Source organism: Thermobia domestica, unplaced genomic scaffold, assembly GCF_964235325.1.
Source record: "Thermobia domestica unplaced genomic scaffold, izTheDome1.hap1.1 HAP1_SCAFFOLD_472, whole genome shotgun sequence".
NCBI classification, from domain to species: Eukaryota; Metazoa; Arthropoda; class Insecta; order Zygentoma; family Lepismatidae; genus Thermobia; species Thermobia domestica.
In genome coordinates, this window is record NW_027656182.1 from 43,276 (window position 1) to 115,364 (window position 72,089).

The 72,089-nt window shown below is 36.3% G+C and overlaps 1 protein-coding gene across 5 annotated transcripts; it reads right to left on the reverse strand.

Moving 5' to 3' along the window:
* Positions 1-4,511: 4,511 nt before the first annotated feature.
* LOC145676913 (STE20-related kinase adapter protein alpha-like) lies at positions 4,512-60,076 on the reverse strand. 5 transcript variants are annotated; one of them, XM_081747684.1, is made up of 8 exons: positions 60,008-60,076; positions 47,298-47,430; positions 30,544-30,777; positions 29,876-30,108; positions 23,348-23,519; positions 18,115-18,301; positions 11,887-12,156; positions 4,512-5,766 (listed from the first exon to the last, which is right to left on the reverse strand). In XM_081747684.1, the coding sequence occupies exons 2-8, from the start codon at positions 47,307-47,309 to the stop codon at positions 5,693-5,695; spliced, it is 1,182 nt and encodes a 393-aa protein (XP_081603810.1). In that variant the 5' UTR covers positions 47,310-47,430; positions 60,008-60,076; the 3' UTR covers positions 4,512-5,692. The 5 variants fall into 5 exon arrangements, with proteins under 5 accessions (XP_081603810.1, XP_081603809.1, XP_081603811.1 ...); XM_081747683.1 differs by having other exon boundaries at positions 59,843-60,042; XM_081747685.1 differs by lacking the exon at positions 60,008-60,076 and adding an exon at positions 59,652-59,672.
* Between the last annotated feature and the right edge of the window lie 12,013 nt (positions 60,077-72,089).

Below are 72,089 nucleotides of genomic sequence, written 5' to 3' on the forward strand. Positions count from 1 at the left end.
GACCAAATATATCCTTAGCAAAAGTTAAACTCTGGTTAGACAAACTGCCTACGCATATCGTACATCGACCAGTGTGTCATGGTTTCACTCGAGATTTTCATAATGTGAAAAATATTGATCAGTGAGAATATAAATTAAATGACTTACATTATTGATGTATTTAATTCGTATGCTTGAGCTGAACCACTAAAGTCAAAAAGTGTTAAATATATAGTAAGTGATTTTGAAATAATTTTCCAGGAGATAAAATCAGTTGTTTTACATAGTGATAAAGGAAGTGAATTTACCAAGTAAACAGTGCAAAAGTATCTCAGGAAAAATCACGTACAACATGTAACGACAAAGGATCCAGATGTTAAAGCCATGCCGCCTTATGCAGAGTCGTTTTGACATATAATTAGTGCCATACTAAAGGGCTGACTACTGAATGAAACATGTTAGTCGAACTATTTAGTATGTTACTAATCACACGTCAAAACGACTCTGCATAAGGCCCAGTATCGCAGAAAATCCACAACCCTACTAGAAGGCGTTGTGGAAGTCATTCTTCATGTGGTTTGTTCGTAGCGTACGAGTTCCTTAGTGCAGTTTGTGCTTTGCTTGTTCGAATGTGAGATCAAATGAAGTATTCGATAGCAGAACTTGCGGACATGATATTTGTATACGGTCAAGCAAATGGCAACAGTCGAGAAGCTGATAAGATTATATCGACTGAAGTATCCACAAAGAAGACATCCAGCCCATACTATGTTTGCCAGACTTTTTCAACGCTTACGAGACACGGAGAATTTACAACCTCAATACTACGACCAAGGAAGACGAAGAACCACAAGGACTCCGGACTTTGAAGAAAAGTGCTTGATCGTTTCGCCCAAGACCCAACAGTAAGTACCCGGAAAGTAGCACGTGAAAGGGGAGTAGCACAAGATACTGTTTGGAAAGTAGTACACGAGCAACAGTTACACCCTATCATCCGCAGAAGGTTCAGGCCTTACGTCCAACTGACTTCCAACCTCGCGTTCGGTTTTGTGAGTGGTTTCTCCAACGCTCTGTAATTGATCCGCAGTTTGCTCCCTACGTGCTTTTCACCGACGAAGCTTGTTTTACGAAAGACGGGATATTTAATAGTCACAATAGTCATGTATGGGCAGATGAAAATCCTTATGCAATTGAGGAAAGGGGCCATCAAGACCGATTCGCCATAAATAGGTGGGCGGGTATTATCAGTGATCAGATAATAGGTCCATATTTACTACCACCACGATTAACTGCACCAGTGTATACGAGATTCCTGCGAGACATACTTCCAGAGTTATTAGAGGATATCCCTCTCGGTGTTCGTCAACGGATGTGGTTTCAACATGATGGCGCCTCAGTCCACTTTTCAGCTAGTGCTCGAGAGTATTTGAATCAAACGTTTCGTGACATGGATTGGAAGAGGCGGTCCTTGTAATTGACCTGCACGTTCCCCAGATTTGACTCCACTTGATTTTTTCTTGTGGAGTCATGTCAAAACACTTGTCTATGAAACGCCTATAGACAACGCAGAAGAACTATTAGCACGAATACCCACTGCCTGTGATACTATAAGAACAGATCCTGGGTTGTTACAGCGGATGCGTCAGAACTTACTGCGACGCTGTAACGCCTGTGTTGAAGTAGAGGGACGCCATGTCCATCACCTATTGTAGGATAATTGGGAGATTTGTCTCGTTTACAGGTAATTGATGTTGTTCTTGGCTGCATTCGATCATGCTGTAAAATGTTGATTGAAGACATTATTCCCATTCTGTTTTTAAGAAACAACCTCTTTTGCATTATGGTTGTTTCGTTCAGTTTTGTTTATTTGTTTTCAATGACAACAATACATGGAAGAAAGACTTTAATAGTGTGATCCTTTTACAATATTTTAGTACGTTTCATGACTATTACCTTTTATTAAAAGCGTCTGTTCAATGATAGGTATATATGTGTTTGTATACTAGCGTTCGGCTAGCTTCACCCTCAGACCCCGCATTTGCTCGGCTTACGGCCTCGCACTTTTAATATCCCTAACACGTCTCTGATCTTAAAAACTTTCGATATATGGCCATCTTATTTTAATGAATGCAACCTTTTTTTCTTTTCTTCCCTTCTAGGTGAAATATAAAAAAATGCAGAAATCTGTCTTTAATTATTTTAAATAATGAGTCTAAATAAAAAATCATATCTCTACCCTTAACGGATTCTGAGATATAGTCACTTTAACAACTGCAAACCCCACTTTTTTCTACCACCTTTTTCTTCCTTTCTAGGGGATATATCAAAAAAGCCATAGGACAAGATATAACGTGATAATGTAGATGAGAGAGAAAAAGTATCCAGTGAGAAGTGATGTCACGTGATAGGTGTCAAGCACAATAGGTATGTGCATAAATGAGTTCAGTTAGTTGCTGTCAAACTTGCGTCTGAAGAAGCTGGCTAGTGTTGTACGGAGTACCAAACCTCAAAGGTATGTACCGTGATTTGAAGTATACTTACATCTTCCTACTCATAAAATGAATGTAGTACTCATCCATAGATCTCATGTTCAAATTCAATGAGCGATCTAGATACAAAAGGTCCGTAAGCCATGATAGAGCATCATCTTCATCAAAATGAGGCCATTTTCTTTTATGTACCATTTTCTTTCAAAGTTGAACTTGTATTTCCAACACAATAATGCTGACGAACATGAAGTCACACATTGGAACCACAGAAGCATCACTTCTCATTCGCTGTTTTTCAACACACAATCCCTCCCTCCAGACTACATAACGTTCCATTGTCAAAGGAACCACCAAGCTAAGGACATGAAGATGTATAGTTAACACATGGTCCGAGTCGTATGACTGCAAACTACCAATCAGTGTGATTTGTCTGTCATGTCACCTCAGTCATGTGATTACAACCACCAATCAGAGATGAGTTGTGTGACTATGACAACCAATCAGAGCGATTTACCTGTATGTGTACTTTTACCGCAGCCCCATATTAAAACATAAGATACAAGGTTGGCAAATCCAACAAATCATGAGAGTGAGTCAGTTATCCTCGGTAAATCCACAGGACTACAAGCATCCATCTTACAACATACAGAGTACAAAATTGGCCTATCTCACACTCATTACAAGGAACCACAGGGGTACATAATTGATACCCAACTGCCATGAAAGAGTGAGGTACCTTTCTATAGGAACGTAAGTACAGATACATAAGCATAGAACCATAAGCACTCACCTTAAAAAACAAGAGGTACAAAGCTGGTCCACTTCACCCACCAAAGGGAACCACAGAAGTACGTATAGGTCCCAATATATCTTCCGTGATATGACCACAAACCCATCATAGAGATCAAATAACGTTACAAAAAATCGACATTTTCAAATTCTGTCAATTTTTGCCCACTCAAGAGAACGAGCTAAGACCCCAACTTTCAGAGGTACATATTTAGATCTTACAAAAGCTCCCGACATTAGGAAGTCTCATGACCTTGTGACGTCATACCAAGTGATCGAAGTCAATGACCGGTCGCATGACCGTATGACATATCACTTGACCGGAGTCAGTGATCTAGGTTGCGTGACCACTTCCTACCGATTCCAGTCAATCAGAGCGATTTCCTTATACGTCGGCCGTTACTACTATGAAACCTATTGTTAGGGCGCTGAATCGAAGAAAAAACTTTTGGCTACCTTTTACAGTTTTAACTCTATGGAAATCAACATTGAAACCGATAAAAATAAATATCTACCACTTTTAGTTTTAGTAAAGAAATGCAGATGAAGGTGGTTATCTTTTCTTGAGACGCTGAATCGATTCTACAAGACCGCTTCTCGCTATCTACTGACGTTTTTGTTCATAGCGATTAAAGTTGAAAACTAACATGGTTAATTTCTATCACTTTCGGTTTAAAACGAAGGTAACGGATGAAATGGAACCTATTCTTGAGACGCTAAATCGATTCCGAAAACCGACATATCGATATCTCTTACTATTTTTGCTCTGATACCTGTTGCCAGACAGACGGGCATAGCTGTTCCTAAGACTTCCGATCTTAATACATAGCAGTTTGAAAGTCTCAAAAGAAGAAGAAGAAGAAAAAAAGATTTCTTCTAAATTTAGCTACAGCTTTCACTAGTGAATTAATTTAATCAGACATTGTTAAGCTACTTGTTTACAATGACAGAATAGAATAAGGTTCCACAGTTTAGGTACAGTCTTATTCCAATATATATGTCGAGATGAATCTTTTCTTTGCCTGTTATATTCCAAGGTCATTTCTTCTTCTACCAGCTTCCAAAGGAAGCTTGTTGCATGCAGCAAAATAAATTAATGTTTTCACTCACAAATAGTGATAAGCTATTTCCTTTTAGGTCTTCCGTGCACATGCATTTTAATTCATATGTTAATACTAGTAATTTTAAACAATGTAGTAATTTGTAGTAAAGCAGAAAAATTGTCGATTAAGTGAATTAAATAAAAAGACATAATTATAGATATTTTTTTTATTTTTTTTTTTTATCATTGTGAGTAGAATGTTAACAATTTTATTTTTCACTTAAAACTGTCTTTTTTTTATCGTGTCTTCAGTTTCTCCGTTTAGTATTGTTTCACACAGGAACTTCCGACGTAGCCACATCAAAGCCCCTGGTCTATACCTCAATAAAATATCAATGGGCTTTGGCACGAAAAAAAAAATGCATTTACATTTCACTCACTCACGCACACATACTCGTGAAAAAATATTGATCTCGTATAGTTATTTTCACGTAACAGAACTTTAGGTTAAACATATTGCACGCACACAAGCACTCATATTTATATATGTACTAGAAATCCTAAAAGCCACAACAAACTTGGTACATTACCAAATATTTCTCTACTGCACTTTGTTTTTCTGTTTACTCCTTACTACACGCTTTAAATAAATCGTAAAACAATTGAAACAATAATAAAACTTTTCTTTAACAATGAATAGATATATATAATATATATATTATCATCTATAAAGACAACAGACTTTTACAAGTTCAGATTTAGTGTCAAACCGCAACAGGTATCACTTTGTTTTTATTATCAACTATCTAAAAAACTTTCGCAGAGTTCCTTTCTCTTTACGATAATAAATTCTCTGGTTACAAAATAAACTTATTCCTATCTGACACACTGCCTCTGACATTCACTCATTCGTTAAGCACCAGAAATAAAATTGTTCTTTCAATTTCTTTTTCACACATTCTCTTTCTTCTTCTTTTTCCAACCACCAGGTTGTATTATAAACATTCAACTTATGCAAATGAAGAAAAAATATCGATATACTTTACACAAATCTCTATTATCTACTACATCATTGTATTGCTAAATAACGGTCAGAATATTTTCTTTCCTCTTCTTGTCCATACTATTTCATAATTAGCACGCATCATATGATCAGTCATATATGCTCAAATACAATGAAGGAGTTAAGCATTGGACCACGTCAACATAGTTTTCTTCAAGGATAAAATTCAGATATGCAGGTAATAAATGCCTTTAAATAGTACATATATTTTTTAATAGCGTTTCATTTGTTTCGCTTCATGGAAATTCCAAAGAAACAATCATCGTGATAGAGGAAAGGGCGTGGGAAGCGGCGTTAATACTAAAATATGAATAGTTTTTCTATTATTCTTCAAAAATTCCATTCGTCTGGTCCTATTTCTAGTTCTCCGAGCTTCTCTGCAGCCAATATGGATGATATATCATCTATTAAGAGAAGAAAATACTAAAATTACCACATATAGTAAATATTTCAGTTTATTGTTGGAGAAATTCTTAAGACCGTGACGGAAGTATTGTTTCCTGAAATAATTACTGAACAGAACACTTAAAAATCTATTATCTACACGAGAAAACAAGTGTTACCGTAATGCTACGAGGGGCATGAAGAAAGATACTCTTTAAAAAGTCATCATGTGGTTCGGATTCCACGTTAATCAGTAGGTCCACGTCTCATATAGCCTCGCTGCTGAACGGGACGCTAAACTAAAATCAACTCAACTCTTTAAAAAGTCAATTTATTTACATAAAACCTTCTACAATTTCTCAAAATGAACACAAGAATCAATACACTTTTGTATTCTTAAAAGCTACGAGTCAAATACTTTTAAAAAGTCCTTTTTTGAAATATCAGGAATTTCACTATTACACGCCGCGACAGCTTCTTCACTTCAAGTGGCGCCCTCAAAGCTTTTTCTAGAGTTTTGAGAAGAAAGCAGTCACACGGAGCTAAATCTAGAGAAAAATCAGGGTGCGGTAGAATACGGATTCCACCTTCCTGTAGAAACTCTGAAGTTTTCGCCGCTGTGTGTAGCCGTGGCTTATCGTGATGAAGAAGAAAGTGAGACAATGGAGACTTTCGGTAGGCACATCTCCAAGGTTCACAGATACTCAGAAGGCAATAAGTAACGTACCATTCTGCTGTAACTGTACGCCGCTCATCTAACTGTATAATTGCTACACGGCCGGTCTAAAAGCCACAATAACTTTATCCAGGCTTCGTGCTTGTTTAATTTTCGAAGGTGGAGTTTCATAATGTAGACTGTTGTTTTGTTTCGGAGTCATAGTTGTAAACTGATGTTTCGTGACGATATTATAGACCTCTTTACTTACCCTTTGCGAAAATCTTTTAAGCATATAGCGGCACCACTCTACGTGCTCATTTTTTTGCTCAGGCGTACGCACATGTGGGACCCAGTGACTACAACAATCGGAAAGCCCCAGATAATCTTTTATTATGGACTGGGCTGCAGTTGATCCAATCTTCAAGGTTGACAATTTCCTCGTATGTGGCTCTTTTTCGATCCTATTTCACAAGATTTATTACTGATGTGACATTTTCATCCGTAACTCTAGTGATAGAGCGCCCAGAACGAGGCTCATCTGTTAGGATTTGTCGGGCGCGTTTAAATTCCGCAAATCAATTAAAAACAACTGTGTGTGAAGAGACTCTTTTAAATGATCATGAATGATCATGGCACTGTTCCTGCGTTAAACCGTACTTAAACGATGACTGCGCGAAAATCGCGTCGCTCGAGCTCAATTGTTGCGACTGTCGGGTTCAAACTAACCTACACTTCCAGCCTTCTAATTTTTAAACAAACCTGAAGCCTTGCAGTTATATCTTTCACCACTAGAGGGCATACATTTTAATTGTGGTACGTTTTAGCACGGCAACGCTATTTGAATTCTAGTATCTCAAAGCTTTCGGCATGCACCTCGTATAGTGACTGTAAAATATTGGTGTTCTAGTTATCTCCCTTTCGGGAGATTTATAAAGAAAGTCCCAGCCTTATAGCTCAGTGGACTGCTTCACTAAATTTGTTTTAATTATTTTTTAAAACGTAGATTTGTATAAAATGACGCGTTCCAACATGGACGAATTCGCCTGTTCTAAGTAAATTTGTTTTTACACTATTTGTAAAATTACTTGGGGGTTAGAGGCTCAGGACATATAAAAAAGATGTGATATCAAAATCGTAAAGAAATTAAATTTTGTCAAAATTTAAAATTATGAACAAATTCACAATTGTAAGAACATGACACTCCAGGTGTAAAGATGTCCGTCGCCATCTTGTTCCCCCCTATTGGTATTACATTTGTTGCCAATGATTCTCTTTCTTTAACAACATAATTCAATAACTATGCATACAATTCATTAACGTTCTTATTGTTTACATCACTGCCAACTGATACTAACAATTAACCCTCGAATGCACAGCTAAGTCAAATTGACTCGTAGACTTTGCACCTAAATTTTACTATTACTATTTTAAACATTTGCTATTGCGGAAAGCTTCTACTTTTCCTTAAGTGTTTCGTTAAGTACTTCTATCTTAGGTCAAAACTATGGGAATTGATTTAATACGCAGTATGAAGTTACAAAAGAGTAATGTGTTCAAATGTCAGGCGAGTTGCCACCTAATATGTTTCACATATATACAGTAAAACCTATTATCAAAACATAATTTAGCCTGGGCCACCAAGCATGCATCTGTACCAGAATCAAAACAGGAAGGTAATCAGATCTACATATTTGTAATAATTAAAGCCCGGAATTAGCGGCAAAATGCCATAAGTGCCATTACTGCAATTTTCATATTTTCAGGAAAAGTGTAATTTCACAATTTAGAAGCAATTTGTTGCCATTGTAAGGTTTTCTCTTCCACTACTCTTTATTTACTCATGAATGACAGCATACCACAGATCTGAGTCACTCTTATCTGGCCAAGCGATCTCGGTGTCTGATAATAACTGGTCTATTCCCATTTGAATGTAACAAGTGGAGGGGCGGGGATGCTGGTGCGTATTCAGTTCTTGGAATTTTGAAGCAGTGTTCGGTTCTTAGAATGACAAACGAAGATGCTTCCTTTCAAGAAGTAGCCAGGTGGGCAGTTATTGTGAATATTAGGCGTGCGTGATACAGAACTGGTATTTATGTGCGTTTCAGTATTTCATGATGCCGAAAGTTGGTCTTTCTAGGCAACAGAAGTTGGAAAAAATTGTGAGTGAGTTCGGGCGTACTGTGTTTTCAACAGACGGTTCTGTACTGTTTTGTAAGTTATGTGAAACTGTAGTTTCCGCTGAAAAGCGTTATTTTGTAACACCATATAAGCACTGCAAAACAATTCTGCAAGGACACGCAAATCAGCAGGTGAAAAGGTTCAAAATCTTTTTGGAACAGTCACGAATTCCGCTTCGCGTACTAACAGTTTTGCGAATGATCTGTGCACTGTAAAATAATGAGGTGTTGAAACACAAAATGACTACACTTTGGCGTGTTACTTGTGTGTTAATTCAGCAACTTTGAACAACTTTGAACCCATCCAAAGAATCATTGATACTTTTGATGAGTATGATGCATCTTCAATTAAGGTTGCTCAAAGTTTGCTTAAGAAGAATTCCTTGAAAAAGGACTTAGCCTTCATTACAATACATTTTGCAAAGTTACCAGATGATATTGCCAACCTTAAAAAAGACTCGCTAGTTCTCTGAAAATCTTTAATGATATTCTCAACGATCTGTGTTGTGCCTCTGAGTGTTGTACCTGGTAACAAGGGCGAGTACATTCGGCGTAAGTGTGATAGTGTTGTAAGTGCTAATTCAGATTTGGGAAAATTGAAGGTGGTGATGGAAGACTAGTGTTATGGAAGGTGATGCTGATACAACTGCTGACAGTGACATGAATCATTCCCAAATTACATGTTTCAAATATTCTCCAGTGACATCTGTAGATGTGGAAAGATCATTTTCACATCTAAAGCGAATTCTTTCTGACAGGAGACAAAGTCTTTCTTTTGAACAAAAATATGAAAAACCTTTCGTAAGTGAAACTGCTAGTGCAGTGTAAAATGACTTCACTTTAGTATTTCTTGTGCTTTGAATGTTTGTGCTAATGTAACCGTGTGTGAATAAAATGTGAGTGTTTTTGAGTTATTCTTTCATTGTTACTACTGAAGAATGGCGAATGAATTGTTAGATGTCGTCCCTTCACGGATTGCGCAAGTTTCCAGAATTTAAGTAGTAAGTACAAAGTGCAAAATGAAACATTTTATTCGATTATTAAACGAAGTATAGCCTATTATAGCTTTTACATATTTTAGTATCTACTTTTCCCCAAAGTTCGTGATTGCTTGTTTATTTTATTTTGCCATTTTACCTGCCATTTTTGGGTGTTTATTTTTCAATTTTGCTAGCCATTTTCGGGCTTTTATTTCGCCATTAATTCCGGGCTTTAGTAATAATCAATTCTGTAAACACAGGCAAAGAATCATTTTAAATGAAAGTATCCACTAAATTGTACTTGTTTCATTAATTTGTGGTGACTATCTGTGCGGTAATGAGTAATATTCTACACAACAAAACTGGATTGGAGATTTTTGTAGCTACTATGAATTTAAAGTCATTGAATTAAAAACCAAAATTACATTCTTGGTCAGCAAGACACTTGAATTTTGACAAAGTATTAATAATTTAATTAAGTGGTAAAATATTACGCAGTGCTCGGAAATACAGTCATTTTACTGTGTGGAAGGAGAGATTAAAACACAACTAGTTAACAAATCATGTTAGCTGTCTTTTCCATTCTTTGAATATTCCAACTTCTGCCAGTAAAGTAATTTTAACTGTAATATTAAAAAACTTCCAAAACGTTATATTTAGGTTTACTTTGAAAATTTGCTAATAAGCATAATAATAAAATAAGTTATGTCAATGAAGATTTTAGAGGTATTTTCTTACTTAAGGTACTTTCTATTCCCCCCTCCACCCCCACAAATTCAGTTCAATACTTCTTTTTGAGCCTTATTAATAATACTTCAGTTGCTGAACATACCTCACTTCTGAAGAAATTAGCATAACTGCTAAATATATTCCAGAACGGGCATTAAACACAACTGGCTTCCATTTTCCATCATCATCAACTAATTAATCTCAACCCCAGACGTCCCTCAAATCTGGCGTTCACACGCCTAATTCCACGGCACATTTACATAAGACATATAGAAATGTAAATATATACAAAACTACGAATATAACCCACCTATTTTTAATAATTATCGGATTTTCTGATTGAATAATTTTGGAAAATATTTATCTCAATTACAGAAATCGAATATTTATAATACGATTATACCAAAATGATGTAAATTCACATAATTTAGAAGGTGTGTCCTAAAATTATGTATTTCAGTGAGTAACAAAATTAATCGTTAGTATCATTACGCCCACACATAAGCTAGTCAAATCAATACATGACTAACTAACTGACGTAAACGAAAAATTGAAAAGACCGAATAAATGGTATTCATACACGAAATTTCCAACAAATTACAAAATTATAAAAAAAATAACCCCGTCGGAAATACTTAAAAATCGGATTGCTACAATGAAATGCCTACGCAAGGTATTTCCCACAGGGTATAATTCTAATTCCCAAACATGCTTCAATAGAATTCCTATATATGTTCGGACTTGAAAGTGGGTCCAAAGTAATGGTGGGCACAAAAACAGTTTTTTCGGTTTTCTACAAAACCGGTTCGGTTTTTCACCGGATCCGGTTCCGTTTTTCTTCAAAACCAGTTCCGTTTTTTTTTTCCAAAATTTGTTCTATTTCTGACCAGAATAGTATTTCGTTGTTCTCCAGAAACCGAATCTGTTTCCACAGAACCGGTTTTGAAGAAAACCGAAACCGATTTCGGTAAAACTGAAATGTCGGTTTTGCGGGTTTCGGTTTTTCTAGAAACCGGTGTCCGTTTTTTTAAAATAAAAACCGGTTTTGCTCATCCCTAGTCCAAAGTAGACAAAAAGAAATCCTTGACAGCAGTGAATATGGAATGCGTCGGAGGGAAATCGGAAGTGTTGGGGCCGCAAGCTCCATGGTTCCTCGTGCTCGGACTAACGCGTGCTGCGATATATATATTTTTATGATTTTGGATGGTCCTACCTTCGAAATTAGAACTTTTCTCCACATGTTCACATGAACTTCATCATCTTATTTTGATGTGAGAAATCACGTTTTACAGATTGTTGGTATAGCTTGTTATACCTGTATACAATGTACGAATCTGTTGTCTTGCAGCTACACGCGACAAATTTTTCCTTCACAAGGTACTTTTTTTATACGTTAAAAAAAGAATAAATGCAAATTGTTAATATTATTAACTTTCCCAACAAATAAACACCTTACGATATTGTTTTATAATGAAGACACTAGATTATTGTGCGTAGTTTTCCATTATTGTTTTATTTTTGATATATACTTGCGATTGCAAAAAGAAAAATTACTTACAATTAAAAATGTATACGTAATAACAAAAAATAACTAACCTTGACTATCGACTCTTCTTTCAGAAATTGGCATTACTGGGTGTAACAGCTCAGGTACGCCCATTCCGCTACGTCTACACTGCTTAAAAAACGAATGCTGAAGTAGCTGAGCAGCTGTTGGTCGCAGCAAAGGAGTTCGCTGAAGGCAAAGCTCAACTAACTGATGAAACGAGTCCAAGAACTTCCTCTGTTGTAGAACAGCCATCTTTTTTTCCTGAATATTGCTGGTGCTAGCAACGCTATCTCCTACTCCAAAGTCAGTATGATGAACTAATTAGAAAATAAAAATTTAAAACATATTTCTACTGGAAACCACTAGTACATGAAGCATTAAGGTTGACAAATATGTGCAGCTATAAACGAGAACTACAGAAATCAATTTTACATTGCTATTACCGATTAACGGGAGGAAAATGACCGAAGATGAAACATATACCAAAGAATACATCTCATTGAGCCGAATAAAACGTGAGTCCAAATCCTCATGCAAAGTTTTCGAGAAAATTCAGAAAAAAAGTAATTTTTCTGTAAACCTGAAAACTGATGCTTCCTATACAGGGTTCTTACTGATTTAGCGAGAAGGAATTCCCTGACTTTAAAGGGTTCTGAGAAGTAAACATCTGTACTTAAAATTTCCTTACGAGTAAACTGAATTCCCTGACTTTTCTAGGTTCTTCAGTTTTTCCAGGTCGGTGGGAACTCTGCTATAGTACGTAATCACACGCCAACTATTGAAATTATGTACTAATCCTGAAGTACATCCTCACCAAGCTTTTCATTGTGACTTTACCAAGTCGACAGTGCATTACGATTAATGAAATATAGCCCAAAATTATGGTTAACTTTTAAACATAAATTTTTGTTTAACTATACCATTCTCCATAGATGGGACATATCAATAATAGATATATCACATCAAATGAATAAAATGGTATGCTAAAGAGTGAATTCTCATGCGTAGTTTTCGAAAAAATCGAAACAAACGAATTTTTATGGTGATACAAATATGTCGTTCTTTGCCAATAATAATGGGTAAGTTTTTATTCTGCTAAAACAGATTGTTTATTTATTAACGTACTGTATATGTAACAAATATGAGGTGGTATCAAAACGTTTCGACACTAGTTCTGTAACACGCGAACAGAAGACAGTGCAACGCTGTACGCACAGGCACAGGAAGAACCGACCTACATATCCAGTGTGCCAAGAGACATCATCCTGTGTACTGTGCAGCTGATGCTATTCTGACCACGTGCGTTACCACGTCTGCGATTCCATCATGGACAGGAAGTAAGAATAACGAGCGAACGTGAAATTCTTTGTGAAACTGGGAAAATCCGCCCCACAAACGCTTGACATGTTTCGGCAATTGTACGCTGATGCTGCAATGAGTCGCTCGAGGTGTTTTCAGTGGCACGCGCGCTTCAAGAGCAGAGCATCATTGGAACACGACGAAAGATCAGGGCGACCTTTAATGAGCACAATACCCGAAAACGTTGAAACATTTCGCCAATTTGTGCATGAGGAACGTCGGAGAACAATCCACAACATTGCTGCCATTGTCGGTGTGTCATGTGGAACAATACAGGCAATCATTATATGTGACTTGAACATGAGCCGTGCTGCTGCCAAGTTTGTCCGCAAGCTGCAGAGCCAGGAGCAGAAGGAACACTGCATTGAAGTCTGCGAAGAACTAAGTCAGCATACCGTGGATGGCCTGTCCTTCACGTCACGACTGGTGACGAAACTTGGGTGTATGGGTACGACTTGAGTCAAAGCAACAGTTTTTACAGTGCAAGAGACTATTATTTCCACAACCGAAAAAGGCGAGGCAAGTCCGCAGCTCGATCAAGTGCATGCTCATCGTCTTTTTTTCGACTTTCGTGGCACTGAATCACAAATTCGTCCCCAGGGGCCAGACCGTCAATAGAGAGTTCTACTGCCAGGTTTTAAGGCGTCTGAGGAGGATATCCATCGAAAACGATCGTATCTGTGGCGCGCGAAAAACTGGCTGCTCTACGACAACAATGTAACCACAGTGCTCTTCTTACACGCGAGTTAAACAAGATGATCGCACTTCCGCACTCATCCTGCTCGCCAGATTTGGTTCCTGCAGACTTCACTATTGTCCCGAAGCTGAAGATCCGCCTCAAAGGTCGCCCTTTGGACACCATTACGGAAATTGAGTGCGAACCGCAGATGCTTGACACGCTCCGAAAAGAAGGCTTCCAAGACACATTCCAGCAGTGGCAGAAACGCTGGAAGCGCTGTATTGCTGTAGAAGGTAACTATTTTAAAGGTGATACTATGTATAATTAAAATATTTTCTTGTAAACAGAACTAGCCTCGAAACATTTTGATACTATTTTGGATATATTGCTAACAGCACATTATATCTATTGTTGTTTATCTTCCTTTAACGGTGAAACACATACTCCCAACAGTGATGCAGATACTTCTAACAGTGACATATACTCTTAATACTGTGACCAGCCAGTTATAAACTTTTTATTTGTGTTGTACTTTGGTTCTAAATTCAACTCTTAAAGATGAACAAAACAGGAAAAGATTCCTTTATCTAAATACAGATTAAAACTCTATAATAAAATGTTAAGAATTATGTAATTTGTCTGCGAATTCGTTTTATGTGCTGAAGACAGTTTGACTTACATAATGAACTTCCTCATTATGTAAATCTTGCGTTGACAGATTTCTTCGTCTGAACCAAATTCCGACTTGTACATGAACCCGAGTTTCTGGGTCATGGCATGGATCTACGTCACTTTGGGTAACAACCTCAGCAAAAGAAATAGTATATAACCTCACGATATTTCCGGGATAAAAAAAAGAGCGATCAGAGATTACATCGTCGATAGTCTCAATGTAACTAAGTTATTTGAAACAATTTTGTCTTGAGACTTCAAACATTAAATTCTACATCAGATAAAATTTGGAAAGTCATTGTTGTGTCAATAAGGATTTGGGCTGAGATTGGACCTGGAGTGACTGTCGTGGGACAATAATCTTCAACAAGAAAATCAGGTATGTGCTTAAGAAATCTGTCAACTGCCAAAATGTCTCTACACATAAACCAATTCACAAACATCTCATGACTTCACTAAAATTAAAATCAATCACACATTTGAGGCTTGTATCTTTTATTCACGCCTAGAATTTCCTAGTTTATTTAATGTTACACTTCTATCAGGAGTATAGGACGGAGTCGGTTATGTTTAAGAAAGAAAACCTCTCGCAATGTACCCCCATTAGGATAAACTTTAAGCATAACCACAATACGAACGCACATACTACTGATAAATAAATAAATAAATAAATAACAGGACTGATATCAAAACTTTTAGTCAATACTTTAACACTGAACTCCAGATACAAACTCGAAAAAGGCTTAAAGTAGCAATTTTTTGAAAAAATAGAGTATTCACACTTACACGATATACTGATTGTTATTCCTATTGAGAACATTTTCTTTCAAACATAATTTGTAATTCTTTTCGTTAATATATATTTTCATTCGTCAGGAACAACTAGTTTACGGATTTTCTGATTTAACTTAAGAAAATATTAACTGTTCACGATGAAATAAGTCTTAGCACCACAGAAATTCAACTACTCTGTCACATGTAGAAAGCAGTTACTAAATTATTTTAACAGATTACTAACAAATTATAATTCCTAAGACATACGTTTGTAGTTTATATATCATGACACGTTATATTAGGTCGTTTAAAAAATAGTGAGCATTTTGCACTCGAGATGACGTTAATGTTCCAAATCTCAGGGTACAAGAGTCGCTGCGAGCGAGGCCTAATGTCTTTTGACAGTTGGCAATTTAAGCTAATAACGTGCAAGTAGTGTTGGAATTCTTATAATATCTTGCGCCATGAAAATAAATGAACTTTCCCCAAAATTGCGCTACATCTTCAATTTTATTTCGATAAAGGCGGAAATGTAACATAGGTCTATGCAGAAATATGTGCTGTTCATGGGCAAGATACTTTATCAAAAGAAAAGAGCCAAACGACAGTCCAGAACTTTCGTTCTGAAGATTTTGATGTTCAAGATGCTCCTCGCAGTAGGCGATCAGAAAGTGGATGATACTCTAGCAGAAAACGAACAAGACCGGCATGAAGCAGTCATAGCATCGCCAATGATCTAAACATCCATCACCAAACAGTGATAGACCATTTGGAGAAAGCTACAAATAGAAATGAAATTAAATCTTTAAGATTTACTTCCCATGGTTATGCCGGCACAGGCTAATGGAGACGATGATGATGAGAAATGAAGGAAATGGTGGAATGAAGAAGTGGGAGGAAACGGGAGAACCCCGAGAAAAACCACGCACACGGTGGTTCACTACAAAGTTCACTTGGCGAGCTGGGATCGAACCAAGGACCCCATACACCAAACCTCGGCCACCGCGGTCCCAGCTACAAAAAGAATGTCAACGTTTGAATACCACATTATTTGATTCCAAAGCATTTACTCGATCGAATTTTCATCTGCAAATCACTACTAAAACGTAACGAACTCGATTCATTTCTGAAGTAGTTGAAGAAAACTAGATAGCCTACAACAATTTGCGTAAAAGATCGTGATCGAAGCAAACAGAAGCTCCACAGTCTGTGGCCAAGCCCACACCGACGCACAGGAAGGTTTGGTGAGTATTTGGTGGGTCTGGAAGGGCACTGTGTATCACGAGCTGCTGCCGCCGGATAGAACAATAAACTCGGACTTGCACTGTCGATATTTATCGCGAGTGCGCCTACCAAATTCAAAAGAAACGGCTGAAACTGGTCTACAGAAAGGGTGCTGAATACTATGCTGACAAGATCAGACCGTATACATCTTTAATGACTTATCAGAAATGGAATTTGCCTGGGATGTTTGAATGCATCCACCATACAGTCCAGACTTGGCACCGACATATCATTTGCTTCTGTCTCTTCAAAACTTCCTGAATTGTATTAAATTTAGTTTTAAAAGAGGCTTGTGAAAAACGCTTTTTTTTTTCCCCTCCCAGAAACCACAAAATATATATATAGAAAAGGGATTCTGGTATTACTGGAAAAATGACTGGTCATCGAACTAAATAGTGCATATTTGATTTCGTGTCATTTTCAAATCACAATAAAAGTTTTCTCAATTTTGACCTCCAAAGGCTCAATATTTTTTAGATAACCTGATAATTTTTGGTTCTTACTTAATTTGTGGATTTTAGTTCTGATGGAACAAACCTCCAATGTTTTTATTTACTGCTTGAGTTGTGCAGAACTTTTATGTGTTCTTTAATGTATTATTTTAAAATCGATTTATATCTGTTTTTCTTCTTTCTCTTCATTTCTATTTTTTAAACTCTTTTGACACTAATTTCTATTTAAAACATCTTTGTTAATATATTTATTCGTGATGACGTTTTCTGTGAATTTATACTGCTACAAATATTAATACTAAAATTTTGAACAATTCTTCGAATTTTGGTGAGTAAACCAAGTTAATAGTACCCTCTCTTGTTAATCATCTCTATAACGTACCGGAACAGAAAGAAGAAACACTGATGTTAAGAAAGAACAACTTTCAACGAGATATACACCGTAGTTCTTGAGAGAAAGGTAGCCAACAGATTCTTATCCTTAGTAAATTCTGAGAGGCTTAGAAAACACCTAACAGCGTTTTAGTTCATAAACCACAGTGAAAAAAGACGAATAATACATCCTAGTTGTTGTGCCTGTGTCTTCGGCCCGCTCCATATATAGTTTGCGCACCAACAAAAATGTGGCTACCCAAATATTAATGCTCAAATTTAAATATTGTCTTATTTTGAAAACCATTAGAATAGTTTTGTATCGGCAGATCATCTGTAAGCTAACGACATCTATTGGTATCAGGATGCGCACGTAGTAATATATATTAGCATACTATTTATATTAAGAACTAGCCTGACGCACAGAATGAAGTGCTGAGGATTTATGTTTTTTCCAACACAAGGGGGCAACGATTCGGGATAAAATTGCAGATATTTTTATTGGATGAGTTTCTTTCAGTAGATTAACCTTTGAAGATGAGTACGGATATGTAAGCATTGCTGTCTAATAGAGAAGCCGAGATTTGTTGGGTCCCGAACTATTAAAAAATTAAGTTAATAAAACATACACTAATAACTTAAATTTTAAAACAAAGTATGTAGAGGATTTTTTTTTTTTTTACCTGCATCTCCATCTTCTAATATTGGACATGTAGTACTATCAATTAGCTGGGGTGCAGAACCTCGTAATTTCTCCATAAGCATAAGTGTGGAGGGCATATCACCAAATGGAACAACTCCATTAGCCATTTCGCACGCTGTAATACCTAAACTATACACATCCGATTTCTCGTTGTAACCCTGAAGATTCTGAAATACAAGACAAAATAAACCATTTTATGCATAATTATAGTTTATACAATTATAGAAAGCAATAGTTTACTCTTTTTCTTTCTTACACGTATTCACAATGGGTGTCAAGTAATTTCGTTATTTCCGCTCTCAACCGCTTCCAAAACACATTTTCAGTTCCAAATAATGCGTCTAGTTTATTATCATTTGTTTTATATTTGATCCAATTGCTCTTTAAAGTTATTGTATTTCCTTTCTTTCAAACAATCAAAAATACTGATCATTGTAGAAAGTGATAAAGTTGAGTCTGAATTGTCCTCACGGCAATTAACAAGTCTGCCTTTATTGAAAACCAATGTAAATATACAATCATAACACTACGCAGAATGCATGAAGCTGTTATCAATTCCAAACGAATCCATAACATTGACGTCACCCCCCCTTCCCACACACACACACCAAAAAAAAGTTCACGTATGGCAAATTTGCTTGGAGGCGATATGAAGAAGATTATTTGCAAACAGCGTAACACTAAGAAAAAAGAAGAGAATAATTCTGCCAAGCAAGGAAGGTAATGAATGAAATTAAGAGACTGGAAGATTAGCAAAAGAAATTGAAATGGAGTAAGAAAAACTTTTTCAGAAAATCAAACTTTTGCGGAAGTTGCAAAATTAACGTCTGTACACACCGCTGAAACTTCAGTTTTCATTCTATGATATCATTTAATTATTGTAGTAGTCTATAATTCTTCGCATATATTCATAGAATTTATTCGTTAAGTGTGTTCAGTTGTTAGCATTTACTTTGGTTTACCCTAATAACATGTTCACAATGGAAATGGAAATTAGGGTTATTTTAATCACTACTTTTGCATAATATTTTAGAATGAACCTTATTCACATAATTTTATTGTATTTTGAACTCTAATGAAATAATAAAATAATCGTTTATGATAAAATCTGTTATTCAGGTGACAGTTGGGTAGCTATGGAGATGGTGGAGGAATACACATAAAAGAAAAGAAAATATTTTGCAAAAGTACGAAAACTGGTTAGTGTGTGTCAGGAATTGTAGTAAAATCTGGTCAGGGTGTCAGGAAATTTAACTTCACAAATTTTGTGGGCACCCTGAACAGATATTATAATCTTCTTTGTTAGAGAACTATAGCAGAAGTGGACTATGTAGAACGCATGCTTCATTTCCCCGCTCACTTTCACGTCAACGTAGGTGAACACAGTCATCACTGTCTTTGAGATAGAATAACTATCTGAATACCACTCATTCTAGCTTTGGAACTTCTTGTATAAAATAAAAGACAAATTCTGACCAAAACATATACTATTTAATAAATAACGGCGTTCGAAACTGTAACACTATTATTTATTGGATAGTATATGCTTTGGTCAGAATTTGTCTTTTATTTTATACAAGAAAACTCTCATCCCTGAATACCACTGCCCTCCATTCGCCCTGCAATCTCTACTGCATCACCGAAAACTTCTCGACAATACGCACGTGTCATGATAATCGTGCGAGAGGAATGCACGAATGTAGACCAGCCAGCCCCACCTCAAGTTTCCACCACCTTGGGTGGCTCCCGTAAGTTCCCTTATGTGTTTCAACAAATGCAAATGGACGGCGCCTTACCCTCAAGTTATAGCTGGCATATACTCCCGAGACGATCCGGTATCTAAGGCAATTGAAGAGGTACTTGAGTTAAGTAATGACAAACAATAGCGATGACGAAAGCTTATGTATTGAATACATATCACTTAACTTGAAAGCCACCTAACCGGCCACAGACTTTTCGTGGGCTGTGCTGTAACGAATTTAGATTTAGTAATACAGTAAATTCACAAATATCCGACCTAGCATAGCGAAAGGACAGATCGAACAACAAACAAGATGGATACATCGGAGTTCCATAATTCTCACTTCCTGCCTCACCCATTCATTGAAAACACACTATTTATTCCAAAATTCGCTGTTATTAATTTTTTCTGACCTCTTAGACCAGTATTTATAAATGTTTACTATGTACTATACTTATGCTTTAAAAATCTATTTCAGAAAAAATAAATTCAAGAATAAAACTATTGTGTACATTCCATGATGTACACTGTACGCTTGTGGTCACAAAACCCTAGATTGCATTTCAGAGATTAAGTTTAAAAAAATGAACCTAGATCCTTACGTCTCTCGGGTCTATGCTTACAGTAAAATCTATTTTCCCTCCATTCTGCCGCGGAGTAACATGCGTAAATGTCTGGAAAAATCTACAAGAGAAATAGACCATCTAGGTATAGCCGCCAAATAAATATCTATTTGCATATAAAAAACGGTCATACATGATTACAATAAAAGATAAGTAAGTCAAGAGCTGGCATAATAGGTAATACATGACTGGTCTTTAGTAAGCGCAGGATATCACGATACTAAGATACACAGACGAAAATTTACTCTTCGTGTCTTTATGGTTTAGTGGTTAGCATCACGAATGTCAGAAAGCGTTCATTTTAGCATGGGTCCGAATCGTGTCGACGTTTATTTATTTATTTATAATTTAGAAACTGCTTTTCATCGCAAAGAACATGCATATATAGATGTAAGAAAATTATTAATACATATGCATCTCAGCTTATATATATATATATATATATATATATATATATATATTCTAGTGTATTGTAAAACTCTGTCCCGTATAGGTTGTAGGTAGAGCAAGGTAAATAAAATGAGTGTCCGGAATAGAGTCCCACTACCAGCTTTTATTATAAAATTCACTAAATAACTGTATTTACGGAAATACTACGAAGTTATTCTCCTCTAAATTTGTTAGGTTACAAATTAGGTAGTCCTTGACCGTGAGGCCGAGGACAGGATGTCCACAGAGCTTCGTGGCAGGCTAAGCAGAGTGGCGAAGGAATCCCCAATGCTCTGTGGCAAGCAGTGAGGGGTTAGTAGTCACAGGGCCCTGAATCAGGCTAAGCCAGGAGGATAGGAATAGGCAAGAGTCCCGCGGCAGACTAGAAGCTTGGGGTTAGGTTACTCCTAATGTGCTGTGGCAGGAGGGACACCAGTGAACTGGTGCAGATGCAGCACTGCCGGCTGCGTCCCATTATATAGGGGTCCTGGTGGCGGTGGCGCTACTGCTCCCATGTCATCGTGTACTTCGTACGAGGAGCCAGAGATTCGTCGTCTGCTGGTTGTAGTAAATCCACATGGTGCGTAGTATCCTGACTAAACACCATGAGGTAGTGTTTGTAAACACAAGTGTAAAATATTGTTTGCATACAATACCACATGGGATATTACAATATATATTCTCGAACAGAAAGCATTATAAAAAGACGTCCATCTTAGTTCAGTATTTGCGCAAGGTGAACAATTATGTACGAAATAAACGGAACTAAATCACACCAATTATATGTTATTTTAATCACTACAAAACTTGTTAGTTGCGTCTGCTAATGAAACATTAACGTTACTTACTGTCTCTTAAATGCCTGTAAACGAAAAAACAGGCTTTGACCTGAAACCCGAAATACTTGTGACGTAACCAGTAGAACTGAACCGGTTCAAGTCCCCTTTGGTACAGTGATACCTAAACTCATTCTGTTTACATGCAGTATGTTTTATTTGTGATCCCGGTATTAAGAAGTTTTTTAAATAATTTATCACAAAAACCAAATATTGCAGTCATGTTCAAAAAAAACTTACTGCTCTATATTTAGGAATCAGTCATTTCAAGAGAATTCGTAAGGACCTAGGATCTTTGTTTTCTTGGACTTAGCCTCTGAAAAGCAGTCCAGGTTTTTGTGACCAGAAGTGTACAGACATACAATTTTCAATAAACACAGCATAACGTAAACCGTAAACCTATTTCTCACAAATATATATATATATATATATATATATATATATATATATATATGAATACATTTTACTCCTCACTGACAGAAGAATATACAAATGTGAAGAGGAGGTCTACGAAAAGAAAGGAAAAGAAACAAAGAAAAAAAGAGAGAGGAAAAGCAGAAGCTTACAATTTTCAGTGTTTGAAAAAGTCTTTGATAGATGACTGCTTCTCCTCGGCAAAGTCGCACTTTTATGAAGGTATTAAAATTGAATTCAAAAAATAATAATTATTAGGGGCTAACAGAAACCATGTTAAACATGTTCACAAATATAAAATCGCTGCTTTAAACTATAAACAGCAAAATAGTACAATTTTTTCCAAAAATCTCGCATTAACAGTTAACAATCGATTTTAAAAACTACACACGAATGGACAGTATTCCCCTCTAAATAATTAAGTAAAGAACTATATGGTTAGCCATTGATAATAAAACTATTGATCCTGTGGCTTGTCTACACGCTGGTATCATCTATTGACGATAGGTATCGACACTTATCAGGCCAATTATGAACTATTGCATTAGGAGCGTGACACAGAAAATTGCACGTTTTACTTTTATAATATGAATTAATAATACTTAACTTTTAAAAATTGTATATGTTATAGAATAACAAATTAAGAAAACGATCAAAATATCGCTGGTATTGTAGCAGTTCTTACAGTTGCTGTAACAGTTATAATTGTAGTAGTTGCATCAAATTGGAGATGTTTGATTTGGATTGCATTGAATTGGATTTGTATTTAACGTGTGTTTCAGCACCGAACTTATATTAGACATTGACCTAGAGCTTAATGTGGTATCCGAATCACATAAGCTGCCACCAGGAATCGAATCCGAGTTTCCTGCGCCAAAGCACGTACACTAACCATATAGCCATGAGGGAGATCTAGTTGTTATTACTGCTGTAGTAGTTGTTGTTGTTGTGTTATAGCAGTAGTAATTATTATTATTATTATTATTATTATTATTATTATTATTATTATTATTATTATTATTATTATTATTATTTAGTTTAACGTCCCATAATTATGCACTGAGATTAAGGGAGACTGATAACGAGAAAGATGAAATGGATGATAATAGTGGTGTGAAGAAATGGGAGAACCCCTTTAAAAAAAGGGGGGGGGGTTATTATTAAACTTACCTGCTCTAACAGTTCAGGGCTCAACCAATTGAGATTTTTAGACGTACTATGAGGAAATTCATGTATAGACCGTTGCCATTTTCCGTTTTGTACTATCTGACAGGCATAGCGTAAACCAGACAAACATGCTGTCCCTGATGCAGAAATAAGTATGTGACTTGCACGAACACTCCTAAAACAAATGATTGCAGATTACTTTTCAATATTCTTCAGTTTTTATTATAAGACTTAACTACCTTCTATTCACATATAATATTCACTCCACAGATAACCACACTATAAAAGTAACACGTATGTACAAGATTGTTAATATATGAGTTAAAGTGTTAAGCAATTTAATGATTTGCGAAAACAGTGTTTTTGAATAATAGAGATCAATGCTTACTTTTTCACCTTAAAATCAATAGTAATACAAGGGTTCAATAAAGAAAATTGTAGACTTGGCGGAAACTGCTGCTCATAACTCGTAGCAGTCTATCTTAGATTCATGGTTTGTGCATCATGATGTTCAGAATAATCAGGGATTTGAAAGAGCCACACACGTGTGACACGCAGGAATTTCCCCAAAATTATCCATTTTTTTTTTCTTTGCTTCCTTAGGGGACACACGTTACATGTAGCACCACAGAAAGGATCTGAAAAAATAACAATAGTCTTCTCTCCAGAGGTTTTTCGAATTATTGAAATTGGGTAATAAGTATGAAGGATATATTTTCGAACCATATGTAGTACGAAATTGGTGAAAAATAACGAAATACAATTTAGTAAGATCCCACTCATACCCTGATAGCCTTAGATTCATGAATCGTACGGCATTGTCTTCAGAGTAAAACAGGCTTCCGAATGATATCAAACACGAAATTCTGTAAAATCCTGTTAAATACGGGAATACTCCCGGAAAAATGTTCAGTAATTTGGGGCTCCTACCGGGGTCTAAGATCAAATACTAACAAAAAAGTGTCAAAATGTATTACATGCCCTATTTTCTACTTTTGTTTTGCTAAGTTTCATTAAAATGAGGTTAATAAGTATGAAGATACAAAAGGTTTTCAAACAAAGGACATAGTAAATGATTTTTTAGATTAAGGGAAGTTGATAATTTCATATGCAGATTGTAGCCTGTAACCTTAGAAGTAAGAAGGGTTAAGTAACACATACTACAATGTAATTAAACACATGCGATTATCAGTCCTAGGACTATTCTTTGGTCTAAACATTCTAAAACATTATTTCTGAAAATTATCGAAAAACAGCCTCAATATTAACTTGCTACATACTAACTTTCGTGTAGTATGCTATAGTCGTGGTGTGGCTATACCTAGGTATATAGGATCTCTTTTAATTCATATTTTCTCATTTCCTTTTTTCATATAAATGCTACGATGACAGACCACTACCGATCGAAAGCCTCGACATAAAAGTTTCAGTGACCCTATGTGTCAAACTTAAAATAACCGACATGTACTAGAGTTTTCCTGTATTCTAATCACTGCATACAGAGTGTCTGAGATCACTCATCCACATTTATTGGAATATAAGATAATTTTTACTAAACACCTAATCGAAGATGGTCTATCGAATGACCAAAAATGGACTATTTAGCCCGAAAGTCAGAGTATTCATAGGAAATATTTAATTCAAAATCGAATTGTAACATAAGAAAAGAAAGAAAGAAAAAAACGTTGTGTTTTGAACACTACTTTCTCCATAATGTTTATTTTGCCTTGAAATGAGGCTAAAGCTACAAACACAAAATTAAGATTTATAAATAGTACAACAAATTACACACTTCAGGCATATTTCCGCGAACAAAGAACGAAAAAGAAAATTTCTGAAGTAAACTTTTCTTGTTTATAATACGATTTTAACTCAAATTACCATATATCACGTCTGATCAATACTACACGATTTACTGAGTTAATAAATCATCCTTTATTTAGTTGTCAGTAATTAATATTTTGTCAAAATTTACTTTCCTTTATTTTCGAAGGATGGGTGACTGGTGTGATTTTCTTTATACAGGGTATTAATGAACTATACCGATAAACTGTAAGAGGTGATTCCTCACATCAAAATAAGAGAAAAAGTTCATGTGGATCTATGGCGGATAGTGCATAGTTTCAGAGCTAGGGCTGTCCAAAATCGCGAAAAAGCTAAATTTCAATAGGTCCTATTTCGAATTCCAGAAACTGTGGACGGTGGCTCCTATCAGCGTAAAGGAAGCCACTCGTACACAATCCAAAATTCCATATTTCATCAATTGTCAATAGGTGTAGAGGGTATTCTTTACAGGGTGATATTCTCAGATATGCTGTCAATAGAGTTTTCAAATATACCCTGATTTCAAGAAGGATCCAAAATAGGCAGGAAGTAAGCCTGGACAACAATGGACATCCAATGCTTCGGTGGGAAGGCGGAAGTGTTAGGAACTGGCAGCTCCATGCAGGGGCCGCTCTAGGATATTTTGTACCATAGGTGAAAAACATGTCTGCGTCCCCATAATCTCCTTCTTTCTTAAACCCAAACCAAAGTGAAGCCTAACAATATCCCCTGTACCCCTGACATTTTCACCACATCATCACACTGTTACCATTTGTTTAAGCATTAAATAAAATAAAATTTACTTTCTAATGCCTCTCTCTATGGTATTAATAAGTAATCTATAAGCCAATTATTTTTTTAAACATTTTTGTTGCTGTGGAATTTGGAATGAAATTTTACTAATACACAGGGCAACAAGAAATTAATTTTATTGTAATGTAAACCGTGTCGATGTCCATTGTAAATATAAAACAAAAGATGGTTAAGACGAAACAAAGATGAAGTTTCTTAGTTCATTCTTAGTTATTTTGAATTTGTGTAATTATTCTGTCAAAAGCTGAGTAGCTTAAAAAATGTCCACGTCAATTGTTTATACATTTGGTGCTCTGTGAAAGAAGGATCTTTGAATAATCGACAGTCTAGGGCGGGAAAGGTGGATATTTGGTGCTACACGGGTAGGAATGTGAAGGGATAATTCTTGAAGTAGGGCTTCAGACCTTAAGTTTCCATTGACTACCTTAATGTAGATACTTTAGGTCAGTGACATTTCTGCGAGCATCCAGAGTATGGATATTCAGATAATGCAGAAGATCTTCTTTAGTCATAGAATGAACAATAGGAACACAGAAACATACTGTGATTAGATAGATGTTCCCCTGCTCCATATAGCTGAGCAGTAATCGATCTTGGGTGATCCCACTTTTCATTAACTTCCTCTTCCTAAATGTGTAAGGCGCTGGCACACGTACGTTTTAGCTAACGTTGATAAACCGCACGTAAAAAAAGAAAGAAAAGAAAATTGCTTGCCATTCCGCCCCTAAATGTTTCCGCCCTATGCAGCTGCCTAGGTTGTCTATATGGACGAGCCGGTCCTTGCTCCATGTTTTTTTGTGGTCGGAATAACGTGTGATGATATGTATTTCGTCACGGTATATTTCGCGTTTTCTTCACTTATAAGCGTGAAAGAAAAATCGCAGTATGCGTTTTCCCGAGTACGAGAGACCGTACTGCTGACGATCCTTAACACTTCCGACATTGCGCCAAAAGATTCCGTGTTCACTGCTATCAAGGTTTATCGTTTGCCTACTTTGGACCAATCATAAAGTCAGTGCATACCACAAAATTCGGTTGATAACATGTCTGGGGATTTCACCCTACAGGAAATACTCTGTACATCCATTGAAAATTAATGAAATATATGCATTTTTGGATTGCATATGCATGACTTCCTTTACGCTGAGAAGGACCACCATCCAGTCTCTCGAATTCAAAAAAGGATTTTTTTTTTTTTTTTTTTTTTTTTTCGATTTTGGGCAGTCCTAGCTCTGAAACTATGCACTTTCCGCCAAAGGTTCTTATGAACTTTTTATCTTATTTTGATGTGAGGAATCACCTCTTACAGTTTGTCCGTATAGTTTATTAACACCCTCTATATTAATTTTAAGACTAAAGAAGGCATTCTAAAAAAAGAATGAAGATAACGTTCCTTTTGTTACGACTAGTTTTATATATATCAGAAGTTGGGACCTTCATATAAGAAAATGACTTTCAGTCTGAAAAACTACTTCCGATTTGTTTTGGAAGTTGAAATACCATTAATGAATGTGGTATTCTGATCTACTTCTCTTTAATTAAATATCACTTCCTTTTAATTTGGAATAGACTGGGAATAGTCTGAAACAACAAGTTCATTTGCACACGTTCGTTTACTATAAACAATCCTAAATAACATTCGCTCAAACTATATCCTCTTATTATTCTATAAGAAATGAGTACATATAGGGCTGAATTATTTTTTATTACTTTCTCTGTGAAATTAAATTAAATATTTAAGTTTAACGTTCCACGGTTATGCCCTTTAGGCTAAGGGAGACGATGATTAAGGCAAGTGAATGATGATGGAACAATTGGTAGAATGAGAATGTGGTGGGAGTACTGAGAAAACTCATGGACATGATGCTGTCCACCACAGAGTTTGTACGAGGCGCATTTCAAAAGAAAGGGCCGATATTTTATTATAACCGACTGGCAATAGTGATCGGATCACGCTTGCACAGTAACATCACTTGGTCCATTGGCTATCAAACAACCACAGTTTCGCCAGTCATCTGTTTGTTTTCGTGTGTGCTGGAGCGTGTTAAAATGACTGCGCGCATACGCAATCCCGCCAGGTGCGAGGTCCGCTCTGTGATTAGATTTCTTCATGCCAAAGGACAAAGTGCTGCTGAAATTCATAGAGAATTGTGTGCAGTGTACAGCGACAGTGTAATGAGTGAAGGAAAGGTACGGCAATGGTATCGTGCATTCAAAGAATGCCGTACAAATATCCACGACGAAGAGAAGAGTGAAAGACTAAGCATTCAGACTGACGACTTGGTGCAGCGAGTGAATGAAAAAGTTACAGAAAATCGTCGCTTCACCATTACCGCTCTACACATCGAATTTCCAGAGGTTTCACCAACAACATTGCACCTAAAAAAGTGGCTTTCATCTCAACGATTTGAAGAACCTGATAAATTGAAAACGGCAGTGTTGAAGTGGCTGAACTCCCAGGGGCGAACTTCTATGCAGAGGGTATAAAAAACTTGTGCCACGGTACAGAAAGTGCTAGGAAAATAATGGTGACTATGTTGAAAAATAAAATGGATATGTACTTGTTTTTACACAATAAAACAATGTTGCTAAACTTACTTACCTGTTTCCAATTAAATATCGGCTCTTTCTTTTGAAATGCGCCTCATACTTTAATCGTACGTGCTAAATCCAATGCATAAATGTTAAATCTGTAAATTTCGCCATATGGTGGTTTTACTATTTTTTAACGATACCAGGATTTTTTTTCAATACTCAATTAAAATTCAAACAGCAACTAAACCTTAAATAAACTACATGGTTTATGTGAGATATCAAACCATTACTACTTTTTAATGTGTAAAATTATCGAAAATACTACTCTTGTTAAAAGAAAAAATAGAGCAACAACGAAGAGCACTAACACGCTATTGGACAGCAGAAAATTATATATAAATATTTTTGCATTAGGTAAGTTGTGAAATAAACTACGGAATGTGGATCCCTTACAAGATGTAAAACAGAAGTTTTCTATGAACATGAATTTAAAGATAAACAGCTACAATAGTGGGAATATACAGTGTGTGTTAAAAGTCCGCAGCTTTAGGCCAACTCCATTGTGAGTAAAGATGCAAAAAATGGAAAGAGATTAAAGTAGTTGGAAAAGGTGGTTTTCAATCTAAAATAATGAAACTTTTCCAATCGCACCAGCCGTTTGGGTTCCATACTAGTAAGGCGAACTGTGTGCAATAAAAAAAACAACGCTGCCAGTTCAGCAGGCTGTTCTCATGGATCCAGTCCATAACAATACTGCAGTGTTGGAAAACGGACTCTGAACTGTTCAAGGTCCCGTCACATAACAATGTGCTCGTTCAACGTGTCAATTTTGCGTGCTTTTAAGCTCCGTTCGAACACCTTTGTGAACTGGAAATGTTACTTCTTCACTTAATATATGGCGCCTTACCAATGCGAAGCTGAAACAGTTGATACGATTAGAAAAGTTCCATTTTAGATTGCAAACCACAAATTTCTTACACATTTTCTCTTTTCCCGTTTCCTCGTCTCGTTATGCATAACGGAGTTGGTCTACATCCCTGGACTTTTGACACACCCGATATTGACATTAAGAAAAAAAGATTAATTGCTGATAAATATGAACTGTAAATGTAATTCTCGTTATAAGGCAAATTATATCAGACAGTTCTTGCCTTTGACGTTTAACAATAGTTAGAAAGTAACAATCGATCTATTTCATAACATATCATATATGATATAGGTAATAATCAAAATAAATTAAGGAGTTAATTAGAATCTTTATGACACCACAGTTTAGAGTGACTTACACGTTTATCATTTACAATATTATTATTTTGTTTTCATTTTCGTTCATAATACACTTAAAATGAATATACTAACCTGTGAATATAACCCTTTTTATGAATATAATCCAAGCCCTGAAGAACATCCCTGAGAATGAAAGCAATAGCAAGCTCCGGTAGGCCCTCGGTAAAATGATATTTGACTAGATCCTTGCATGAGCCATATGCCATTAAAGGTGTGACTACACAAACTTCGGGCCCAAATACAAATGTTACATGATATAGTATTATGTTGGGATGTTGCAACTGTCGAACAAGTAAGATTTCATGCTACAAAGATAAAAGTATAATATTTTCAGAGTTGTGATAACGCTTGATTAAACTATTTCAATTCAGCTAAGTGTTAACAAAGTACGAACTTAGGACTATGTTCAAAATTCACAGCGTTCTAGAAACTTAAATATGCATTATGTGAACTTATTATTTATTATATCTAAATACTTCAACCTACTGATTTTAAAGCATATCAACTGGGGAACACCAAGCTCTGCGATCGAATCGAAATTAAACCAAACGATCTATCAGCAAGAGCTGTGCGTACCAGGATATAATAGATTTTTTTTTCCATAAACGTCTCAACAGACAATTTCTATTATTTCTTTTTCAGTTACACGGACGTTCTCAAAATTAAAGGAATCCTAACAGCGAAGAGAACCAAAAAATTTTACACATTTCTGGTAATTTTCTGACAAATTCCATCCTTACCTCTATGAGACTAGCCTCTTCTTTAGCTCGATCCATATTAAATTTCTTAACAACTACCATTGATCCTGATGGAATATGATGACAAAGATGGATTGTTCCCACATCATCACAACATTTTCCAAGAATTCTCGAAGTCTGGTAATGTGACGCTACAGGTTCATAGGTCAACATACCGATACTCGAATCCTTTGGCATCAGAGGGATTGCTTCAGACGTTGAAACAACAGCTTCCGTCTAAATAATAATATTAATAATAATAATAAAATAAACTGCACTTTTTAAGAACGAATAAGATTCTTACGTACTTTCACTTTAACAGCTTAAACTGGTAAGAGTCACATAAAAGATGGTGTTAAATAAACGACTCAATGATTTTTTTCATGTTTTCGAAGTAAGACTATCAAAACTTTCAGCTTTCACTATGACTTAGTGTTATGAAAAACAGATAATCGTGCCATGCCAAGAAACTTAATGAATTTACATAACACCATCAACTGCCGTCATTTTTTTTTTTTTTTTTTTTCATCACTATCTTGACACAAATAATTCCTTTCTTATATGAAATAGTGAATACACTCATTCCCATCAAAGTTTTTACTCACCTGGTTAATGAATTAATTCTATGTAAATCAGAAGAAAGGATTTTCTTCAAACCTCCCTTATCCTGGTGATGGACGCTATCGAATGAATACTATCTGATTATTCGATAGTTTTGTATTAACGAATGATGTTTTCCTTTATTGTGGTAAACACGCCACCCTTGCTCCGGTACGTGTTTTGAACAGTTTGACTATCTGCTTTCACTTCATTCCAGACTATCGATAGTTATATTACACAATTACAGGGGATCTGGTAGTACAGTGTACTTTTGCTGCATGTTCAACAAGATACCAACAGTGTTGTTACACCTTCTTCAGGACTCATAAAATGAGCTATGCGAATGCCTGTTTTTGAGCAGCATCGAGTAAATTCTAATCTGTCGGAAGGTCAGGTTCCATGCGTGATATCAGTAGTTATACCCTCTCAGGAGCCTTAAAGGAGGCTTCATATCACTACTAGTTTTACCTTATCGAATGGGTAAAAGTATAATTACTACTTTTCTGGAGTATCGAATACATTTCAGCCAATGGTAGATGGTCAAAACTATCGAACGAATTTCATCCAACCACACGCATTGGAGCCATGAAGGGAAAAGTGACTGTCAAAACTACCGAATGAATTTCATTCAATAGGAGGCAATGAAGTACTGAAGGGAAAAGTAACTGCAAATGTATGTTCATGTAGCAAGCTATCGTGTCACCAGAAGCGAGAAGGGAGGATGTAGTTCTACTTTAAGTTCCAATTCGAGGTGTGTTTCACCCTAGAAAGAGATGTTCCGGTTTAGGGAGAGTTCATTTACTCTACGGCGGGAAATTATGTCAGCTGACCTCAGCGGTTTGTAGCTAAATTTAGTAATTTCTAGCGCGCTACAGTTATGTTAAAATATAGTATATGCTAAGAGGTACGGAATCTGGTTGTTTTTACTTATTGTAACTATTTGGAAAATTTTATCTTCCTTTCTTCCGGCAATATCAAGATTCTCCTGTTGGGAATTGTTGATATATTCTACCGATAGTTATTGGCTCAGCGGCCTTGCTGGCTTGTTATTGAAGGATCAGGGATTTGATGAAAAGTATCTATCAATTATACTTATAGCGGTGTTCGTCTCCATCCCACCGAAGTGCTTAACGCACAATCCCCACACACACTCCAAAAGGTACTAGAGCAGACTGGAATTGGTTTGTGACAAAATCAAGATAACTTACTTTGAAGATTAAATTTGTTCAATTTAGTGTTCTTAATAGCATAACTATAATTTCAGAGGAGTCTGCTCGCGAGGGGAGTCACATCGATAAAAATTAAGGTTTTCTTCGCTTCAAACTAAAAGAAGAACCCTTTCTGAATGTACTAATTGTTGTAACCTTTATTCCTTTAGTTTCAAGCGATAAAATCCTAATTTTTGCCAGTGTGAGTTCTCTCACAAGCTCCCTATAATACTGTAATAATTGTTAACTCTGGTTGAGGGCTCTACTAAAACACTATCGAACAGAGAACAATGTTATTACAATGTTTGAAGACTATCGGATTTGAGCTCTAGTTATAAAGTAAAGAGACGCTTCACAGAGAAAACAATCGCCACGTTATCTTTGTCTTCTCAGCGTGTACTTCTTTTTTTTTAATCTTTTTGGTCTTATTTTCATTAATTTACATTTTATTATACATTTTTGGTTAACTGGAGGCAATTTAATGAAACATTTAACTTTCTTAAGCGTATTTGGTTTATTACCATTACAAAACAAATGCTAGAATCAAGAGATGGACTACTGAATAAGCGCATTGTCAGCAGGATAGCGTGTAAGAACGTTACCACTGAATAAATATAGAAACTATTGGATTGTCGAATAGAACTATCGATAGTTCAACACCACTATTGAATATTTATTTGATAGGAAAAAGTATCTGGTAGTGCCCATTACTACCTTGTCCTCAGAACTGCCGATTTATGACTACCTGAATAGCTACTAGTAATATATTTCATATTTGAAAGAATCAACAGACTGAGACAAAAACTAAATCTTTGCCTGCCTTTATCTTCATTTTACCTGACTACTACTCAACTGCCTAGTCTTCCAGGCCCTAAATCACGAACTCTTCCATGTATTGAAAAACGGTAAACAAAGTTGAGAGGTAACCTTATAAGTTGTTTTCCGCGAGAGAGGGATCTATTGAGTGATTACATGAAATTCAATGAACAGCAGCTAAAAGCATTTCGAAGCTCCTTCGGCTTAATATGGCAATGATTACTTCTCTGAATGTTCACTGATTTTTAAACAGCTTGCGTTTACTAAGCTCGTACCAAAGATTATGGGGTCATTTGTATGCTTTTCCACCTGAGAAAAACATATTAGCTTAAGAGGAGCTGTTACAAGCATTATTGAACAAGTTCACTCGATTTTTTATTTTTATTTTTTTAAAACACAACGTAAATAGTATTAGGTTTTGAATGCCGTGACTCAGAGAATCCAAGTCGTTTAGTTCTTCGATTAATGATGAGGTCATGTAATTACTGTAATTATGATGAACATAGTAGGAGTATACCTACAGGAATATATTTCTCTCATCATGTTTGTCCATGCATGAACTTACATGATGACTTGTGTAAGGTAGTTGACTCCATAAATACTGTCCCAAGTTTTGAGAGTGGCTGTACCTCCGCTCGTACAAGCGAGTGACATGAAGACCGGTAATGGTAAAGCGTGAATCATTGCTGGATGAGCTAAAGAAGTGTAAAGGTGCCAGTTATAAATGTTCACGATGGAATGGGGCGAGTATGAAAATCGTGTGGCCTCATAGCGTTGCACTAGTCAGACAAATCACAAAGGGAGATTTTCCAAACCCTCCAGAACTTGCAAATTAGTAAAAAATTAGTTTACCGCACTATCCAGCGCTTTGTTGAGACTAGAACTGTGAAAGATCGCCCACGGCAAGGAAGGCCACGCATAGTACGAACACCGGAACTTGTGAAAGCAGCGGAGGCGCGTGTCCGATGAAATGCGTGCTGAAGAGACTTTCAATGTCCAGAATGACAGTATATATGCCACATCCTCTCAAGAAGCAGGTGAAAAGGCTCCAAGGATCCAGAGAGGTCTGCATCCTGCCTTAGTCATGGTGTGGTGGGATGTAAGCTTCGAAGGCACAGCAGAGCTCCATTTCTGTGAAAAGGCGGTTAAACGTCATCCAAAGTATATCAGGAGAGACTAGTCAAGAATCTGCCAATACCCTCTTCCACGAACACAACTGGAACTTCTAACAGAACTCGCAAGGCACGGACAACCAAGCAGTGGCTGGAAGCAGATGTTCTGAACTTTATTTCCACTTCAGATTGGCCTTGTGCAAGTCCCGGACCTAAACCCTTTGGACTTTAAATTGTGGTCCAAGCTTCAGGAGATAACTTGCAAATGCAGATTTTCCAGTTGATGTTGCGTATTCAATTGATGAGTGGCCACAAAGGCTTACGAACTGTGTGCACGCTAATGGTGGCCATTTTGAGTAATTACTTGTGATTTTGGTTCATAATGCATCCATGTAACTTATTAGGATATTTTAACAATTTTGTCTCAAAACTTTGGGACAGTATTTATGGTAAGACTAGATACAAAGCAGTTTTTACAGATAAAGAATTCTTCAGTTAATCATAAATCAGTTTTGAAACATCCGAAATTTCCTTTCACCAATCTTTCCAAGACACTCTGAATAGTAATAACTAAGAGTACAATCACGGACAAAAGTTAATGGTTAATGATCTGAAGGTTTGAAAACATTAGTACATTAGTTACATTAGTTTATTCATGAAATTAGTATTAATGTAACCACAAGTTGCACGAATCAAGAAATAAATGTTTTCAGAATCTGCCGCCTTCCCTCGACCCTTAAAGCAGATCTCGATCGATATCTGAAAAGTCTATCTAGATTTTAAGTATAACGCTGTGAAGACTATCGTTAAAACATATTTTTAAAAAAATTGCACTATATTATTAAAATAGTAGATGGATTTTATGAAAGTGACGGAGAGCTACTGTCCTAGACCCGAGAACTGAAACATATCAAAGATGATATGTGAATAATGCACGAGTCAATAATTCTACCTGCATTACGCTATACTTTTAATTTGATTGAATGTTATGTGCCTCAATAAAAATATATGTACAGTTGCATTAAAAAAGTTATTACCCCAACTATCTATCATTCTTTTCGCTTTGTAGACTATCATAAAGCTGTGAAGAACATGGGATGGAAAGAAATGTTAAAAAAATATAACAACAATGGTTAATTATGTGAAGAAAGCTGAGAAAATAACATAAATTGAAAGGAAGAAAGTGGAACAGGATACTAGTTCGGTACGTAATATTTGAAACATTAATAGAAAATGAAAGCACACACAAAAGTGGAGAAAGTAGGGAAATGGAAAACATATTTTGTGGGAAGCTAAAGGAAGAGCAGCGAAAAATTCAAATTTTTGTGTATTGTAATACACAAAATACAAGCACACTGAGTAAAAGCTACAAAATATGACTCCGGACAAGGAGGTAAAATTAGCAACATAGAACAAAAAAATCAAATGCTAGATATTGTAAAGAAAGGTTTTCAAACTGTTGTGATGGACCTGCCAATTCACACGCATATATTAGAAAGAACAAATAAAATAAATTTCGTACTTTTACAATATTTTTAAACGTGACTTCTTTCGTTGTTCCTGTGGTGTGTGTGTGTGTGTGTGTGTTAACACGACGGAAGACAAAGATTAAAGCACTTCTCTCTTTTCTTTCTTTTTATGTTCTTTAAAGGAGGAAGAGCATTGCACGTGATTATCTTTATTCATAACAATAAACGAAGCTTGTTACTTCACAAGTCAAGAGAAACCTCAAGTTTTAATTTTATGAATATTAATAGTAACTTCATAGCTTAATGCATCAAACTTGATGCCACACAAATCAAAATAAAAAGTTATGCAACTAAAAAATACAAGTAATTACTTGGAACATAATATATCCATTTATTTACAAATACACCGAAACAGATAGTGAGTTTTTCACAATGTTAAAAATATCTAGTGATCTTCTTATAAAATTCCATTATGTATATGCACAAACACAAAAGATGTAAGTGATGATAGTAAAAGTGGGAAGTTGGAAAGAACAGTGCAATAGATATATTTTAACCTTCGTCATTTAGTAAGATCCATCTTCTCATCCACAATCAATCTCTTTTAAGTAAGAATAGAGAACATGCAGATTGCTTAAAAAACAAATATATTCATGGATTTTCTGTTTTACAGCCACTTTCTGCTAATAATATATTACTTACCTAATTTTATTATACAGGTAACTTACGAATCATTAGAGATGCAATGAACCTGTACGTGACTTAATAAAATTCTAACAAATATATTCTGTATGTTTACCCGTTTCACGAAATAATCGAACACTTTTTTTGTATTTTAAAGATGAAAGAATTAAACTTCTGTAACTAGCGAAAAATTCTATAATTAAAACTGACGTTATATGTACCTTTTAAAACGCAACTCATCTACCTTGTGAATCACACTCTCTTGCCCGATACACACACAGTTACTTTCAAGCTATTATTTATTAAAATATATCCTATCAACAGGGTGGAAAAAATCCTTGCTAAAAAATTTAGAAGTGGGTGGTTATTTTTTAAATGATTGTACAACACGCAGGTTAAACGTCTTTCACATATGCTCTAATGGAAATAATGAAAACTCTGCCTCACGAAAATTCAAAGCAAGAACTCGAAGAACTTGCGTGATACTCACTCGCCTCCTCTTGGTATAAAATAGTATGCAAATTGAAAGATGCATTTAATGAATGCACATTTCGATTCGGGTTATTTTCGTTATTCTGTAATATACAGGTAGAAGGCAATCTAAAATAATTTACTGTTTTTTGTTCCTAGAACTTTATCATTACACAAAAGAAATACATAACATCTTACATTCCCTATCGTCAACCTAACAATGATGTGAAGGTATTAACAGTGACTTTTTTTCTTATGTTCGAGTTCTCTATATTGTAATATCTATCACAAAATTAAGAACCATTTTGTAATAAGGTAACACGTAAGTCTGCCATTAATATACGTACTGTCGAGATTCTAAATAAAGCTTTATAAAATTTCAGCGCTATTGTAGTATAGTAAGGCAAGTAGAGAATTACTCATATTATGTTTTAATTAAATTCCGAGCTACATGAAAAAAAAATCTATCAGTTTAACGTCCCACAAGTATTCCCTTTAGACTAATGGAGAAGGATGAAAGCAAGTGAATGATGATGAATTGGTGGAATGAGAACGTGGAAGAAAAAGGGAGTACCCGAGAAAACCCATGGACAAGATGCTGTCGACCACAAACTTACTTGCCAGGGATTGAACCATGGACCCCACGCCCCAGAAGTAAGCGCTCTACCACTGAACCACCGAGCCCTCTACCGATCTACATGGAAAAGCATATAACCAAACAGTGTGAAAACATAGGACCTGAAGAGTCACTGATTAAGCAATATTAATATTTACCTTTCAAATATTAAAAATAAATAAATAAATAATCCATAACACTCGTAATACGGAATACAAAATTTCCATTAATTTACACGAGAAATATTTATTTTTATTTGAATTCTTCACTGCACGGTAATATGTCACTGACAAAAGCCAGATCAAAATTAAAAAATTGAAATATACATTATAATAATAACTTCCTTAAAAGTTACAGGATTTCAATCCAGCATGTATCCCTGAAAACATTATCATCTAAATTTTATCTTTGTAAACTTTTCCTTAATTGCTTTTTTTTTTTTTTTTTTTTTTTACAAGTACTTAGATATTTTATTATTACTTGCATTAGATCATAGCAGATATACAAGCTTACTAGTGGCCGATAAACAGTTGAATCCTGAATAGAGCGGTTGTCAGTGTCAGAGCGAGGGTGGTGAGTGCAGGGGCAGGGGCATTCCAGAAATGCCACAGACATGGTTACAGTCACAACAACAAGCTCTTAGCCACTTCAACTTAATCTGAAAATACAAACACCAATTGAACTTAATTATCTACAACATTTAGGGATGTCCCGAACGTTAGTTTCATCGCAGCCAATTATGTTATTTTACAATATATATTGCAAGATATTACAACAAATTTATTCTTTTTTATATTATAAAATTTACTTTCTTCTGTTTAATTCCGTATTATTACATTCCTCAAACGTTAATTACTTCTTGAGAACACTGGAATGGATGATTTTTAAAGTACAGGGCTAGCATAAATGATGCATTCATTTTGAAAAATATTACACGTACACACCTGAAAGATATATGAAAGGAACCACAAACTCACCAAGTTTATACATCCTCTACAAATGTTCAATATGTGCCCCTTTGGTGACACGACACATGTTCAGACAATACTCGAGCTCATTCCATACATTTTGTAGCATAGTCCCGTCAATTGTCTGCACTACAGCACTGATACGTTCTTTGAGCTCGAGTAGGATTACGGTAGTGGGGGGTACGTAAACAAGGTCCTTAACGTACCCCCACAAGAAGAAGTCGTAGGGCGTTAAATCAGGAGATCTGGGAGGCCAGTGGAACAAAGCTAGGTCATTCTCACCAATACTCCCAATCCGGCGATGCGAAAGTCCATCGTTTAGGCAGTTACGAACTGGAATGTGCCAATAAGGGGGTGTCAAATCTCGTTGGCGTGTTGGCCTTGTTTGTGTACCTCTACTTCCGCAATCCTTCAGTGCTGCAGTGCAGACAATTGATAGGACTATGCTACAAAATGTATGGAATCAGCTACCTTCTGGACGTGTGTCGTGTCACCAAAGAGGCACATATTAGACATTTGTAAGAGAGTGTATAAATTTGGTAAGTTTGTAGTTTTGGAGTGTGTACGTGTGTGGTTTTGGTGTGTGTGCGTACGTATAATACTTTTGAAAATATAGCCTTTCCAAAATGAATGAATCATTTATGCTAATCCTGTATTTTGTATTCTATCTATGCACTTTTACTTAAATTATACATATGTTACTTGTTTTCATATGGCTCTCATTTCCCCGCCATAATACAACAACGTGTGAAATATATTTTTAAAAAAATCAAGTCTGCTCTTTATACATGAAAATAAGTTAGTATTAACGTTAACACCTGAAGCGTGAAAGTACTGTTAACAGCCTTGGAAAGGATAGTTTTTCACTTTTGAGCTAATCATGTACATATTAATTATAATTTGTCAAACTAGAGCAAGAGTTTAATATGACAATATTTCTGTAATTGGAATATTTAAGGTTACGAATTATTAATGGATATCTTTCTTGCAATTAACGAAATAACTCCTTTGCATTTATACGAAGGAAAGAGAGAGAGCCAAATTTCCATCCAACGGTAAAAAAATTATTCTAAAATGCATGACATTTTATATACGCATAAAATTTTCAACGAAAATGTAATGTAAGTTTAACTACAAACACTTAAAATATATTCAACATAAATTTACATTTTTTATATGATTTTCATTACGAACTTCACTTTTTTGCTTTTCCTCACAAAGAAATAGGGGCTATTTTAACTACTATACACGAGCAAGCTTTATCTCTTCTCAACAAAGGGGCAAGATTTATATTTTGTTATAATATAATGGAAATATTTATACTGATTTTAAGTTTCCTATTGGATCAGCTAACATAATCTAACTGCAAAATTAATATTGAAGATGGTACAATTTTTAGCAAAATTGTTATCAATTGAAATATTACGGAACTTTTTAAATGAAATATAGACAACAATAAGAAGGTTGGAATGTAATTTTTATAACATCCGGAGCATCCCTACAAATAACACTAGAAAGCAACAGATCAAGAATATCAGTCAGAACTTAAAAATAAGAACGAAATTGTTAACTATGTAACTGAAAGAAGAAAACAGAGAAAATTATTACATCCAGCAGCAAGCATATGAACTACAACAGTGTCTGTGGTTGAGATTTATCTACAATCTACAACTTTCTACACTTCCCACCACCAAACGCAATCAAGTAATCTAACTGACAGCATACTACGATAAATCATCAAAAATGACAACCAAGAGATATGGAACTTCGTTTATTTTTTTAAAATTATTATTCAGTACGTCGTTGCTCTTATCAGTACTTGGTCGTTCACTACAAACCACTGTTCTTCCTCCATTAACAAAATCAAATAATAAGCTTGTTTTATATTTAACTAGAAGTACTAATACTACTTAAAATATAGCTAAATGAATTAACGGTGAAATTCTTCGGCATTTCCTTCTAAGTATTTATATCCTTTGTCTATTTTCTTAAACTACATAGTAGTCTTATCACTAAAGCTAACCAACATCGTTACCTTAGAATCAAGTGCGGTGCAAATTAGATAAAACACCAGCGTACTAAATTATTTGTCCACAATGAGAGAATAAAATGTAGAAGTTTGAGCGGATTTAAGTGAACTGATTAAGTGAAAATAGTAGAGAATGTCAGAAAAACGTATATATATCTCAAAAGATATATCCGTATTGTTCATCCTATTACTGAAACCCTTCCACCAAACACCGGTTTAACATACATTTTATATCACTTCATGTATATAATATTCCATTCCTTAATGCTCTTAGCACTTGGAAGATTCCTACATACATGACCAAAAACTCAATCCCTAATTCAACTAAATCATCGTTTTCAGTTTTGAAAATACAGATTATCTTCACGTCAAAGGCACATCAGAAGTACTTGCAAGTTCTCCTCATAGCCTAATCTATCCTTGGAGGCCAATCAACGAATTCTCGGTTCACCATCACTCCCATTTTTCATATGATTCCGATTCATTTATGATATTTTCCTAATGCCAGAAATTACTCCTAACAGTTCTATAAGAAGTCGCCCATGAAAATTCACAAACCTACCGAAAGTATATAATACATCTATTTCAAGATGTCCCACCCTAATCTCACAAACATTTCTTGTCCTCTGGCCTGGTTATTCGAAAGATCTCTCTTTCCTCTACTACGTTACCCGTCAACAACTATCTCAAGATCATCTCTACATGAATCTTGCTTATCTCATACTCACTGATTCATATGAAATTCATATACAAAAATCTTTATACAATCCTTACGAGAAACGGAACCTTGTAAACTTCCACCAAATAACACAAACCTGGATGTAAAACAATTGGCATCTATCTGACTTTCCAACATACCATCGCAAACGTAACACACATATACCACCACTTCCGATAGTTGCGATTCTTATCTTATTTACATTCTTTAAGCACTCCTCACTGTCCAGCATTGTATCATATCGAACTTCTTAACTCACCTTACGATCAACATCAGCAACTAATGATACTCCTGTAACCGAATTCAACAGCTACACAGCTCTAACAACAATACATTCGATTATATCTATCGCGTAAGTAGTCTCAATGTCCTTTCCCAGACTCTTCCATGTTCATCAGGAACACAGCAGGGAAGACACCTATTACATTATTGTTCTATATTCGAATAGTGCCCCTGGTCCCAATAGTCTACAGCAGTTTCTAACTCTACGCTTTGTGGTCTCAGAAATCTGCTGCTTTTATTCTCTGTAAACCTAACAAGCAATACAGGAGTTCAGTAAGTAATCTGACGTTGGTGAAGCAGTGGTTGAAGATAAAAACTTCAATGCCACAGGTTTCGTTACTACTGATACATTTCCCAACTGCCCCATCCGCTTCCGTTTTTAACTATTACTGATTCTCTGGGTGCCTACTCGAAGCGCTTTGATATAATATATCGGCTAATTGAAAGCTGTTGGTCCAAAACAGAGGTGGCCTTCAGAGAAATCCATGCGGCCTCCTGAGCCTGTGAAAAATACTAACCTCGTAAGAATTATGAAATATTCGAAAAATATAATTCTGAAAAAGTGAGGATAAGTTTTCTTACTTTATCTTAATATGTTATAGTGTTACACATTTTCATGTAAATTATTAATGTAACAATGAGAAAATACCGCACAACGATATAAATAACTGTAAAATAACTACAAAAATTAGGTCTATCTAAAACTATCATATGCGGCCTTCGCAAATGGACATTCTCAATGTGGTCTTTTATATATATATATATATATATATATATATATATATATATTTCATATTCTACTTCTTTTTATTACTCCAATTTTAAACTGCTTTAATTATTTTGTATCATTTTTTTAAAATTTAAATTTTTGTCTGTGATTATTATTTCAATTAATATTGTTTTTTTTTATTATTACTTAATATAATTCACTTTCTATCTTCTACTTACTTCAATTTTTAACCTATATATATACTTTTTTTTTCACAAATTATCCCTCTCCGCACTGCAAGCTTACAAGCAAATTCGTCACGTCAGTCTTCATCATCTTCCCTATACTTTCTCCACTTCTTCAATCCGATAACATAATCATGTGACAGCCAGTAGTCTCAAGTTTCATTTTTTCTAACTTGAAGAAGTGTTATGCGACATCTTATAGCGCATTTGTTTTAATAGTGTTCTATTCATTTTCTGTCAAAGTCGTACTTCACATACATACAATGACTAAACGACTAGTAGGACAAGATTAGCGCTTTATATGCTCCGAAGTCAGAGGTTCAAAAGCTCAGTCACTGACACGGGAGGATCCCACAAGTTGTAGCTAAAATCTGATTGCCACATAGCACATCTGATAGAGTATCATGAGAAATGAACTGAGCAAAATTTAAGGTGCTATGGACCAGAAGGATAGGAGCCACGGGGATTCAAAATTTGAATACCAGCAGAATTATATCACGGAATTATGTACGTTTAAAGTAAATATCTTGGAAACCGTTAGAGCAAACAAAACAAAAGTTGCACAATATAATGATAACAAAATGCCCTATCGAAAACCATAAACAATGTAGCCATAGGTGAAGCAGTATTGCCAACTCAGCATAAAAATATTTTATTATAAATAACACCATATATGTGTCCACAGATTTAAAAAGCACTATTATCACTAAACATAACAGTGAAGTGTAATGGTAGAGTGTTGAACACTATTGGAGTTACATGTGCTGAAAATGCACAATGGAGAAGTCTGATATGTGGGAACAAAGGGAAATAAAGGAATGCATTAGAAAAAAGTGAGGATTTTGCAATATACTTCTGTAGCCCCGATGAATAAGTAGACAACTCGCGAAAACAAAACGATACATGCGAGGAAAGAAACACGTGTTTCCTAATTCTGTAGACTGGTTCTCCAAGTTATCTTATCAATATTTTCTTGGTTTGTGTCTTTTGTGTTAAGTGACATATTCTTTTACTTCTTCTCCTACATACCATATAATTATGTTTGTACACTATAATATTACCATATTCACATTGGAAATATAATTATTTTATTACTACCTCATTTCATTTTTAGTCGGACCGGATAGCGGTGTGGTCTAGAGGGCTAGACAACCGACATATTAGGCATTGCGCATTCCAATCCCGCCTCGGACATGTTTTTGTTGTACTTTTCACCTTACATTTCATTGTTATCTTTCTCTTTCATAGTGATTCAGATCCCACTTTGCACTCCTATATACCTTCGAAGCTAACACAGGATGCAAAAATGGCATCACTCAATTTTGTTTCCAAATGCAACAATATTTTGTGACACTGCTGACATTTTGCTATGTTATACTATCTGTGTTATGCATTTGAACTAAATTCATAGTATAAGACCCAGATCCTTTATTACCATTTGTTGTCACATATCACACATCTCCATTGTACATTTTCAGCACATGTAGCTCCAATAGTGTTCAACACTCTATCACTACACTTCACTGTTATGTTTAGTGATAATTGTGCATTTTAAATCTGTGGACACTTATATATGGTGCTCTTTATAATAAAATATTTTTATGCTGAGTTGGCAATAATGCTTCACCTATGGCAACATTATTTATGGTTTTCGCTAGGGCATTTTGTTATCATTATATTGTGCAACTTTTGTTTTGATTGCTATAACGGTTTTCAAGATATTTGCTTTAAACGTACATAATTCCATGATATAATTCTTTGGATATTCAAATTTTGAATCCCTGTAGTAGTTCCTATCCTTCTGGTCCATAGCACCTTAAATTTTGCTTATTTCCATTTCTCATGATGCTCTATCAGATGTGCTATGTGGCAATCAGATTTTAGCGACAACTTGTGGGACCCTCCCGAGTGAGTACTGAAAACTCACACAGCTTCTGTTTAATGTTTTTAGCCTTCCAGTGTATACGTTTATTAATTCTTTTAAATCCGTGATCATATACCGAGGCAAAGGGAAACGGCGATAATGAGATGGGTCAGGGTCTCACTCAAACTAAATAATTAAATTCACGGTTTTCGTGGTCCAAAATTTCTATTTCGCGGTTAGGAAGTTTATAAAAATAATGTATACTGACAGCATAACAACAACAAAATATCCGGTTATTTCTATTAATTTGGTAATTTTCTTTATTTTCAAGGTTTAATAACGAAATCCAGAGCTTATTCACGGCTAAGTGGGCACCCCGTGGATAATAACGGTGAAATGAACAAAGTAGGAGGAAAAGAAAGAACCCCGAAAATAATGCACACAAACGGTGATTGTCCTCCACAATGCCAACTTGGCGCAGACTGGGATTGAACCAGAGACCCCATGAAATAGAGGTGAGGGCTCTACCACTGAGCCACTGCGGTCCCTACTTCTGTAAATTATCATGTCATACTGATCTTTATATACTCATGCTAGGACTTTTGTTCTAAACAAAATTCATCTTGCTTTTAAGTAAAGAAAATAAAATAATATACTGATTCATGAAGAAATAATTGGTGGAATAATGCTCAAATGAGAATTAAGAAAGAAAGAGAAAGAGAAATCTATCGACCTATGCTATTTATCCCTCTCGACTTACGACCCAGAAACAAGCGTAGTAACAATGTCTTTAGGTTTGTGTAATATTCACTAAGAAAAATAAGGAAGGTGAATGCATTGTAGTATAAACACAAGAGCTGTCCCTGTCCCGAATTACTTTAAAATTCGGAAAATTTTTAATGTTAAAATCCTGAAAATTGGAAGAGCATTGGCCAGCTTCAGCAATTACTAGAAAACTGAGTTGCTAATAAAAGCTGTTTACTTCATAGAAGTTTATACAGACTATGTTATAGAACTGTTAGGAATTGAAAAGTTTCAAAAATAACAGGATAGAGGGTCAAAGAAGAATGCGTCAACTGAGTGACTGATTCTCAATTTGAACTTTGATTATGAACTACATAGCAAGCCCCTATCTCACAAAGGGAACGAAAATTACACACTCGCAGCTTTCAAAACAGTACTGATAAATCCCGACCACTACACTATATATTAATCATGTATAACAATTTTACCAAATGCACCAAATGCAAATTTTACCAAATACTTTACTGAAAATACTAAGTTTTTAAATTAACTATCTGGTTCATGTAAGCTTTGTCTTTAGTAATTCAACATAGTAAAACACAACCTCTGAGCAAAGCACAAAAATTTTAATTAAAATATTGATGTGTAACAATTTCGCTAACTGAACTACTGCGCCTGATAAAGCCAAATGTTAATTAGTTGGCGAAACTTTTATACGTCAATATTTTAGTTAAGAACTTCGTGCATGGCTCAGAAATTGTTTCCTTATTTTAAATTAAGATAGTTTTGTTATTCAACAAATTAACAATGCTTCTATGATCTACATACTTATATGAGAAATAAGCTTTCATTAATTTTTCATTGCGTTTTTTTTTCTTTCTTTCTTTCTTACATCTTGTTCTACGCATTGCATCTTCAATGTTGAAACATACAACATGATTAAGTATATATACAACAAATATTTAATGTAAAATCAATCCCACTTTTAGTTTTTCAAAATTACTATAAAGCAGTGATGGCCAATAGCCAAGTTATAATACAATGTGGGCCAAAACAGATTAAAAATATTATTTTTGCAATATTTATTTCTTTACTTGCAATGTCTCATATTTAGTGTTTTCATGAAACACTTGTATGTATCAACTGACCAGTAATCAAACAATTATAATAGCAACGAGAAAACCAATACGTAAAGTAGGGATATGAATATTATAAGCACAAAGATATGTCATTCAGAAAGACGAAAGGGACTGTCCAAATATCCGGAATAGCGCTGCTAGATCCTATAGAATGCATGATGAAGTTTACTTTGTGTCACGAAATACTTATGCATTAATTGAACAGTTTCATCGCCGACTCTTTGTCGATTACTTGTATGAAGGATTCTGAATTTGTGTGGAACCTTCATGAAGAAAGTAAACAATCTCACTCGGTTTTAAGTACATCGTCAACATTTGCTTATTCTCCTGCCGGGATCACAAACAGGCAACATCACTTCCAATTTGAAGAAAGAACTTATAGAAAATGCTCCCCTTCATTAAAACGGAAACTCTCAAAAACGCCGGTACATATCCACTTATTTTTATTAAGTTTATACACAAAATTTAATATTTCTTTGACACGAATGTCAGATACTCAATTTTTCGCATAAATTTTGACCCCTGCTCTCTTCTTAAGATATTTATTTTAATCAAAGTAATACGATTTAAAAAAAAAAAAAAAGTTCGAAGTACGTGAAAACTAAATCCAAAAATTAATTTCGAACGGATCAGCAGTTTTCCTGTGATGCGCCCGCAACCAAGATCCTTTTAATTTTTATATAACAGATAAAAGTGTGATCATACGTCATATGGTAACTAGTTGGAAATGAATGTTCTACAATAGCACAAATCTCGAGACCAAAACTATTTCACTGGGTATTATTTTGTGAAACAGGCTACTAAAAATTACATAACACTTGACACGACAGATACACAGTATAAACACAGCTACGACCTTTAAAGGAAACTGCCTTGTCAATTTTACAGTTAAATATTACCATCTGTTTACATCGGCTATCTAAATAAACATGATCTTTAATAAAAACAAAATTTCTTTCTCAATACTAAAATTGTACATTTTCCTAACGTAATTTAAAACAAATTAGTTGCTCTCAAAAGTTCTATTAATTAAACTTTACAATTATTCTTAGAATGGGTATTCACATCACCAATTCTACTTACCCTGACCCCCATTGATCATCTACGTCAATTTTCACAGCATGGCGTTGTTCTACGTCAAAATTAGTAACTCAAGCACAATTAACAATCCTAGTAAAAAGAACTGAATCTTAGAACTTCCATGCCAAAAATTTACCTGGAAAAAAGAAAAAATTACATGTGTGTATATGCAAAAGCACAGAAATGGAGAGTGCAATATACACCCATATGTTTTGAAGCATTTAATCTCAATTAACAATAACTTATTTACAAAGACTTTTCATCTAAAACACTTTGCATTTTCTTTAATTTCTTTCGCAACATATACTACCACTAGCTTAATAATAAATTAGTGATATTTAGTTCGCAATTTGTGAAATACTATTCATAGTGGCAACTGTTCATTCTGTAACTTAAATCTATTCCAAAAGCATACTCTAGTTCGTAGAAGGCTGCACGGAGAGAAAGGAAGGTTGCAGAAGCAGAGCAAAAGAAAACTTACTTAACAAGGTAACTATATATTTTGAATATAAATAATTTGCGCTGCATTATAAATTTGCACCAATAGTCTGCACATACTCAGTTTCATGTAAGCATAAAAAAGATGAGAGAAGATTAATTCTCATACCTGAACCACAGAAACAACAAATATTACTCAATTGAGTTACCAAATAATTTCGAACCCTGCTTAAATATATAACGTTGCTTTAAAATATGTATTTGATTTATTATCGCTAAGGGCAGTTGTTAAACAACTGAGTGCTCTGTAAGTGCCGAATGCTTAGCGCATATGAAGCTGTCGATCTATACTGTTTCTGGTGTTGGCTTTGCATTATAATGCAATTACGAAGCCTCATGATGCAGGCTTCGTTAACTGAAGTGATATAAAATGACAGTCACTGATGAGAGTCAATGCGACGACTCCACAGTATCCAATTAAAAGCCATCTGGCGGAGTATTGATTTTGTGAGCTGTAATAACAACGAGTTAAGTCAGTTCATCAATCGACTGTCAACCATAGAGTCATTCCCTTAACATGTTTATTTCTGGTGTTGAACAATATGAACTAATTTTGGTCTCCGGGTTTAACCACGCTACTACGTCATTTTAAACCATTCCTCGGAAATAATATTCCACGCTAATTCGAGTTTTGATATCGGCCCAACTTGGATGTCTACCGTGACTTGGTTACATTTTGAAAGCAATCAGCAGAGGTGGTACAGAAGTCCCCTCGCATACCGTTTTCTCTCGAAAGGATAAATACAACAGAGACCAAACTGCACCTGCTTAAAGAACCTGTGCTTTTGGGATTTTTTCGGCTTACATCTTGAAATTCTTTCCATATTGAATCAATGTTACATTTTGTAAATGCCAAGAGAATAATAAGAAGTGCTACACAACCAGTGAATTTCTCCCGTAGATGCAACACTGTAGCTTCTTGATAGCTGTAACAATTCAAAAGTTATTTACACTTAACGTTGATATCATATCTGTACGACAGCCCTGATAACACAAGAGAGGATTAAGTTAATCTTAATGGTTGAGGAACGTAGTAAGAGATATCCCGGAAGAACTTAACTTCACATTGTACTGTCTCATCTTTAAACTAAGACTTCTGAAGGAGTTAATATGGCGGAGAGCCAAGAAGCAGCAGTCTGAAACAGTTGCGGGCACGAACACATGTCCACGATAATAGTGGCATTCTTTCCCCAAAGTCTAATAAGAAGTAAACAGCGTTTATCAGCAGTTTGATGTCATTCAGGTGTCCACTGTGCGGATTCTGAAAACAACAAGTGGCATTCGTGTAAAATAAAACTCTGTTGGAAACTAGTAGGGCATGACCAAGTTAGATGGACAGAATTTTGTCCCTGGATCTTATGCTAACATCAACATGATCCTTCGTTTGCACAGAGTATTTTGTAGTCCGACGAGTCGTTTATATAGCGAGGTTGGTAAACCACAATCAGAATCACAAGTACTGCAGTGAGTGCAGTAACCCATCCATTAAAGGTTAGACGCATTCAAAGAAGTCCTGGTTTCGTGTAATTTAAAATACATGGTCATTGGACTCACATTCATTGACACCATTTTCACACCTCCAAGATACCTCGAACTGCTTCAGCATACCCGACCCAACGTTATCTTCTCGTCACTTCCAGCGAAGTAGGGCATCACCACACTACTGAATTCGTCTATGGCGGGATGTGCAACTCTCCCGACACAGGACTGGGCGGTATGGTCCTGCTGTATCGCCATCCACATCACCCGAATCACTCCCTTCGTTTTTTTTTTTTCCTCTTCCTCTCATGCAGTGGATCGCACGCTTTGAAAAGTGCATTGGGAGTGAGAAGCAACGCATGGAGTATATAATCTCGTTCAAAACTAACTCTTCGTGATAATTTTTTCTCAAACAATTTTCGGACAGAGTAAACTCTGTAGCTTTTGCAGCATAGTTTGGTAGGTTGGTAACCATCCTTCTAAAATTTACACCTATTTTAGTTAACATCCATGTCCAGAATCGGTTATGAGAACCATAAACCTGCAGCTTAAAGAGAATCAGAACATGAGCTCCGACTGTTGAGTCCAAGACTCCTGTACAGAAGAATATGTTTCAAACACAGCGGTGGTCTGTTGCAATATTTAAATCAGGAAATGAAAGTATCAGTACAATAACGGGGAAAGTGAATTAAGAATCCTAAGGCACTTCCGAAACAATTTTTATAAAGTGAGTTTGGCAATGGGCATAAAATTTGAAGTATCACTACTTACTCCTATAAAAATTGTTGTGGAAGTACTGCAGGATTTTGAAACATGGATATTTGGATAGGGTACCTACTAGTTCCTAAGTGAAGTCTTGACCCGACTATGGTAGGTTTCATAGTATTGGAGCTATGGACCTTTAAAGTTCATTTTTTCATGTTTTCGGCAGCCTATTACTCCGAAAGGAAGCATTTGTGCACCTAAGTTGGTCTATGCTTTTCATCTTATCTTCATGTCAGGAATCACCTCTCAAACGTTGTCGGTGGTCTTGAAACACCCTATATATATATATATCGTTTACTATATGAGATATTAAGATAGAGGTTTTATTAATTTAACCCACAGGGGTACCATCATATTTAATTTTTGTTGGGTATTAATAACTGTTTACTAATATGCTTTTATTTCGGAGTGTTTCTCTAGCCGTTAGGTGTACCTGTTGGAAGATTTGGTTAAATATATATTTCTAATACTCTAAAAATGTAAAGGTAAAGATATATTTTCAAAAGCATTTAAAATTTAATATTGGTAGACTCCATGGAGATACCTACAAATTACTTTAGGATGAAATTGCTTATTATTAACCTTTCATCACTGGTTTCGAAAATTTTACCAACACGAAAACTCCATAATATGGTGTCTCTCTTCATCTGATATCTTGATAACCGTTAGACATATCGAGTTCTAGTTTCCGTTGGACACATGTCTGTAACGTTCTTCAAAACTCTGTTTAGACATGTTTTGGGAATATGTATAAATTTGTAGTTGTACAAACCCCATACGGGCGTACATTTGTTTTAAACCAAACTGTTCTGTGAATTGTTGTTAGACCCCAGTAATTATGTTTTCGAAATTGTACCGTCTAGTACGCATACCCACATTCCTATGATGTCGTTTTTATTTAATGGTTTATCTGTAACCGTTAAGTATTCTGACTTGCTGTTCTCGATAAACATATTGGTAAGAAGTCTTCTTGAGCCATGCATCTTACCGAGCAAGCGGTGAGCGCACTACACTTGCGCGATTGTGAGGACATCCTTGTCAGCAGTAGTACAAACTCATAGATTACACCACCACCTTGTAGAGGAGGGGGGTGGGTGAAAATAGTACTGAGAAAATACTGATAACACACGTTAAGCACAGTCAAAGATATGCACGGAGGAAAATTTTTAGCTTTTGGAGGTGGATAGAATTTCCTCCCCAGGCCACCTCTTGAAATTATCATCTGTTCACACAACTCCGAAAATATAAAATAGCAGATCTAATATTGCAATGTGACTTGAGATATTGCTAACTTCTTTCCAAGGCCATGTGCTCCACCATGGATTACGTATATTGCGAGTACGTGTTAACCTTTCTCACTTAAAAATAGAACTAAACAGTTATACCCGGATTTAAAGTGTGTTGTATGAAACGAGATAATCTACCACAATTTCAACATGCAATATTGTTTCAATATATTTATGGGGAGGGGAATTTATGTATGTGCATGTGATACAGTCTGTCTTGAAAATTCATAATCATAGTTCATTTTTGTTATCATTAGGCTCTCTGTTTTTTTACATAATACTGCTCTCAGTCGGATAGCTTACTCTTAGTTTTTTTTTAATTATTTATTTATTTATTTTTAAAGTGCGTTTATTTTTATTTTCGTTTTCAAAACGAGATAACTGAACAGATAGACCAAAATGACATGAATAGCATACCCAAGTGGCGATCTGATATAAGACCTTAATGTATTAAAACTAACCTGACAATTGGTGCCACCCTGTTTTAGAATCGAAGACAGCCTGGACAAAGACAGAAGAAGGGATTTTCTCGTTTGAAACGAAACAGCTTCAACATCGGCAACACAATTTTAAAATACAAAAAAGAAGCTATTTCAAAAATTAATGAATTTTTAAAATTATTATTATTACTGAAAAATCATGCTATTATTGAAAGAATGCCTTGGCATTCGATAATTTTGATATGGTAATCCTAGGCTAACGGGAATTTATGTTCACCGATTACTATTCAATATACACCTTGCAGGGTTGGCAAAAACCATGGTTTTTATTTAAAAAACCAAAAAAACCGGTTTTTTTGGTTTAAACCAGGTTTTTATGGTTTAAATGATTTGCTCTATATCATATATAGACAGAAATAAGTTTGTTTCGCCTTGATGTTATTATGCAACAACCGGGTTATGCTGGAAGGGGTCACATAAGCTTAAAGCGGAATAAAAACCGCTTCTCGAGTTACATCCGAGGGAAATTGTCCTCCATTTGAACTCGGAACCAGGACTAATTGGCCACAAATGTGATACGTCTGCCGACTCACTCATGAAGGAATCCTGATAAAAAAAAATACGTTGTACTGATCTTTACATGCTTCTTAATATAACTGTCAAGATACAACTTTCAGAAGGACAAAAATATACCCAAACAGTTGCACAAGTGAAACCATTACACAGAATTACATATGAACAATTTCAAAGTACGACGGAGTACAGAAGAACTAATTTAGTTCAAGTTAGTTAACAACGACTTTTATTGGTCCAAATTAAAGAAATACACCGACTTAATCTGCATATCAATAAGAAAAGTGAATAAAGATACGAATTATTTGAGTCCACTTTGGCTCAGACTCATTTATACATATACAGATACCAAAGATACTTATTTCACTAAATGCCTCTCGTGGGGTCTGTATGACCCCCCCCCCACACACACACACAAAAAGTACGGCATTTTCGATGTATTTTATCAATAGTAAACATTGAAACGAAAAAATATTTAGAATTTTTCTTCGATTGCAATTACATAACAATAATAACTACAAAAAAATCACAAAATAAACATTTATAAACTTGTAAAAAAAAAAAAAAAAGTTTCTTTTGTAGTATAATCTTTTTGAGTAATGAATGGGGAATTTAGGTCTGAATATAATACGAATAATATACGGGAGTGAAACGTGATAACCCACAAATGTGTGTTCATCAAGATTTTACAAACACTTACACTTTTACGAACATTTTTTTGTTTTTTGGTTTAAACCATGGTTTAAACCACCTTGGTTTAAACCAGCCAACCCTGACACCTTGTAATGACAAGCATGTCATTCGGAATACTCTTCCAAAACGATACTTCCAGTTACAAGCTTTCGTGTGATCACTATCATTGGTAATGAACAAATTGGTTTCTCTATTTTTGTTAATTGTCCGTTGAATGTTGAAACTCCATTGGATCTGAAGCAGATATATACTAAAAAATAAATAAATGAACAGGTTCCGTATAATCTTCTTGAAAGAAAGACTCCCTCCCGCACAGCTGAGAATGGTGTTTTTGAGCATTTTTCCTCCTTCTGGGAAATGCATCTGGAAACCAGAATGAAATTTCACATGCGTCAGTGATCTTCACACTGTTCAATAAACCTTTATTCATATCTGTGTCACCAAAGTTTACCAGTTTGTGAAATTCTAAAGCTTAATACCAATGATTTCACGTTGCAGGAGAAATGTGCTTTGCCTGTATAATAATTTGAGTGATAGTTGGTGCCAGTTGCATATTTAGGATTTTTTTTACGGGAGACTATGCACAACACGGGGAAGCAGGGGGCAACTGCCCACCTGAGTTTAAGAATTAAATAAATTTTAATTGATTGTCTACTAATATACTAGGAAAAACGTGAAACTCTTTATGTCGGTGGAGGATCTAACCCCCCCCCCTCCCGGCAAATCTTAAATGACGCACCTGCAAACACACGTTGAATATTTGTAATATTTCAACATAACTGATTTCATTTTAGACAATAATATATCAATATTAAATTTTATCTGTGTACGTTTTTACCTAAAAAAAATATATATATATATATATATATTGAGACAAGTTAAAGCTTAAATATACTGATTGAAGTTTTAATGGTAAAAATTGCAGACTGGTGAATTTTATGTAATATGATAACACAAAAAATTAGCAGTGAATCTAACCTTTTATTCTATTCATAGAAGAAAAAGGAAGCATCCTCTTGGGCTACCTAATTTCCCAGGCTACTTATTCCCCTCCCCCCTCTTGATTTTCTTTAATTCAAACATTTACCTTTCTTTAAAATTACACGATGTAAATATTCCTTTGCTATAACAACTAAAGTCCTGTTATGTTGATATTCATGCAAGTTGGTGTGGGGCACCAGTTTTGCTTATCAGCTCCTCTTAGTTTTGGTGTTACTGACGGCGGCCGACTTGATCACAACTTACAACGGTCGAAAGTATGATCGGAGAAACGAGAGAATAACAACTAAGAACAGGAAACAAAAAACGAACGCATTTCTGACATGGAATGAAACTTGATAAAGTATTAGTTCTGAACAAAGAGCATAAGAAAATGAAAAGTCAATTCAATTCTTAGAAATGGTAAGAAGGATTATTGTTGTACGTGGATTGTGAAAATCTAACAACTTTATTTTGGGGGGATTGAGCCCGATAGCCCAATCTCTAAATACGACACTCTGCTACGTTGTCACTGTTATCATGGCAATAAATGTAGATATTGGAATAAGTCTATCACGCGCTACAGTTGTACTCTTTAAAGTATGAGCTGGAAACATTACTTGCAATCAAATACGAGGGAAAAGTTATCTGTTGACCAGGTTCTCAAGAAAACATTCCACCAGCATTAAGTCACATCTTCGAAATATTTAAAAATGTGAGTTTTACGAACCCCATGGAACCCAAAAACTCCATAGGGATGTAAGCCTACGTATGTTTTAGATTGTGTTCCTAGAGTTGTTGTTAGGTATCAGTTATAAATTTTACAAAATAGTACCGTCCAGTACGCAAACGCCAAATACCTTTGGCAACGCTCTTTATTTCTCCATATTTCGGTAACCGTTTGGCTTCCCGCCTTTCAGTTTTCGATAAACACACACCTGTAACGTTCTCTAAAATTTATTAGACATATTTTGATAATGTGAAAAAAATCGGAATTTTGCAAACCCAATAGTACCCACAAACCCCATATATGCGTGTGTGTTTTAGATCTGAAACTACTTTTGAGGTGGTTGTTAGGCCTCCGTATTACTGTTATTGTTTTTCTTCGAAATTTCATCATTTAGTACGCAAACCCTACACCTCTATGGTGTAGGCCATTATTTCCCCATATTTCGGTAACCATGAGGCATACCGATTTGCAGTTTTCGGTAAACAGATATCAGTAACCTTTGTTTACAACATTTTAGAGACATACACTTCAAAATACCTAAAAAATGCAGGTATTAGGTACCGCATGGTACACCCAAACCCCAATGAGGTACCTACTTTTGCATCGTAATATATTTTAAGCAGTTGTTAAGCTTCAATAAATACTTTTTCAAATTCCTAGTTCTACTAGCCGAAACAAATTTAATGTGTTACTTTCATATGTTAAAAGCTACGTCTTCTTGATGTTACTTTTAAGCGAAAGCATACTGACGTCAGACATTAGAGTGTAAGGAGGCAATTACTTGAAAGATGGTGGTTCACGACATATAGATTTTCAGTTTTACAACAAGATTTCGTTTTGTGAAGAGGTACGAATTGTTGAAATTAAGCAAAATGAGATAAATGTAGGACGACCATAAAAAAGGGGTTCACTCGAGCACACGGTTCTACCGAAAACAACATTTATACGTAAAATACGATGTGAAACACTTTTCGTAAAAGAAGTAGAGTGTGAATATAAGTAATTTCTGTCATTAGATATCATATTAAAATACATTTTGAATGATAGTGAACGTATCCTAACTGTAACTATTTACTGGAGCGGAAAGCGAAAGAATGCAAGAATGCGAAGGTGAAAATAAACAGCGGAAATGTTCTGTTCGTGTTGGCAATGGACATTTGCGATGCATATAATGCAAACATAAAATTTTATTACAAAGAACTGTGTGATAAAGAGCGTCATATTATAAAGTTTTTGCAGCGTAATGGTATGTTGAAACCTAAAATCAACTGTGCGAAGTGTGAAAAAAAAAGGTAAAAATTCAAAACAGACAAATCACTCCCCGCAGCGGGTCACTTGTACCAAGCCATTTTGAAGGTAAGAATTATTACGATGATTTAAATGTTTTTGAAGGTGAAAATTATTGCAGATATTTTATATATTTTTCCATGTAAGAGTGCACTTTATGCCGAACATTCATTGGAACCGATTTCTCGGAACAATACAGAGATCAGGTTCAAAAAATGATACCATCAATCGAAAAATAAATTCTGGACAAGTTTTGCAGACCACCTAATAATCAATCGTAATTAACTTCGCACCAGCACACTAAGGTGCATCACAACAGCGACAATAGATTACGATTGCTAACCAATGATCTACAACACTCACCAAAAATTTACTCTTCAATTGCTACGAATAATGGAAATGTCCTTGAGAACTGACACGAAACTATTCCGAGAAATCAATTCAGGTGAAACGGTAACAATCAATTTTGAGATCTAAATGGAGGGCTGCCGCCCACCAAACCCCCCGCTCAAGAACCAAAAGATAACACCCAAACAACAATAAATAATGAGACCACTACTATAATTCTAACGTAATAAGGAAAAAATAACTGCAAAAAAATAAAGTAACACCCACCACTAATTATAAATCAGTCCAGCATAACGAAAAAAAGAAAAGAAAATATAATAAATTCCACCAACCAGCCAGCAGCAAACTATCCACTTCTGACTACGGCGCATTCGACCCACATTAAATTTGCGTCTACCGAACAAACTCTCGTCTATCTCATCTGTTATTTCAGGACCTCCGATAAGACCAGAATTTCTAAAGATTGTTTCAAGACACACCTCTCTACAGAAACACAACCAATCCGAAACAGTGTGCCTACTAAGTTTCGAGGGAATTCCAGAACATCGTTGATAATGAAATCATAATTAGTAACATTACAACCAAAAAAATATAATAAAAATTCTTCCCAATGTTAATCAATCCACACAATATTGCGAAACGATAGGAATTCACTTCAGTATCACAAACATATTTCAACAAACGAACAAAAATAATAATAATACTCACTTGAGAATATCAGAACAACAAAACGACATTCAAACTGACTTAACATCACACTTCACCAATGCAACACACATGTTCAACTGTACAACATTCGAACATCAGTCACAAATACATAACAAGCAATCAGCTACAACACAACCAGCCAACCACAGCACAGGAGACATCAATGCCACCAACTGCTAAAACACCGATTCCGTACCTGTTACAAATAAGCGACTTTATTCCTCCAATGTTACAACCAGTGATAAAATCTCTGGTTCACCATAAAGTGCACTCTAGCCTTTTCCCACTATCCTCGTTTACGCGTATGCCCCTGTAGCTGACGCGCCCGCTCCCTACGGACGCACCCCCTCACTCCGCTCGGGCCTCGCTCCTGCCCTGACTCGGTTAGATAGCGGTGCTTTTAGTAGGGCAAGGTTCTAGATTACTGGCCCCCCTTCCCATTGAGCCAAAACAACGTGCCCTGCGGGGCTCTAACCCACCTTCACTCGCTAACGCTCGCTCGACAATACAGTAAAAATTAAATGAATAAACTTTAGTACAGAAAGAAATCAACGTAGCTACTAACCTACACGGGGGACCAGTAATCTAGAACCTCCCCTTTTAGTAGCCACCTAGCACAAATTGGTCCCTGGTTTATGCACTAGCTCCTCATTTAGTGCATGTTCTACAAAAAGAAACCTTAAAATGCAATAAATGTGTGAAAATTTGGTAGAACCGTCTGCTTGAGTAATGTCAAATAAAGAAAGGGAGATACTGTACATGTGAATAGCTATCGTAGTGATGGTGCGAATGTAACTGCAGTCAATGCATTACGAAAGCAATGTGAACATAGTGTTAGTGTGGGGGGAAAAAAAAGTGACTGGGAAAGTTATTTATCTTAGTACTTATTCTTATTCAAGTCCTCTACCATAACGTAAAGATGAGAATAGCAGCAAATGTGTTAAGAAAACAAAGATAAGAATAGCAGTGAATGTTTTAAAACAACAATTTAACGTAGCCCTGTGTTTCCAGCGCTATCAGTTTACACGCATAGAACGCACCCAGCGCTACCATTCGGATCTCTGTTGCGCTCCTATTCTAACTCAGTTAGAGAGCATTTGTGCTTTTTAGTGGCCACCTAGTACTAGTTGGTTTGTGTCATCTACATGCAGTTTTTTATGGCATATTTCCTGTAGCTATTTACACACAATATGGTCAATTCTTCCCAGAGTGAATGTGGGTAAGTCTTTACTTTGACTCCAACTGTGACTTTAATCGGTTCTTATAGGTTCAGTTACTTCCTGGAACTGTTTGTGCGTGAGTCACTTGTTAGAACTGTTCATGCCTTTGGTGTGACGTCTTAGTTCATATTTTTCCCACTAGGTGTCTGTGTAGTCATATGGTAGTTGGTTAGTAGTCACATGTTCTGTGTGCATGTATGTGTGTGCTGCTGTTTGTGGCATTCGAGAAGCGCGTAATTGAATTGGTTGAATTGAGTTAGAGAAAACCTATCATAGTTGTGGTCTAAACTGAAGATATTTTCGACGTATTCTAAAAGTGGACGTTTATTGGTTTCTTGTTTGTAATAATAGCAAGTGTGCTCGGTTTAATAAAACGACGTGTGTGCGGAAAGGAACATTTTTCAGTAATGTTGAGTATTGTGCATGTGTTCTTGGTATCTTATTTTTTCGTGTGTGGAATCAGCAGTTGTGAGTTCATTATTCATGAGATTTCTCCTATGGCGAAATGGTGAGTGTTTTCTTTCACTGTTAATTCATATTATTTTTATTCTTGATTTGTTTTGCATTTGAGTATTAGGCAAAGTATTTGGTTTGCTGCTGCTTGTCCTATTGTCTTGTTGAGATGTAATTTTTTTTTCTTTGTCATGCACTGATTTATGATTAGAGACGAGTGTTTTTTTTTTTTAATTTTTCCCTTCTTATCTTAGCTTTATAGTAGTGGTGTGATTATTTATTATTATTTTGGATGTTTTTATGGTACTTGAGCGGGGGGTTGGGGGGCGGTAGCCCCCCATTTAGATCTCAAAATTCATAGTCACCGCTTCACCTGAATTGATGTTGAGTAACATTGTGGCCCTTGTACTTATAGTATAATTCTTAACTTCGTATAGTAACATTGTGGCCCTTGTACTTATAGTATAATTCTTAACATCGTATAGTAACATTGTGGCCCTTGTACTTATAGTATAATTCTTAACATCGTACATTACTTTCACTGTGTTAGTAATTGTAATCGATTCATGTGATCCGGTTCCGGGAGCAGTTTAGGAATGATTCCTAAACTGCTCCGGGAACCGGATCACATGAATCGGTTGAAGTCACAGTTGGAGTCAAAGTAAAAATTTGCCTGAATGTGAATTCTTTTTCTCCGGTAGTGATAATGAATTTCCAGATAACAAAATTTTCACGTTTTCAGGCCTGAAAGTACTGGACCTACCGTTCGCCACGAAGGCCGAAGTAATTTGTACGTACGTAGATACAACCTGTACTTTTCTACTTGTGTGGAGTTACAAAAAGATAACTGATTACTTCAAAATATGTACTAGACTACATACACGTAAAATTTAACTTACTCTTTACAAAACTAGAACTTCAATTTTACTACCCTCCATATTGACTTGTACTTGTCATATCATGAATTTCCGTTGTCAATATGTAACAACTATTTATCTACTTTAACTGAGAATTATCATAGTGTATAAATAACGTTCATAGGAAGTGATTTGAAGAGCTTCTTAGCACCTCAAATACGATATACACTTACACTATTTTCGCCTTTTGGGTGTGGAACTCTTAATGTTTAACTTCAATACACAAATCTATTATATTCCCAAGTATTAAAGACAAACTTGCTTTTACTATATTAGTTTAAAACTTTTCACATGCATACAAACGATTATTAATCGACTACTTAATCCTAATTTCCTACCCTACTTCTAATTCATCGACAGCGTTACCAGCCTATGCATAAGACGTTCTTAACAGTGTTGCCAATTTTTTTGAAGAATGAGCTAAGTCAGATTACAAAAAACTCTAGAAAAGCGCTAAATTCAAAAATTGCGTAATTAAATTAAGCTAACAAGCAGAGCCGTAGGGCGTTGCCCCCGGCGCTGATGGCAAGGGGGCGCCGAACGAGCAAGAAAAAAGAAAAAGTGTTGGATAAGAGCAAACGACGCTGCGCCCCGTAAAAGTATTGGTGCCCTATTAAAACAATATTGTTGTCGGTTTGAAAAAAAGGATTTGTTAAAAATTTTCTTGCTCGCTCCGCTCGCACTTTGAACGTTCAATGAGATTCACAACGAGCCTTTTTTTTTTTTTGCTTTTTACTTAAAAATAGTTATTATACATGATTTCTTAATGACGAGGTGATATACAAGGTGCAGAGCAATAACTTATAGTGTACCCAAGACAGTTTCAAACTCGGAAATTAAATAATGTAAGATAGGGACCCTAGAAATAATATATATTCGTATAGCCTTGAAATTTGTCAATATTGTCCCCTTAATTACAGTGGACTCTTTGTAATTCGAAGTCCAAGGGGACACGAAAAAACTTCGAATTATCCAAAATTCGAATTATCCAACAACATTCATTTTAACATATATATCAACAAACAAACCAAAGTACTGTGCATCAAAACCATAATCATATGGTGTAGAATTTATCTTTAAAGCAGCTTATTATTTGCGTGATTGAATACCGTAAACTAACAAACGACATTAACTCCATTCAAACTACGTGTACAATGGAAAATATATTTACGTACAACACTACAACATACATTGAATAGCCCAAACAATTAAACACCAGTTACAATTTGAATATTTTGTTCTCACTTTAAGAAGTCGTAAACCTCATTTGTCCCCCCAGAAAAAATCTAAGTTACTGTGCTGTTTCCAATTTGAAGGATTTTGTTGGGAGCTTTTCTCCATCAACTACTTGTATTCAGGCTCGTAGCCAGCCCCTAAATGTAGGGGGACCGGTAGAAGTTAGAAGGGGCCTGATCCAACCATATCATAGTTCATTACCATATTATAGTTCATTTGAAAGCTAACCGTGACAATTTTACGGCAGTCAGCAAAAATTTAGGAGGCCCCGGACCTCTACCCCCTGTGGATCCGGGCCCGCTTGTATCGCCAGAATAGTTTTTCTGTGCATACATGTCTACTGTAGTTGAGTTTAATTTTATCTATCTACCTACATACAAAACTTATTAATATCTATATAGGTTGTTTCAAACAACACCAACGTTGTTTGGGAGTAGGGATGCTCACGAGTGGAGTCGAGTCAAGATTTAAGCTTGTCTCGACTCGAAAATGTGTTTCTTTCTCGATTCGGCAGTCTCTGTCTTGTCGAGTCGAGTCGTCTCGAACTTCGAGTCGAGACAAAATATACGAGTTAAAATATACGCACAATCAGCCAGACCATTATGATTACCTACCTAATTGTCAGTATGTCCACCTTTGGCTCGGATAACAACGGTGACGCGTCTTGGCATGGACGCAATGATCCTTGGTAGGTCGCTGGAGAGAGTTGGCACCATATATGCACACACAGGTCACCTAATTCCCGTAAATTCCGCGGAGGGGGGCGATGCGCCCTGACGTCACGTTCAATCACATTCCAGATGTGTTCGATTGGGTTCAGATCCGGCGAGTTAGGGGGCCAGCACATCACTTGAAACTCGCTCCTGTGTTACTCGAACCACTCCATTACACTCCTGGCCTTGTGACATGGTGAATTATCTTGTCGAAAAATGCCTCTACCGTTGGGAAACATGGTCATCATGAAGAGGTGTACGTAGTCTGCAAGCAGTGTGCGATACGCCTCGGCCGTCATGGTACCTTGCTCGAGCTCGATTAGACACATGGATGCTCATGTGAATGTTCCCCAGATAGTAATTAAGCCGCAGCCAGCTTGTCTCCGTCCTGCAGTACAGGTGTCAAGGAGCTGTTTCCTTGGAACACGACGGATTCGCACCCTCCCATCGTCATGATGAAGAAGGTACCGGGATTCATCCGACAATGCAACGCTCTGTCATTGTGCCAGTGTCCAGTGGCGCTGGTCACGTGTTCATTTCAGTCGTAGTTGCCGGTATCGTGATGTTAACATTTGCGCATGAATGGGTCGTCGGGTGTGGAGGCCCATCGTTAGGAGCGTTCGGTGCAATGTGTGTTCAGACTAGTGTTGTGAAGGCCTGGAGAAAAAACGGAAATTTTGGGTAAGAAACCAGTTTTTTTTTTTTTGCGGTTTTCAAGAGCTTGGAAAGAACGGAAAATTTTGTTAAAATTAAAATTTTCGAATATTTTTTTATATTATGCTTTCAAAATTAAAACTGTTTTGTATTTACTAGTTTAGAGTTAAGATAATTGAGTACTTATGTTTCTTGTATTAGAAAAGGGAAATTTTGTGCACAACTCATCCAAACACTTCAAAGTTAGCACCGTGATAGAATAGAGTTATGGCTACAAAAGAAACTAAAATATAATCCTATTTAGCTTAATTAGTATAGGTGGATTAAAATTATCTTGAGCAATCTTATGTAGTTCCCCCTTGATGGCAGGGAAGTGTTAAAAAGACTTCCCCCAAAATCCACTGTCATTACTCGTCTAATTTCCTTTTACTCTTCACTCACGCCCAAGAAACCGATTTATCTAGAGGCAACTGCTTTTACCTGGTGGCTCCTTCGTACGCTGTGGGCGGAGGTGGAGCGAAGGGGAATGCTCTGATACGATTCTTACTGTAGTAACTAGAGAGTGATTTCTGCTGCGTTGTCATATTGAAGACTTAAGTTCGCGAGACAGGCTGCGTGCAAAGAATTCAATGGATCTTTCTAAATACATACAATTCTCAGAAAATTTTATCATTGAAAGAAGATATTAAAGTATAAAATTATTAATATAATTTAGTTCATATTATAACTTTAGTTTGTAATATTCTAGGGCTGCTACCGGTAGGCTCGGTAGTAATCAAAATACGCCACTGTCTTGCAGATTGTATTCATTTCTCAACACATTCCAAAAGAAACTTGTACTCGCAGGAAAATAACTCTGTAATATGGAATAGGTTATAATTTCTTAGTTCACAGTATTTTCTCACGGTTCCGGGGAAGTGTTCAGAAGTGTCTGGGAATTTCCCCCTTTCCCCCATCAATTACCACACTAGTCCTAATCTCAACGGTTTGAGAGCTACAGGTTGTGAATCATTTTTTATTTCATGTTGCTTATTATTCACCCTGTATTTACTCTACAGAGGTGAGGTATAGTGGATTTGAAAGGTGATGGAATTGCCTTTCCAAGGTATATAACATGTGATAGTGGCTTCTTTGGAAGGGAAATTATTGAGGGTAATTAGGGAATCAGTGTTGCGAACCAATTCCCTTACATAATCATAACTTTCCCTCAATAACCCAGTTTTCAAAGACATCACTGCCACGTCTTGCATACCTTTGGAAAGGTCATTCCATCACCTTTCAAATCCGCTATACCCCGCCTCTGTAGAATAAATACAGGATGAGTAATAAGCAACATTTAAGTCAAAAATGGTTCACAACCTGTAGCTCTCAAACCGTTGAGATTAGGACGAATGTTCATATAAATCTTTTCACTTAGAATCGCCCGTAGTACCATTTCCCAAAATATTGCTCTTCCTGCTGGGACACCCTATATATATATATATATATATATATATATATATATATATATATATATATATATATATATATATATATATATATATATATATATCGGGTGTTGCAAAATAAGTGTTACAACTCTTGGAAGGTGACTCCTGCCACTGAGACAAGAAAAGAAGTTCTCTTGAACTTTCGGCTATCGGGCATAGTTTCAGATCTACAAAGTGCCGAAAGCGTGGGAAAATGACTTTCGGACGCCAATAGTTCGGAAACTATCCAACGTAAAGAGGGCGGGTAAAAAAGTCACTGAAGAAGTCATACTGCTGTATTAAATTTTGCATGTTTCACAATCCTACCATGCACGCACAAAGGATTCCCCAAAGGAACGTAGGGAGTCCCGGATAATCTGCCAAATGAAAATTGGTCTAAATGGATATGAATTGATAGGGTTTCTACCAGGTAACAATAATTTTCATATTTTTCGCACGTGGGACGGTGTCCCAGCAGTAGTGGGACATGTTGACATTTGTCCATTAGCTACATATCGATATCAACACTAGCCACATTTCAATATCGATCATGCGATCCCACTAGTGTCATTCCTTTAGTTTCCCCAGTTTCTTTGTGAGTCCCCTAGCACAATTTCAACGTGGTCTCAGTTGCTGCATCCTTATCCGTATGCAACAGTGCACATCATATTTGATAGAATATTATTGGGGAATTGGCAATGGCTTTCATATTTTTGATGCTATTCTTGACATTTCCGACGCTTTGAACTCCTGTTTACTGAGTATGAGTCCATTTTTGGGCATTTTTCGTTTGTAACGCCCCTTTATAACTTATCTACAATTGTATTACTAGTATAACTTACAATATACTTCTTGTAACCATTTGTATTTGGCAACCCTGTTGAAACATCATGTTCGCGGGTGCTCGCAAAGGATTCTGGGTACTCAGCCAGAAAAATGAAAACGTAGTGGGTGATAGTAATTTTCGCCTGCCGACATATTTTCGATAAATCTTGTTTATTAGTGGTCATCAGAGTATCCAAAGTGGTTTTAGTTCACTTTGCAATATAGGGAACGATTCCTCACAGCCAGTTTGTGCAACTAGTTTGAATAGCAGCAATATTTGGATGGAGTTGGAAAACAGGTTCCTGCCTTAGCCTACCACGTGAGTCGACATTGTGTGCGCGAATTTCTCAAGTTATCTTCAATAGTTTCGTAGAAGCAAATTTACATATATAGCGTGCAGTCTTAGGGAGTGGCTTTGTCACTATGCCAGTATTAGCGCACATATTTAGTTTGTGGTTTAAACTAAATCTTATTATGCACAGCTAAGCTCTTGGTAGCGGGGCCCCCAACCCATCCACGTCGGCAATGAAGCAATGCAATGTTTGATCATCTTTTCCATCTGCATTATCACTTTGCATCGGTTCTGTTACCTACCATGGAAGTTCCGAGATCGTATTGTCAACCCATCAAGGGCAAACTAGCCTTCTGTGAGTGTATTCCAGGAAGCAGCCAACGCAGCAAACCAAGTGATCAGTCTGTATGGTTAAGTGACTATCGCATCTTTATGATAATCTTGAATTTATTGCACAGCAGTCCAAGCTCTTGTAACCTTATAGTCAATCTGAGCAATTATTTTCGTTTGCTATGTGCAAAAGTGAGCATGCAACAATAAGTCCTGTAAAGGGAGTAGAATCCTGTACTTTGGAGGTGTAGAGTTCCAAGCCATGAAGTTTACTTGTGCGTGTTTTGCTCAAGCGCTTCTTCCGTATCTTGGTAAAGCAACCAGTCTTAAGGTTCTGGTGATAACCCAACGTTCGTGCCATTCATATAGTTCACTCAGGTTTATAATCTTAAATCGGTGTACCATCACCGTATCATCGGGACTGACCATTGTCATCCAGGAAGTGGATGCCCCACCATCTCCTCTCTGCCCGGGGAAGGGTCATTTGAAATGAGGATGTCTTCCTACAATCAGACTCCAGTGCTGACTAATCCAGAGGATCAACCCAGCGATAGTGATTGGGCAATATATCCAAGCTTCAATGTTGCGTGTGTGAGTGACGCAGTAATTTGTGTGTCTTGTGTAATCAGTGTTCTTTTGGAAATGCTTCTCGCTTGTGTAGATAGTGTATTTGAGAAAATGATAGTATGTCATATTTATCCAATGCCTGCCATAAGGGTAAGTACCCCATGTGATAAGAGCCCGCCTTCGCAGCCGGCTAATAATTCTGCTTCGCACAGAATTTGTCTTCATTTTCAGTGATTTATCGACGTAATGTGCACATATCGCACCCTCTTGTGGATTTGCCAGTGCACTATTAAAATGTTGGTTTGCAGGTAATCGGTGGTATTTATCAAAAGTCTTCCGAAGCAGTTACTAGTTACTTCCGAAGCAGTTTATGAATAAGATGAAGTGCATAGCTTATAACTATCCTTCAGGATCGTTATGGTTAAGCCACGAGCACGCCTCCACCGTTCAAAGTTTGCTTGGCCACGTAGCACAAGTTGGTCAAGAATGTTGTCCTCTTTGGTTGTCATGGTTGTGTTACAACTGATTTAACTCTTTGTAGGAGTCATACTGTTCTCGTTCTAGTTCTTTCTTCTTTATCTCTGCCTGAAGGTGTCTTAGCCGCAGTAGTATTCCACTGCAGATTGATTACATGGGTCTATATTATGTCACAATGTCAATTATTATGGTATGTTACGGTATCAACTCATGGCTCGTTACAAAGTCCTTACAGCCATGTTTGTCAAACTTGTCCACCTCAGGGAATCCTACCCAGTCAGGATCGGTTGTCGTTTTTGGCGACGTTTACTGCAATTAATATTAGGATGACATGATGTTTCTCCAAAAAGGGTTCATTAGCTTTTTGTAATAATTTAGTGGTGTATGATTGTTTATACTTATGCCTCACTCAATTCTATGTCCACCCGACTAGTCGTGGTTCTTAAAAATTAAATTGCTCGAGCTAGTTTGTTTTAAGTATGTATTAAAGCCATGGTGAACTTATTAACATAATAATTTTTCTTGGAGTGTGTATTCTTTGTGTGTTTGTTTACCTATATATAGTATGTTTAATTTATCGTTATTATTTTGTTTTATGCAGTATAAGTCTATTTAGTCACATGACTGTGCAAGCTAAAAGGTCACAGAAAGTTTACATTAACTGATTCTAGTCTCAATGTCAGTAAACCACATCATTCCACTTACTCGTGTATAATAAATAGTGAATAATTTTATTTGTGAAAATATACTCAGTCAAATAAATATTACAACCCTTATAATTACAAATTTTAAATTTGAAAAACCAAACCTCATACTTGTATTTTCAATAGTTAAGTTTTCCTTGTTTTATTCTCAGGTAAAGAAATCACGGCACAAGGAAAGGGCTGTTCTCGGTGCACTCGTAGAGTGTACAGGGGGCAGTCTCGCACAGGTTGGATTCGTTTACCGTTGTATAGTTGTGTTATGCTTCTATTAGATCGTCTAAATGCAGGTTTACCCTGTCTTTGGTGTTTTGCTTACTTCTTTCCTGTGTTCCAAGCAGTTCACAGGTGGCGACCCTTTTCACACATCTATTAACTCGGTGCTCCGGCACTGAGCGTCAGACTTAGCCGTAGCCTGCCAGGGATTAGGGCCCTCTGGGGCGCTACACGTTACGTGTCTTCACAGATGTTGATTACCCTGCTTCATCTGTTGTGCTCTACCGACACTCCAGATGTCTTTCTAGAGCATTTAAGTACAAATTTGCTACACTTAATACTCAGAACGTCACTGTTGGCTAGCATCCGTACCTGGTGATTATGCAACCACACACAACGGGCATGAACCTGTCCGCCATTTTGTATTTGTTCCAGATATCGACTTAATACAAACGAATTATTATTACCTGGTAGAAATCCTATCAATTCATATCCATTTAGACCAATATTCATTTGACAGATTATCCGGTACTCCCTACGTTCCTTTGGGGAATCCCTTGCGCGTGCATGGTAGGATTGTGAAACATGCGAAATTCAATACAGCAGGTATGACTTCTTCAGTGAATTTTTTATCCGTCCTCTTTACGTTGGATAGTTTCAGAACTATTGGCGTCCGAAAGTCATTTTCCCACGCTTTCGGCACTTTGTAGATCTGAAACTATGCCCGATAGCCGAAAGTTCAAAAGAACTTTTTTTCTTGTCTCAGTGGCAGGAGTCACCTCCCAAGAGTTGTAACACTTATTTTGCAACACCCGATATATATACAGTATATATATATATATACAGGGTGCGGCACGTAAAACCGGCCTGTCGTAATATTCTGGTATATTGTGTTTTTGGCAACACTTAAATAATCTACCTTCCTACCAAGAGATGGCGTGTCGAGGTCGGGTCGACTTACGTGACCTGCAGCAGTCACGTGCAGCCGCAGCCAGTGAAATTTGTCGAAACCAGTTGAGAAAAAGGCCTCGTTGTGTTAAGCCGGGTGAGTGTCAGTGTGTGATAATGCCGTATTCGATACCCGAGCGTGTCGCCATTGTTGAAGGGTTCATTCTCACTGGATCTTTTGTGAAAACAAAGAATTTGTTTCGGGAGAAATTTCCAGGACGTTCTGTGCCAGCAAAAAGCACCATTCAGGAATTGATTGAAAAATGGCGGCGTACAGGATCGGTTCAAAATGCTCCCAGGAACAGACGACCATCTGTCTGCACACCTGAATTAAAGATGCAGGTGGAGGAGATAATGACAAGAAGTCCTCGAAAGTCAACCAGGAGATTGAGTCAACAGGTTCATGCGAGTGAGAGAAGTTGCAGACGTGTTTTAAGGGGACTGAAGTTAAAACCGTACCGGATAAGTGTTGTGCAAGAACTGAAGGAGCCTGACCTGCAGAAGAGGGTGCATTTCTGTTCATGGCTGTTGAGCAATGTTACCAGTGGTTTCTTGGATCCACTAATGCTCATCATGAGTGACAAGGCGTGGTTCCACCTGTCTGGGTACGTAAATTCCCAAAACAACCGGTATTGGTCGTCAGAAAATCCACACGCAATCCACCAGGTACCCTTGCATGATGAGAAGATTGGTGTTTGGTGTGCCATTTCCGCCACACGTGTTATTGGGCCCATATTCTTTGAGACGACAGTGAACAGTGACGTGTATATGGGAATCCTGGAGGAGTTTTATACACTCTTGACCGAAGAGGAGCGTCAGTTATGTTACTTCCAGCAGGGCGGTGCAACATGCCACACATCAGCTGCATCATTGTCCCTTGTGCATGAGATGTTCATACCAGTTCCAGAGAGGACAATCAGCAAAGGCTTGTGGCCTCCTCGGTCACCAGACTTGTCCACGTGTGACTTTTACTTATGGGGACTGTTAAAGGGAAGAGTATACGAAACAAATCCACACACAATTGAAGAACTCAAGACCAGGATCCAGGATGTCACCAATAGCATTACAACACAAGAACTAACAAGGGTATATATGAATCTCCTCAATCGTGCTCACATGTGTGTTGAAGTGGGCGGAGGACACTTTGAGCACCTGCTGTGAAGGTGAGTAGTTATATTCAATACATTACATTTCGTTTTTTGTGTTCACTTTACGGGCCGGTTTTACGTGCCGCACCCTGTATATATATATATATATATATATATATATATATATATATATATATATATATATATATATATATATATATATCGGGTGTTATATATATGTCGGGTATATATATATATATCGGTATATATATACAGGGTGGTAGGTAACTCCAACAAACAAACTTTGAGAGGTGATTCCTTATATGAAATGAAAGAAAAAAGTTCTATAAACATGGGACAAAAAGTCTCCTTTCAGAGTTATGAACAACCGAAAATTCACGTTTCGAAACGCTCTGCCTTAGAAACTACAGGACCGATCCCAAGCGGTTTAAGGAATTACAAAGGAAGTAGTATGCGCTCTATCTATATATCTATGTTCTACCGTGCTCCGTTATCGGCGAAACGAACTGTAAAAAGGAAGTTGAGGTATAGGGATATTCCTTTAAGTACTAATGGCACGTTCATTTCGCCGATAACAGATGGTAAAACATGGATATTTAGATAGATCGCATACCAGTTTCTGTGTAATTTCTTAAACCGCTTGGGATAGGTCCTATAGTTTCTAAGGCAGGGCGTATCGAAACATGATTTTTCGAATTTTCGGCGATTCATAACTCTGAAAGGAGACGATTTTTGTCCCATGTTTATTAGAACTTTTTTCTTTCATTTCATATAAGGAATCACCTCCCAAAGTTTGTCGGTGGAGTTACCTAACATCCTATATATATATATATATATATATATATATATATATATATATATATATATATATATATATATATATATATATATATATATATCGGGTGTTGCAAAATAAGTGTTACAACTCTTGGGAGGTGACTCCTGCCACTGAGACAAGAAAAAAAGTTCTCTTCAATTTTCTGCTATCGGACATAGTTTCAGATCTACAAGGTGCCGAAATTGTGGGAAAATGACTTTCGGACGCCAATAGTTCGAAAACTATCCAACGTAAAGAGGGCGGGTAAAAAATTCACTGAAGAAGTCATACCTGCTCTATTGAATTTTGCATGTTTCAGAATCCTGTCGTGCACGCGCAAGGGATTCCCCAAAGGAACATAGGGAGTCCCGGATAATCTGCCAAATGAAACTTGGTCTAAATGGATATGAATTGATAGGCTTCCTACCAGGTAACAATAATTTGTTTGTCTTTAGTCGATATCTGGAACAAATACAAAATGGCGGACATGTTTATGCCTGTTGTGTGTGGTTGCATAATCGCCAGGAACGGATGCTGGCCAACAGTGACGTTCTGAGTATTAATTGTAGCGAATTTGTACTCAAATGCTCTAGAAAGAATCTGGAGTGTCGGTAGAGCATAATAGATGAAGCAGGGTGATTCACATGTGTGGAAACACTTAATGAAAAATGCCAAGAAATGCACTCATACTCAATAAACGTGAGTTCAAAGCGTCGGAAATGTAAGGATTAGCGTCAAGAACATGAAAGCCATTGCCAATTCACCAATAATATTCCTTCAAACCGTTGCAATATGATGTGCACAGTTGCATACCAATAAGGATGCAACAACCGAGTCCAAGTTGAAATTGTACAATGGACTCAGTAAGAAACTGGGTAAACTAAATGAATGTCACTAGTGGGATCGCATGATCGATATTGAAATGTGGCCAATGTTTGTGTTGATATCAACATGTAGCTAATGAACAAATGTCAACTTGTCCCACCATTGCCGGTACATCGTCCCACGTGCGAAAAATAGGAAAATAACTACTCGGGTCTTGAATCTGAGACCGTGGGTTCCCAGTAGGATTGGAAACTGCGACCACGCGAGCGAGCAAAAGCGAGCGCTCTAGCCCTGAGGTTCGAAGAAGCCTCACTTTCTCTGTATTAATTTTTTTGAGGAGTACCCACTTTGTTTGGCAAGCCCTCTTGTACAGCCTCCCGACATACTTGTGTGTTTCATTTTGTTACTCCTACTGCACAGTTGTAAACAATCAGAGCTTTAAGACGTTTCTTCCTATTTCTCATGTCGTTTTATTTTCCATATGTATGGTATTCCAGCTGTAGTGTTAAATGTGCAAAATCGGTTCATTTTAGGCTTTGTCTTGGCATGTGCACTGTGTGTAAGATACTAATTTCTGGAGGTATTTTCCTATATTTCGAGTACTTCATATGTCTCAGAAGACGTGGGACATGATACAAGTTTGTTATTTTCACGCTCTATCTGAATTTGAACCATGCATTAAGAGAATTCTTTTCATATGTGTCGACTGTGGGACAATGTCCCAAACAAAGAGGGACATTGATACAATCGTGTTCTAGTTACGTTCTACCAAAAGGTGCACCAGATGTAATAGCAGAATGTACAACGTTATTTTCCTAGTTTTCGCACGTGAGCTGGTGTCCCAGCAGTAGTGTGACATGTTGACATTTGTCCATTAGCTACATGTTGATATCAACACACACATTGGCCACATTTCAATATCGATCATGCGATCCCACTAGTGACATTCACTTAGTTTACCCAGTTTCTTTGTGAGTCCATTACATAATTTGAACTTGGCCTCAGTTGTTGCATCCTTATTAGTATGCAATCGTGCACATCATATTGCATCGGTTTGAAGGAATATTATTGGAGAATTGGCAATGGCTTTCATGTTCTTGACGCTAATCCTTACATTTCCGACGCTTTGAACTCACGTTTATTGACTATGAGTACATTTCTTGGCATTTTTCGTTAAGTGTTTCCACACATGTGAATCACCCTGCTTCATCTGTTATGCTCTACCGACACTCCAGATGTCT

Excerpts from the sequence above, each read along its gene's own strand:
- LOC145676913 (XM_081747682.1), bottom strand. The coding sequence starts at position 38,131 with ATGTCTGTGGCATTTCTGGAATGCCCCTGCCCCTGCACTCACCACCCT. Across the intron at positions 30,109-30,543 it reads AAGAGGCTAGTCTCATAGAG|CATGAAATCTTACTTGTTCG; the intron begins GTAAGGATGGAA and ends TTATCTTTGTAG. Across the intron at positions 23,520-29,875 it reads AAAAAGGGTTATATTCACAG|GAGTGTTCGTGCAAGTCACA; the intron begins GTTAGTATATTC and ends CATTTGTTTTAG.